Below are 72,089 nucleotides of genomic sequence, written 5' to 3' on the forward strand. Positions count from 1 at the left end.
GTCTTTCTGGGAATGAATAGCCTTTTTCATTGTAAAACTTTTTGTGTTGCCTTAGATCCTAATATTGCTGAGCATAGCTGTCATTCACAATTGATCATCTTAAAATATGGCTGTTACTTCATATACAGTACATTTCACTTTGCTGTTCATGTAAGTCTTTCCAGGTTTTTCTGTTTTTCTGCTCATCATTTCTGGTAACACAATATTATTCCATTACAATCACATACCACAATTTGCTCAGCCATTCTCTAGTTGATGGACAATTCCTCAATTTCCAATTCTTCAAGAAAAGAGCTGCTATAATTAGTTTTGGACATATAGATCCTTTTCCTTTTTTTAAAATCTTTTTTTTTTTTTGGGGGGGGGGCGTGGATAGAGACCTAGTTGTGTTATTGCTAGGTCAAAGGGTATGCATGCCTTTAGGGAACCATTCTAAATTGTTGAATAAAGCATTAATGTCTCATTTTTTCCAAACTCCCTCCAACATCTGTCATTTTCCTTTTCTAATAATAATTAGCTAATTTAATAGCAATCAATATGAATTATGGCATTTTTTTCATATGGCTATAAGAATATGCTATAAGTATAGGCTATTTCATCTGAAAACTGTTTATATCTTTGGATCTCTTATTAATTGAGGAAGGGTTCTTATGCTTATAAATTTGACTCAGTTCTTAATATGTTCGAGAAATGAGACTTTTATCAGAGAAACTTGCTTCAACCAGTTTTTTGTTATCATTGCTAATTGTATTTCTCTCCATCTCTTTTTTCTCTCTGTTTATTCCATTTTCTCTCTTCTTTCACCCTGTCCCTCCTCAAAAATGCTTTGCCTCTGACTACTACCTCCCTCAATCTATCCTCACTTCTCTTATTTCCCTCTTTTTTTTCCCCCTCCCCTTCCTACTTTTCTATAGGATAAAATACTCAATTAAGTGAGGATGTTATTATCTCTTAGATTCAATTCTGATAAGAGTTAAGTTCATTCCTTTTCCCCCTAATTCCTCCTTCTTCCCTTCTACTGTAAAACCTTTTACTTTTCACTTTTATGTGACTCATTTTACCTCTCCATTTCCCTTTCTTCCAGTATATTCTTCTCTTTTCCCTTAATTTTATTTTTGTAGATATCATCAATTCATATTAAATTTATACTTGTGTCTTCAGTCTATGTTAGCTCCTTGTATCTAATATTGAGAAACATCTTATGAATTACAAGTATCATCTTTCCTATGTAAGAATGTAAACATTTTAACCATCTTAAGTCTCTTATTAATTTCCTTTCCTGTTTACCTTTTTATGCTTCTCTTGAATCTTGTATTTGAAAGTGTCTCTCAAATTGGTAGTCAGTAACATTGCAAGACGGTAGGCCTATCTGAGTAGCCAGTAATAGGAATAGATCTCACATTGGAAGTGGATAATATATTTCTATATATGGGCAGTCCTTGTGACCTTGCTAGATCCTTTGTGAGCATCCCAAAACTTCTTAAATGTTTTTTTTTTTTTCTGAATTCCTTTTGATTCTATTCTTTTGATCCTATTCTAACCATTTACATTACTTTTAAATATTATAACACTTTCCCCCATATTATAGACTATATGTATTCTTGGTGAGTATTCTATATGAGACTTGGAAGTTCTATAGCAATGACAGGGGTTTGAAGATCTTGCTTTCTGCCTTTCCAATGGCCATGGGAATCAAAGATGTCACATCATAACTCACGGAAAATGGAAAGATTCTAAAATCTAATTTATCTGCTGGGGGCACTATATTTCAGCTGGATAGTAGAAAATCAAAGAGGCAAAAATAAAAATTATGTAAACTAATATGAAATGATGTAGGCCAGGCTAGGCAAATTATATAGAGTATATATTGATATACTATTAGAAAAACCCACAGGATAAAGTGAAGACAGGAGAAATATAATGGTTAACCTGTTGTGCCACAGTCTCCTTGAGCTGTTCTACCTCAGTTTCCCTGCACTAGTTTCCCTCATTGTCCCGACTGAGTTTCCCTGAATTGTTCTATCTCAGTTTCCTTAACTGTTCTGCCCCAGTCCCTAAGTCATAAACCCCCCCTGGTTCATTAAGACTGAGGACCATTTGCTCTAAGGTTATAAATTGTCAGTGGGAGATGAGGAGCAGATCAGACTTCCTGACTCCTAGCTCCTTCTGCCCCCAAGAATTTATGACACTGCCCCTCTAAAATATTCCAAAAGATAAGACTATCTGGGATACTTCACTGACATCTTTACTTCTATTATTCAAACATCCTGACTCTGGCTTTTAGTAAACATTTATAACTTCCCCCCATCCTGATTTTCCCGCTCTTTTTCCTTCCCTTTGTCTGAAGAGCTATAAAAGTGTTTAACATTTCCCTATTCATTACTGGATACTTTAAGACGAGATTCCTGTCCAGTCAATTAAACTCTCCAATTAATAAAATATTTTAAAAAACTCTCTAATCTCTATCTTGCCTCAGTTTCTCCAGCATTACAAACCTTGGCCCCAAAGAAGAGATAGGGAAATGATTTTTTTCCTCTCCTTCTTTGGAGAGGAAGGGGATGAGTAGTATAAATACAAAAAGTGTATGGTGTATATGTTAATTAGTTCTACAGAAGTACTACTACTACTTTTCTCTCTTTCATCCTTTGCTGATTAAAATGTCTTTCTGAATAAAGGAAAAAGGAAAGTACCTCATACTTTATTTCAGAATTGAATTAGATGAAAATATTTAGGCTAGTAATAAACGTTATTGTTTTAAAAAGAATCCTGATGCAAAAAAAGCATTTGAAAGAGTCAAGGAAAATTTTTACTCCTTTTAATCTCACATACTTCTCATTTTCTTCTTAGAAACTAGATTATTTTAATCATTATTCCTAATTTTATTTGGAGAGTATTCATTTATGGACTAAAATATCTTTCCAGTCAGAAGATGGTATTTTTATCTTTGTAAGGGAAGATGGCCAAATAAGCAATGTAAAGAATCCTTTCCTTTTGTTCTGTTAACTAAGTGTTTGGATTGGAATCTCTTATTGAACAGTCCCAAGGTATGAACAAGCCTCAGGGTCAAGGGAAGGCCAGAAGAATTCACACCTTTAAGGTAGGAGGGGCTTCAGTGTGCTTTAGGAGTATAGAAAGGAAAAGGACTCAAGAGTTTCCTCCCATTGAAAGCAATTGAATCAAATGATTGACCAAATATGAAAGCAATACACATGAACATTTGACAAGAATTTATTCAATGATTCAACATTATTTAGAATTACCTCAACTTCTGTGCAAAAGGTTTTTACTCATACTGCCTTTTTGCTGGAGGAAAAAGTTTGCTAGATGATTCATCCCTCTTCATAGTGATGGGAATCTGACAAGGGAAACTGAGGCTGGAGACCCCCCAAAAATAACTTCCCACATAACTGTGACCTAGAAGCCAGCCCAACCCCACCTCTGTTAAGTACCACTAATTTACCTTTCTATAGAGTTCAGCTGACACCAACCAAGTTTTCTATAGAGCTGAACTAATGCTAAGTACCCCTACTTAACTTTCAATAGAACTGAATTCACGTTAAGTAAGTTCTAAACAATTTGAACTATCACTAATCAAACTTTCTAAAGCCTTACTGAAGCCTATTCAATAGCTCTGTATTGTCTCAAATCTTATACTTGAGGGTGGGAAGAATGGGCGGATGGGCAGAACGGGCAGAACTCTAATTCCATCAAAGAGTTCTGCTCCATTTGAGATCTCTTGATGATTTATAATAAACTTAAACTTCTAATTTTACTTATAATTTAATAAATTATTTTACTTCACCCTCGCCTTGTCTCATCAAAAGCCTGCACATCCCCAACAATAGCAACTCTAAAAGTGATGATAATTCTGACATAGATTTCTTCAAACACTTTATCCTGGGACTAAGAATCCTTTTAATATGATGTTTTCAGCTTGAACACTTCCAAATATATAGATGAGGTATTTCTTCTCTGAGATGCCAGGGAAAATTATGACAGCCCTTTTTTTTTTTTTTTTTTTTCCTCTTCAGACAAATTGTAGACATAGCATCTCTCTGACAGTTTATATCCTATAAAAAGGAAAAAGTATCACTCCAAAAGAAAAGATTTCAACATCCTTAGTGAGAGGAAGACCTTACTTGAATTCCATAGCATTCCTTCTGTGGATAACCAGAAAATTTAGTATTTTCTCAGAAGAAGGGAAGAAGAGAGGGACAAAGAAAGGGAAGGAAGGAGGAAAAGAGGGAGGTAAAAGAAGAGAAAAAGGGAGGGAGTTCTCCAGCTAATTCCAGTCTGTGGGGGAGTTTTACTCACAAAGGAAAGTGTTTATCCTTCATTCTCCAAGAGGACTACAACATCAGGGATCATATGCAAATGAATTGGATTTAAGTGAGGGAGGACTGTGCAAGGGCACCTGCCTCGCTTTCTCTACATCCATTTGGATTCAGTAGCCAGAGAAAGATTAGGACAACTGGAGATCAATGGAAGAGAGGGGACATTCAATGTACCGGCAGCAATTATGAAAATCTTGTATTTGATAAGCCTAAACACTTAAATTTTGGGGGATGAGAAATCATTCTTTGCCACATTGTAAATTTTTCTAAGCTTCAAAATGACTGACTGGAGAAGGTGAGTTTGAAACTACATTGAAAGGGTTTGGTCTTCCATACCCAGAATCCACTTGCTTAGGCCTTGTAGGGGGAGGGTGAGAAAGATCAGGTGACAACACTAAAGAGAGTAGTTGGGTCTTCTCAAATATAGGGTAGGGGACATTGCAAGAATCTAGCATTATCAACTGCTCCTATTGGAAGAAGAAATTCAGATGAAAGGAGCTCTGGAGAAGGAAAATACTTTGTATTCTGCTTATGAGCATTCATGAGAAAGTTCTCTTTTTAGAAATTTCCATTAGACTTAAGGACAGGCAAAGTGTGATGGCACATATGGAAAGGTACCTTCTACCTCAGGGAGACCTAGATTCATGTTGTCCTTCAGATATTTCCTGATTGTGCTGGAATCCCTTAACTTTCCCTTCATCTTATAAGTAACTTATTGTGCCAAAGATAACAAATGGTTAAAGGAAGAAACAAGTCCACTCTTGTCCTTGAAGTGCTTAAGATTCATCTTACTTGAAGCCAGGGATTTTATCTAGAATGTAAAATTTAGGAAGAACACCCACTCCAGAGGTCAGGTCTGTGCAAAGATACAAAATTCCTATTTCTTTTTGGAAAAAGCAATCCAGACAGTATTATTGGAATGTAAGTTCTTGGAGGGGAATAATATACCTCTCCAAAAAATCCCACAAATACAAAAGCTTGAAGGACAAAGATACCAGATTGTGAGGAGTTTTAAATATCAAGAATACCTTCTATTTAAATTACTTTGATTTACAATACCAAAATTAGATACACAGAATAGATAGAAAGAAATTTCTTCCTCTACCTTCTTTTCCAAAGTGGAGAAATACAAATGTGAAATACTACTTGTAATATGTTGAAGCAAATTAAGAATGTGCTATAATTTGATAATTAATCCATCTAATTTGCCAAAAAGCAATCTTGAACAAACTCGAAAGTCCTAGCCCCTAGATGGTCTCCTTATAAGTGTCAAATCAGTACCCCTACTTTTGTTTACTTCTGAAGAACTAGCTGGAACTGGTCTCTCCCCATGGAACAATTCTACTGTCATTGATGCTTCATTTAAAATTTATTTGTGACTTGGATCTCCAAAGGAAAGAACAATCAGGGGTCTGGAGGGGTTTTAATTTCTAGCTAGATGAAAACAGTCAAACACTGACCATTGCTTAATTGCCAGAGAGTGGCTTGATAATCAGTACCTTATCTACTTGTCAATCTACCACTTAGAACTGTCTTACCTTTTCCAAAGGAAGTCCTAATAATCTACTGTCAGGTCAATGAGAAGGAAGACACATCTAAGTTTAGAAAGTCCTGTTGGTCCTCATTCAGTGTCTCTGTTCATTGAGAGAAAGAAGTGAAAGTCCCAATAACATTTGGCCACGTTCTGCTTCCTGGATTTTGCCTGCCAGTGTCAACCATCTTAACAGTTTACAAATGTCTGTTAGTAAAATGATATCTTGCCCTGGAGAAAAATGTGCCTTGCTTGTAATTCTATTCACCACAATCTGAAGCACTATACTGCTTAACTTTGTTAAATTGGTGACACTCTTACACCCAACCTCTACCTACATCTCATCCTTTTCATCTTGCCTTACAAAGGACTGATCTCTAACACTCTGAGAAGCAAAGAAAATAAAGAAGATTGAAAAACAAAGTGATGAGCAAAGTTCATCATAAAAATCAGTATAGGACATAGCAATAATTCTTTTTAAATAGATGTCAAAATAATATGAGTAAATGTAATAAATATTTGAAAACAATGAAAATTATATAGTTATACACAGCATGAGCTTCAGAGAAGTATTTAATAAAGCAATATATCTGATATTGTCAAATTCATATAGCTGTTAGCCATATTTTACTATTTTATTATAAACTCCTATGGGGGGGAGGGGAGACTAAATTCTATATATATTATCTTATACAGATGGCCAAATGGGAAGACTTCCCATTAGTTGCTGAAACTCTTCTTTTCATCATTTTATTTCTATATTTCAAGTGCATTCTATTGCATCTTGAGACTATAATATGCATAGTCATTCTCTAAATGATACATACCCCCTTTGATTTCCAGCTTTTTGCCCCAAATAAAAAATTACTCCCAACATGTTTGTGTAAGTGATTTCTTTTCCTTATTCTTTGATGTTTTTCGTTTTAGTCTTTATTTTGGTCGATAACCAACTGTCTGTCATTTGAACCTGAATAAAATTTTAAATTCTAATTTTTATTCAGATCCATAAGGTATCCAGTTAAGTGGACCAAGATAGAAGCCATTTCTTTCCAGCATGACACTAGGACTTCTGGACTAAGAAATTCTTCAACAATTTGTTATTTGTGAGCAAGATTTACTGGGATTTCTAACAGTAAAAAAGGAATTTCCTTTTCTGGAATTAGTAAAGTAATCCATATTGGCACTCATTTCCTTCTCACATCAGTTTTCTGGAGTCCATCAGACCCCAAAGTTCTTTAGGGTGGCAACAATAATATGACTTGAATTTTTATAATGTATGAGGCCGATTAAAAAACAATTAGTGGAAGGGACAGAGCCAAGGGGCAGAGAGAAACCAGGATGCTGTTTCTTAGATTCCTTGAAGAGATGAAGATACTTTTAGTAAAGTTAAATTCATTGTAACAAATAACTGTGCCAAGAAAACCCCAAATGAGGAAACAAAAACCTTGACACAAAGGAAAGAAATGAACAACAAGAAACATACAAATAAGCACAGCAAAAGCTAGAATTCATTTCACATTTTTATTGAATGGGGCAAAAGCAGAGTTAACAGTAATTCGAGTGGCACAGGAGTGGAAAAGCTTGAAAACTATGGCTTTCAAAGGACTTTGACAAATTCTGGGAAGACTATAAAAGTCATAGTCTTCATATGTGTTGTTAATTTTTTTAACTGCTGAAAAAGAATGGATATATTGTGAAATTTCATAGACAGAATCCATAGAGAATAAGGAGGCACAACATAGAATGTAGTTTGAGTTTACTGATCTGCTAATTTTGCACACTGTATTTAAAAAAAAAATTTTATTCTGAACATAGCGGGGAAAGGGAAGGATTTACATAAAAATTCTTTAAAACGTATAATAAAGTTATCTGGTAATTGTTTTGTTTTGTTTTGTTTTGTTTTCCTTCACTTTTTTCTTCTTTCCACTCTCCCACTCTAGAGATGGCTAACATTTGGAACAAATATGTTTTTGGGGTGTGCGTGTGTGTGTGTGTGTGTGTGTTTCCATGAATGTGTATACATACACCATTCTCATGATTCTATTTATCAGTTCTTTATGTGCAGATGACATATTCCTCTATATATCCTTTGCAGTTAAATTGGGAATTTATCATAGTCAAAAAGTCAGTAAATGTTTTCTTAAAACCATATTTTGTTACTGTATACAGTGTCCTTTTGGTTCTCCTCATTTCATGCATCTTTATTTCTTTGTATGTTTTGCTGAGATCATTGAGCTTATCATTTGTTTTATCGTAGCAGTATTGAATCACAATCACACATTACAACCTGTTCGTTCAGCTATTCCCCAAATGATGAACTTTTCCGCAATTTCCAGTCCTGTGCTGCCAAAAAGAACTGATAAAAGCATTTCAGATCATATAGATACTTTTCCTTTTTTCTCTTACCATCTTTTCATTTAATCAACAGAGGCATTAGTGTTATTCCTGGTTTAGAATTCTGAGCAAAATTTCAAATTGTTGGTTACTTCACAGTTCTACCAATAGTGAATTCTTGTCCCACATGTTCTCCAACATTAATTGCTTTCTCCTTCATTCATTGCATAAAATCTTATTAATGAAAAAAAAAAAATAAAAGGAGGTTTAGCAGTAATAGGCTTCAAATTTTATCATTTGGATCTAATTATCAGATTTGTTTAAAGAAAATTAGATCAGTGGAAGAGAGCAGACATACACTTTATAGCAGCAATGAAAGAAAGTCATCTTGTTTTTGTTAAATCTGAAAACTCAAGATTTGGGAATTAGAACTCACTCTTTGCCACATTGCAAATCATTCTAAATTCTAAAGTGATTGACTGGAGAAAGTGAGATTTAAGCTACATTAAAAAGAGTTTGGTTTTTCAAACTCAGAAACTACTTGCTTAGGCCTTGTAAGAAAGTGAGAAGGATCAGCTGACAGGACTAAAGATGATAGTGGAGTCTTCTCAAATATAAGGGAGAGGACATTCTAAAAATCTAGCATTTTCAACTGCTCCAATTAGAAGATGAACTTCAGAGAGGAGGGGACTCTAGAAAAGGAAAACACTTAGTATTCTGCTGATGAGCATTCATGGAGAGTTTTTTTTTTTTTTTTTTAAGAATTATACATAAGGAGAGATAAAGTGTGATGGCACATATGGAGATATGGCTTTTGCTTCAAGAACACCTAGATTCATGTCACATCTCAAACACTGCCTGACTGTGCCAGAGTCCCTTAACTTTCCTTTCATCTTACACTCATTTATTCCACTAAACATAACAAATGGTAAAAGAGGAAAGAACTTTCCCCTCTTGTACTTCAAGTGTCTAAGCTTCTTCTTGCATGAAACCAGAAATGTCTATTCCAAAGGTTAAGTCTGTCCAAAGAGGAAAAATGTGTTTTTGTTTATGGAAAAGAGCAAGCAGGACAGATTCACTGGAATGGAGCTTCATGGAAGGGAGTAATGTAAAATAAGTAAAAACACAAAAACTAAAAAGACAGAAAGAGACCAGGTTGTGAAGAACTTAAATACTAATCAGAATATTTTGTATTTAAATATGAGCTTAATTTACAATAACCTAAAATTGGATACAAGAAAGAGTTGTAAAAAGATACTTCCACCTTCTTTTCCAGTGTAGAGTAATAGAAATGTGGAGTAATGTTTATATCTTCAAGACAATTAATACTGAGTTCTATCATTTGATAATTAATATTACTTTTTAATCCATCTTTCTTCCCTATTTTGCCAAAACCCCATCTCTTAGCCAAGCTCAAAAGGATACTTCTCCTGTCTAGTTCCTCAAAGTATCTATTTATTAATCAGTTCAAAGTGGGTACCCTTGCTTTTGTTTACTAGTTAGTAAAAAAACAAATCTAGCTTGTTCTGGGCTCTCCCCAGGGGACAACTCTACTACCCTTGCTTCTCCTTTTGAAATTTGGTTGTGGCTTGATCTCCAAGGAAAAGACCAAACAAGAGTTTGGAGTGGTTATGTTTTCCAGGGAAGATTTATTAGAGGCAGTTGAAGCCCAGCTAGCAATGAACATTCCATTACTCGCAGAGGGTGACTTGATCATCTGAACTTTAATGTCACACTATCTGCCAATCTACCAATCAGCATTGTCTTATCTTTGATAAAATAGGTCCTAATACTGTAATGGCAGATGAAAGGAAAGTTTAGAAGTTTAGAAAGCCCTGTTGGCCCTGAATGTCTCTATGCATTGAGGGATAGAAGTCAAAGACCCAGTGTTTTGTTACTGCTAGACTAAGTAATAAACTGTTCATGCTAATGTGGAGACCACTTTATCACCCTGGATACCTTAGAATCAGCTGGAGTCAGGATAAGAAAAGTCTTTATTCTTGGTCTTTAGAAGTAGAAGTGAAGGGAATGGCCCAGTAGGATCTCAGAGACCTCACCTCCTAGTCTGCTGCCCAGGATGAGTCTGGCTAGTGCCACTGTACCTCCTAATCCCTCCCACAATTCTCTGTATACACTGAACAATTGGGCCAGCACAGGATAGTGGGAAGGGCCATTTTGCAAGCATATTCTTATAGAGTATTGTCCACTTAGTAATTAGCCTCAGGTGGTTGATAGTCCAACCTCAGTGCATTGACTCAAGAGTTTCAGCCCTTTACATACTGGAAAATTTTGCCTACTTATGTCACCCATCTTACTAATAGTTTACACATGACTGTTATAAAATTATAAAAATGTCTTGTCCTGCAGAAAAATTTGCATTTGTTGTAATTTAATTCACCAAAATATGACATCACCATATTGCTTAACTTTTATGAAGAGACCACTTCCCTATATCCCTCTTCTACCTATACTTCCCTTTTTACTTTTGCCTTATAGAGGACTGATCTCTAGGAGTCAGAGAAGCAATGAAAGTACAGAAGATTCAAAAAGTGATGCATATTTCTTAACTTATACAGGTGCCCAAATGGGAAGACTTCTCATGATTTGCTGCAACTCTTCTTTTCATCATTTTGTTTCTATATTTCAAGTGCATTCTATTGCATCTTGAGACCATAATGTGCATAGTCATTCTCTAAATGATACATACCCCTTTTGATTTCAGGTTCTTGCCCCAAATAAAAAATTACGCCCAATATGTTTGTGTAACTGATTTTTTTTTTTACCTTATTCTTTGATGTTTTTTGTTTTAGTCTTTATTTTGGTCGAAAACACCTATTCATCAACAGCCTGTCATTTGAACGGGAATAAAATTTTAAATTCTAATTTTTATTCTGATCCATAAGATATCCAGTCAAATGGACGAAGGTAGAAAACAACACTTTCCAGTTTGACAGTAGAACTTATGAAATTCTTCTACAAATCGTAATTTGTGAGCAAGATTTACTGGCATTGCTGACATTAAAGAAGGACTTTGGTTTTTTTTTTTTTGTTTTTTTTTTCCGTAATTACTGAAGTAATCCATATTGGCACTGATTTCCTTCTCACGTTAGTTTTCTGCAGTCCATCAGACCCCAAAGTTCTTTAGGGTGGCAACAGTAATATGAGTTGAATTTTTATAATGTATGAGGTCAATTAAAAAACAATTAATGGAAGGGACAGAGCCAAGGAGCAGAGAGAAACCAAGATTCCTTAAAATTCTTTAGATTCCTTGAAGAGATAAAGATAATTTTAGCAAAGTTAAATTCATTGTAACAAACAACTTTGCCAAGAAAACCCCAAATGAGGAAACAAAGAGCTTGACACAAAGGAAAGAAATGCACAACAAGAAAGATACAAAGAAGCACACCAAAAGCTAAAATTCATTTCACATTTTTATTGAATGGAGTAAAAGATAAGTTAACAGTAATTCAAGTGACATAGGAGTGAAATAGCTTGAAATCCATGGCTTTTGAAGAACTTTGAGAAATTCTAGGAAGACTATGAAAGCCACAGTCCTCATGTGTGTTGTTATTTTTTTTTAACTGCTGAAAAAGAATTGCTATGTTTTGAAATTTCATAAGCAGAATCCACTGACAATCAGAAGGCACAACATACTTGGGAAGAGTCCTCTTCAGCTTGCAGGGTGAAAGGCAAGCCATCTACAAGTTGGTGATGCTCCTTGTCTTGCAGGGGAAGTTTGGAAATGGAAAAACACCAGCCGGGGAGCCTAGTGGTGGGCTGAGAATTCCTCCTTGTTGGAATGCTCAGAGAGACGAATAGCAGCAAGAACAAAGATGAGAATCCAGTGCACAGAGAGTCATGGGAGCAGGCTTTGTTCCTGGAAGTGGGGGGCCAGGAGAAAACATGGGTCTAACAGGGGCTACAAAGGAAATATCAGGTAACTGATAAATAAGAGAACTCTGCAGAACATTGTAAAAGGCCAGAATGCCAGTACGGTATTCTAGGTAGAGTCCTACCCTGGGAATAGGGCTTTTCAGTCTGTGGTCTAGCGATCCAGGGTAGGATTGCAAAAAGTAATCCTCTTCCTTCCTGACACATCTCAGAAAGAACACAGAGGGACAATGGGTCTTGCTGCCACCACTTTGTCTCTTCAAGCAGGGGGTGTGGATCCCCAGCATCCACTGAGGTAATCCTGTCACATCCACCTCCCAGTATCGTCTCCCTGAGCTGAAGGCCTGCTCAGCAAGGACCATGTGAAGATGCCCGTCATCATCAGGGTGGGTGTCCACCGGCCAGCCTTCTCCAGCTCTTACACTCCATAGATCCTCAGCCACAATCAGGCAAGGACTGGCTGATGCAGGATCCAACCTGATGTGCACTCTGAAGCGGTTGAGCATCTCTATCATGCCAGGGACGGGACACACTCTGAGCTCCGGGATGAGCGCCTTGGCCCTTTGGGACAACACTGACTCGCTCCTTTCCAGCAACTGCTTGACATCCCGGAGCAGATCCACATTGGCTTGGCCCTCTGCTTCCTGGAGATCTAGCATGAGGTCCTGAAGGGTTCTCATTTGCTGGGAAAGTCTGTCCTTCTCACTTCTTTCTTCTTCCTCAATCCTAGCAAAAGGGCATTCCTTGAATAAGTGCAGGTTGTACATTTTGTAGTATTCTTCTGTAATCATCTTGTGCCAGTTCACAAGAGGTCCGGGACTAGCAAGAAGTTTCTTTGCTTCCTCAAAGTGCTTCTCCAAGCAACTTTGAAGGTGCTGCAGCTTCTTCCTGACATTGGGAGCAGCTTCTTCTACAGGACAGTGCCTGTGAGCCCCGTGCTCTGGGGTTTGGCAACATCTGACACAGAGCAACGTCTGGTCGTCTTCACAGAAGAACTCCAAGACTTGCTGGTGAGTGGCACAGCGCCTCTGTCCTTCAGCACTCTGCAACAGCTGGGAGCTGAGCTGTTTCCCCAGTTCAGTCAGCTCTAGCAGGCGCCCATTGATACATAAAGGTAATTCTCTGACCTGAGACACTTGCCTGCATTCAGGGCAAGAGAAAGCTGTGGCTGCTGAGCTTGGGAGACATGCTCGGCAAAAGCTGTGCCCACACCCGATGGTGACTGGCTCACAGAAGTACTTCCAACAGATGGGACACGTGATCTGGTTCTGCAATTGCTGCAGCATTTCCACAGCAGCAGCAGCCATTCTCCTCTCTCCACTTGCTTCTGTTCTGCAGCAGCTGAGATGAAGAGCCTTCACTTCTATTCAAAGCAGTGCTTCTGAGCAGAAGAAGGCTCTCCTTTTATAGCAGCTAGCCCCACCCCTCTAGAGCCTCCCTGGCAAGGTGTGAATTCCCCTGTCCCAGAATTCTGAAGTTCTACTTGTTAACTCTTCCCAGTTGACAGAGCCCTGAGGACCTCAAAGTTCACACTTTTAGTTGACTCCTTTGTATGGATGGATTTCAAAATCCTGATGGTTCCCCTATTTTTTAGGAAGAAGCCTCTGAAAACAGGGAGCTTCAGATCAATGAATTTTACAATCTGATTTGTGCAAGAGCCCCATGTAAACACAAGGATCCATAAGTACCTTCTCTCCTTTACCCTGCCATACCCAATCACTTCCAAGTCTCTCCAAGAATCCTCTGCATCTCTCCCTTCAGTCCAGTTATGGAGAATCACAGAATGTGAGATGAGAAATCCTCCTCCATGGTCATTTAGTGCAAGGAACCCATGTTCATGATTAGGGCCATCTCTGTGATCCCCATGTGTGATGCCCATGGCTAAAACACACTGTCAAATCAATATAATGGAAGCCAAAATACAAACAAAAATCAAGAGGAAAAGAATAGAACAGTTCTTTAATGTTCTTAATCAGTATATCCAAGTGCAAATTTTTGGAAAGAGTTGTCTACTTCATGAAGTTGTCTGCTTCTGGAAAGCATTTCTTCATAGGAATTCTTCCCTAGGGGACTGTCTTTGAGCATCATCCCAAAACTGTCCAGTTTGATCTAATTAACTCTGAAATATATCTAGGCAAATCAGCCATACAGTATCCTTACAGCCTTATTTTTAGGATAGATTTGCAGACACATTTATACCAGTAGATCTGGTTTTCCAGATGCCAAGAGACTTTATTGCTGAATAAATCTTCTAGAAATATATCCTTGTAGAAATTTAAAAGTATCTTAAGAAAATCTAATCACATTGACTGTTCTGCCACCTGAAAGATAAAATTACTAATGCAAACAAAGGTTGGATCTTCTAAGTATATCGATTTCTTAAGCAACAAGCTTAAGCCTCAATCTCCAAAACAAGAGAAGATAGACTTTTATAAATTAAAAGCAATTAATCAAACAAAATCAATTAATTAAGAAAAGAATTCAATATTAGGTGATCAGATTTCTAATGTAAGGACAGATTAGGGCCTGTCCAAGTTGTAAGGATGAGAGAAAGCAATGCAATTCCCTTAATTCATATGAAGAGGTGTCCTACTCCCAAAGATCTATATTTAATCAAAGAATATGGAAAGAATAACTGATTCATCCATAAGTTTCAGGTTTCAGATAAGATATATGGGTTGTTTGAGGTATACAATTGTGAGAAATCTCCCTTCATCAATCTTTGGATCTAACTAGGGTTCTGGGCAGCATAGTCTACGTTCTTACTTAAAGGTCTCTAAATTGCAAGTAGGCATAGTCCTGTTTCCTGGTTTAACAATAGGATAAACAATATTATGGAAATTTAAACATTTCACAAGCCTTTTTGACAGTAAAAAAAAGATGATATCGTTCATTTTCAACCATTCTTCTGTGGGCAGTAAGGGTTCATGAAGAATATTCTTTATTTATTTGATTACACTTGGAAAGAGATTTTAGCCATGCCCCTGATCTCTTTCTCAGGCATTTCCTTTTTTACTCTAATCAGCCCCCACATAAAATATCTGCATATGAGTAAATGACTTCCTGACTTCTTAACCAACAGTTACTTTTCTAGTCTTTGGAATTCTTAGACTGCCTCATTTCTTCTGACCTTCCTCTTCCCAGCATATAGATAAATTCTGGTAGTCAGTTAGGGGAGTGATATAATTAGCTAGTGATATAGTAATAAATACCTATAGACCTTGACCTCTCCAATTTCTCTCTCTCCCCTTCAATTAATCCCGAAGAGAAGAAAGAATTACCCTGAGCAGGGATGAAGGGACTTTTTTCAAAAAGAAGAGAGTTTTCTAAGGTTATATGGATGGTATATAGTAGGCATTGGGTGTACCTTAATGACTTATATTCTGACTCAACTTTCTTTCCCCTGGGATTACTAAATCCTGAGGTGTGGCTTATGTTTTTCCTATTTTGGGAAGGAGGAACATGATGACTGAATCCTCACTTTTATATTCTATCTGGCACCTAAGAAATCTCTCTTGAGTATTGCTTTCATTTGGTTTTCATCCTTCATAACTGAATAAAAATTGGTTTTTAAAAGCCCTTTGGTGTATCAAACATCGTGGTCAGATGCTCTATTGATTCCAACTCACAAGTAGGACAACATTTGTGTTCCTGCAGGCTCTGCTTATTGCTCAGAATAAAACTTCAGCCCAATGAAGCTCCATGAGTGCTCCATCAGAAGCCTGATTAAATAATGCATAGAAACAGACTACAAGACAGAGAAGTTGATGAATCTCCCTGAGTTTTATTGTTCCCCTTTCATTCTTTATTCACTTACCCATTGGAGTTCGATCTCAACATTGCATCTGGACCTGGCACAAGCTTCTACTTTATGAAATATTAGACAAATAGTCATTCTCTATCATTCTCAGAGCCCAATAAACAGAAATACTGAAGACTACATTTTCAACAAGAAGGTTTTGTTGGTGTCCTAGAACTGGTATGAAAAAAAGCTTAGATTCATGGTCAAAGGGACTATCCCCATTTCAATAAACAAAGGTTGGCATGAGAAATCAAGTGAGATTTTTCCCGGGGAGCTTATCAAAATTCAGGTAACACACCATGGCCAGCAAATGACAAAGAAAAAGTTTAGAAACTTAGGAATTATATTACAACAATACATATTACGTGTTTAAGACCGCCTTTGGCAATGGTAAGGCAACCCTGATTGGTAGCTAGTTTGACTTTCAGATACAGATAATGAAGCCATACTGTCATTTAAGGGATGTTTATTGCTTTATAGGCTTCCTTTGTAAGGTTCTCTTGGTTCAGTTTTCTTGGGGTCTCTGGCAGCAGCCTTTGTTTCAGTTCAGTAATCACCAGAAGAGTAGCCAAGAGTTAAAGTCCAAATCTTTTATTTCCTCTTTGCCTGATGCTGGGCAGCTTTCTGAAGAGCCTTTCAGTGTGGCCTTGCTTTTAGTGGGGAAAGTGCAGGAGGCCAGGCCAGCCACCAGGAAATTGAAGTTTAACTTGAATTTGTCCCCTTGGTTCTGAGAGCTTCTAGTGTGCTTGTCCTAAGTGGTTCTCAGTCCTTACTTATATGCTCTACACTGAGTATAAATCAATCATTTTATCACTTTCCTAGGAAGTATTTCATGTTTTCTTCTATTTTTTTTTTTTTGTTTGTTTCACTGATTCTTGAAGTCTTGAGTGATTCACTTCCATTTGTTCACTAAATACACTAAAAATTAGAGTATTCTTATCTTCAGTTATTTTTTTACTTCCTTTTGCAATTGGACAATTAAATTTTTTTGTTCATTGCATTCTTTTTTCATTTTTTCTATTCCTTCTTGCAATGATCTCATTTCATTTCCCCATTTTTCTTCTAATTCTCTTTTAAGATCCTTTATGTTATCTTCAAAGAAAGTTTTGTGAAATGGTGATCAGCTTGTATCTCTCTTTAGGGCTTCTTCTGGACTTGCTTTGCCTTTAGGAACCTCAGGATTTGAGGGCTGTTTTTCTCTCTCCATAAAAGCTGTCTAGGTTTGAGTTCTTTTTTGTTTTTTATTCATTGTTTTAAAGGCTTGAGGTGTGTTCAATGCAAGGGAGGGACAGCTGCCCTGGGGCAGTTCTGCTGATTGATTTCCAGTAATGGTGACTAGGTCTGGTGTTCTTCATGGAATCAATGATTTATTATTTGTCTTTTACAAAAGGCAAATCTGCCAAACCATCTGGTAGCAACCAGGACAGAGTGGCCTAAGGAGGCTCACACAAGATCCCCAGGGTCTTGGAAGCTACAAAACTTTGACTCTCCACTCCAGCTTCTTGCCCTGGTCTCCCTATACTATGCTCTGGGTTTGGCAGACTCTCCCCCTGCCAGATTGAAACAGACCTGTTCTGAAATTCTTCCAAGGTATCTTCTCCTTCTAGAAATGTATTGTACTACAAATATTTGTGGATTCTTTGACTTCAAAACCAGTTTAGAGACTTCATCTGGGGTAGGTTTGAGAGAAGGTTAGAGGAGGTTACAGAGAATTGTGTCTGCTCTCCTCCATCTTAGCTCCACCCCCTACCATGTCCTTTCCACAAAACTGGAATCCTTCCTTCTTTTTTTACAAGGCACTCTCAATCATTAAAGCCTCCTTGTTCCTCATTTCTAGAGAAATGTCTCTCCACTTTCAAGAAAGAATGTGAAGATTTCAAAAAAAAAATCATGCTTGTGGCAAAGTAGAGCTCCTCCTCTCTGTGCCATCATATTCTCAGATGTTAATAGCAGCCCTCACAACACTTGGATAATTTAAACAACTTAAACAACATATAGAGAGATCATCTAATACCTGACCAAATGGAGCAATAAGTGGAATGGAAAAAAAGCACTAGCCATCCCAATGCTGTAGCCTTCATTGGAGTCCTCATTTTTAAAATCAATAGAATTCAATTCAGTTAACACTTTTAGACACCTATCATTTCACCTGCATCATGGAAGATATTAGAAGACAAAAGATAAACAAATCAGACCCTGTCCTCTAGGTGCACCATTTGTGAAGGAAAGGTAGGATTAGGGAAAGGAAATTAATTTTCCAGATAAGTTGTTGACACTTTAATGTCTTGTTCTACTAATTTAAAATGATAAACGAAAAAATTCAATTAATGTGCTTTGTATGTTGAACTGTTTATAAAAAAGGTAGTCTGTTGTTTAAAATAAGAAGCAAATCAGTTTTTCTGTTACACTTTTTTAGACAGTTTTAATCCTCAGGTTGCTTGTGGAAGGTTAATTGACAAGTGTGGAAAGAATGGAATAAGGAGGAAGAAGACACTTTACTGAGAGAAAAATGCAATAGAGAAGAAGTAATAAGTATGCCACTGTCGATGCAACAGAGAAGGAATACCCCTTCTTGGATCCTGGAGATGGCCCTCATCATGGCTGTGGTCTCCTTGAACTAAATGGCCATGCAGATCCATTTTTAATCTTAAATTCTGTGACTTTCTAAAAGTAGATTGAAGGGAGAAATGCACAGGACTTTTGGAGCTTCTCAGAACTGATTGAGTAAGGCTGGGTAAGGGAAAGAAAGCTCTTCCTAACAGACAGCCACAAAGCTGCAGGATGGTGAAATCCAAACATTCAAAAGAGCCAACTAAAAGTGTGAACTCTGAGGTCCTCAGGGCTCTTTCAACTGGGAGAGTTATCAGGTAGAACTTCAGAATTCTGGGACAGGGGAATTCACACCTTGCCAGGGAGGCTCTAGAGGGGTGGGGCTACCTGCTATAAAAGGAGAGCCTTCTTCTGCTCAGAAGCACTGCTTTGAATAGAAGTGAAGGCTCTTCATCTCAGCTGCTGCAGAACAGAAGCAAGTGGAGAGAGGAGAATGGCTGCTGCTGCTGTGGAAATGCTGCAACAATTGCAGAACCAGATCACGTGTCCCATCTGTTGGAAGTACTTCTGTGAGCCAGTCACCATCGGGTGTGGGCACAGCTTTTGCCGAGCATGTCTCCCAAGCTCAGCAGCTACAGCTTTCTCTTGCCCTGAATGCAGGCAAGTGTCTCAGGTCAGAGGCTTCCCATTACTCAATGGGAGCCTAGCAGAGCTGACTAAACTGGGCACACAGCTCAGGTCCCAGCTGTTACAGAGTACTGGAGGACAGAGGCGCTGTGCCATTCACAAAGAAGTCTTGGAGTTCTTTTGTGAAGACGACCAGACCGTGCTCTGTCTAAGATGTTGTCAAGCCCCAGAGCATGGGGCTCACAGGCACTGTCCTGTAGAAGAAGCTGTGTCCAATTCCAGGAAGAAGATGCAGCACCTGCAAAGATGCTTGCAGAAGTACTTTAAGGAAACTAAGAAACTTCTTGTTAAGGAAAAGAAATCTGTTATTGACTGGGAGAAGATGATCAGCAGAGAATACCGGGAATGGGATTCCCTCATGCGGGAGGAGTTATATCATTATCTGGAAAAGATGGATCAAGAAAAAAAGAACAAGAAGCAGACACTATCCCAGGAAAGCAGCACCCTTCAGGACCTCATGCTAGATCTACAGGAAGCAGACTCCCAACCCAATCTGGATCTGCTCCGGGATGTCAAGGAGTTGCTGGAAAGGAGCAAGTCAGCATTGTCCCAAAGGGCCAAGGCTCTCATCCCAGAGGTGAGAGTGTGTCCTATCTTTGGCATGATAGAGATCCTCAACCAATTCAGATTCGACATCAGGTTGGATCCTGCATCAGCCAGTCCTTGCCTGATTGTGGCTGAGGATCTGAAGAGTGTAAGAGCTGGAGAAGGCTGGCAGGTGGACACCCACCCTGGTGATGACTTTGATCTTCACATGGTCCTTGCTGAGCAGGCCTTCTCCTCAGGCATACAGTACTGGGAGGTGGATGTGACACAGCTGCCTCAGTGGACACTGGGGATTCATACAACCTACTTGAGGATAAAAAGTCCCGGGAGAATAACTAAATATGCCTCTGTCTTTTTCCTGAGATGTGTCAAGAAGGAAGATGGACACTATTTGCAATCTTATCCTGGATCACTGAACCACAAACTAAAAGATCCTATTCCCAGGATTGGAGTATACTTGGAATACAAATTTGGCACTCTGGCCTTTTACAATGTTCTGCAGAGTTCTCTTATTTATCAGTTACCTGATATTTCCTTTGTAGCCCCTGTTAGACCCATGTTTTCTCCTGGCCCCCCACTTCCAGGAACAAAGCCTGCTCCCATGACTCTCTGTGCACTGGATTCTCATCTTTGTTCTTGCTGCTATTCGTCTCTCTGAGCATTCCAACAAGGAGGAATTCTCAGCCCACCACTAGGCTCCCCGGCTGGTGTTTTTCCATTTCCAAATTTCCCCTGCAAGACAAGGAGCATCACCAGCTTGTAGATGGCTTGCCTTTCACCCTGCAAGCTGAAGAGGACTCTTCCCAAGTATGTTGTGCCTTCTGATTGGCAGTGGATTCTGCTTATGATATTTCAAAACATAGTAATTCTTTTTTAGCAGTTAAAAAAAATAACACACATGAGGACTGTGGCTTTCATAGTCTTCCTAGAATTTATCAAAGTTCTTCAAAAGCCATTGATTTCAAGCCATTCCACTCCTATGTCACTTGAATTACTGTTAACTTATCTTTAACTCCATTCAATAAAAATGTGAAATGAATTCTAGCTTTTGGTGTGCTTCTTTATATCTTTCTTGTTGTGCATTTCTTTCCTTTGTGTCAAGCTCTTTGTTTCCTCATTTGGGGTTTTCTTGGCAAAGTTATTTATTACAATTAATTTAACTTTCCAGAATCCAGCCATTCTGGAGAGCAATTTGGAACTATGCCCAAAAAGTTATCAAACTGTGCATACCCTTTGACCCAGAATTGCTGTTACTGGGCTCATAAGCTAAAGAAATACTAAAGTGCGGAAAGGGACCTGTATGTGCCAAAGTGTTTGTGGCAGCTCTTTTTGTTGTCGCTAGAAACTGGAAGATGAATGGATGTCCATCAATTGGAGAATGGTTGGGTAAATTATGGTATATGAAGGTTATGGAATATTATTGCTCTGTAAGAAATGATCAGCAGGAGGAATACAGGGAGGCTTGGAGAGAATTACAATAAGAAACTTTTTTTTTTTTTTAAATAATAAAAATGTTCACTTAGGCATGCTTCCTCTCGATTCTACCCCTTCCAACACAAGGTGAAAATTTGGCTAGTCCAGTATAAGATGTGAATTCCATTCAATATAAGAATTCCCAGGACCACCTGTCTGCCATAACTTTGTTCTGATACTTCTGACATTCACTATCTGGTGACTGCATTAGCAGTGAGTACCATGGAGTTCTTACTTCTGGGAAAGTGACTGCCACAGCTGAGTTTGTTCTTGGTTTTGAACTTTTCATCATAGGACAAACACAGAATGACAGAGTGGAAAGGTCCCCTCTATAGATATTAATTAGTCCATCCTAACTGGGAGTGACCCCTGTTGCAGAATCAATACATCTTAACATTTCTTGATTATTTGAACGAATTATTAGAATTACGTGAACCACATTGAGTTTATTCTGTGACTCAGTTCTGGATGGAGCTCAGTTCCTTTTCTGTTTAATGAGGGACCTAATTCCATTTTCTGTCTACTAAGAAAAAAATGGTTCAGTTTTTGGGGATTGTGAGAAAGCTTAGTTGCATTGTTTGAACCTAGTCCCCTGAGGTTAGGAAGTTGGACCACCTCTACTAAACCAAGGAATTGTCACTTTCCCCTCTCTCCCTCCCAACTTTGGAAGTCCCTTATCTCTATCCTGTTTTATGTCTTCTTCCTTGTTTACTTTTATTCAAAAGCAGTGGCTCCCTTGTAATGGGGCCAAGTGCCCAGCTGAGGAGGCCTGCTACTGATGTGTTCTGCAATTAACATGTATTAAGTGATAAATCTATACTGCAATCTTTGTTTCTTGCATTGCTTCAGATTTTATCCATCACATTCTTTTCAAAAGAACCAAAAGAATTGAAGATAGGAGAATATGCTGAATGAGTCCACTACTGATTGGAGGTATCTAATTTCAACATGTCCTCAGCTGGGGATGGTAATCATTCTGCCATTTCTAGTTAATTATCTGTCACTCATAAAGGAGCAATGCCAAACCTCTCTTCTCTCCTCCTGCCTCTACTGACTGAGAACAAAATCCACAACTAACAGAATTTACAAAGAAGTTTATTAAGTCTTCCCATGGAGGGGAGGGTCAAAAAGTTGGTTTGGCCTTTGCCACTGAATATCTGTAACTTACATATGATATAGGATTCAAACAAAGGAAGAAAGAAACAGAAGTTGCTTGGCCGGCTTGGAAATATTTGCAGATAAGACACATGAATGGTTTGGCTGTACAACCAGGGAAACTTCCCAATGTTTCTTGCATCAATCTTCTTACCTGTTGGCCATGTGGACAGGCAATCCAGGTTCTGATTTAAACATTAAGTTAATCAGGTCTCTGAGCAACATGTTTTGTAGGCTACCTAGTGGCAGGTTCCACCTGAGCTCTGAAGTTTTCTCAAACTTCCCACAGAACCCCTTATTTGATTTACCCACAAAGAACTTTTCTTATATGTCTTCAAAAGTTTTAGACCATTTTCTGAGAGGTGCTTGTTCTCTGCTTTTCCTCACCTCACACCCTCTGAAAGTACCCTTCACTTTCCCAGTGCACACATTATTTCACCATTTGCTCAAGTCTTTTGAGGTTGGTAGTGCTCCTACAGAGAAGGCCAGGGTTCCCAACCACTCAGTGTCAAGTAGGAGTGCATGAGCAGAAGATGGCCAATGTGGAATATCAAGCATGACTGGGACCAATTTAAAGACCTATAAAAGGAGTGAAAATATCTCATTAATTTCAGTATGACTGGAATGAATATCCATGGATGAATCCAAGAGAAAATGATCTGTCCTTCCATTTTTTGGACAAAAATTGGATTAATGGCATGAAATACTGAATGAATTTGATATTTATGACAATTAAGTTTAGAAAGTGACATTTTTCCTCCTTCTGTCTTTTCTTTTTCTGATCAGAATTGCTTGCCTAATGACGGAAAATACAAAATATTCTGAGCTGAAGAAAATGAAAAAATAAAGTCTAGCCTTTCCCTTCTAGTTTCTTGAAAATGGACCCAAGTGAGAAGTTCAGAAAAAGAAATAAGATTAATTATTTTTTTTAATGATTCTCTCTGGGTACTTCCTCTGAATTCATCCCCTTCCAAAACAAATTTAAATTCATGTGATGTGCCATAACATGTACATTCAATGCATTATTAGATTCCCCAGTAACACCTGTACTGCCATAAGCTTTGTTTTGATACTTCCTAAAATTCACTTGTGATAGCATTAATGGTGAATATAATGGGGTTCACATCTCATCCCATAAATATGTTTGTGCTTAATATTAGCCATTTCTAGGAGGAGGGCAGAAAGAGAAGAAAATAATTTTTAAAAGAAAATTTCTTTTTTTTTTTTTTTTCCCTGAGGCAATTGGGGTTAAGTCATTTGCCCGAGGTTACACAGCTAGGAAGTGTTAAGTGTCTGAGGTCAAATTTGACCTCAGGTCTTTCTAACTTCAAGGCCAGTGCTCTATGCACTGTGCTACCTAGCTCCCCCCAAAAAGAAAATTTCAAGATACCTGTATTTTGTTATATTATTTAAAAAACTCCCCCTCCTTACATTCAGAATAAAATAAATAAAATAAAAATACCAGTGTTCAAGTTTAGCAAATTACTAAATAAACTAGAACCACATTCTCACCAAGTGGATTTGAAATTCACATTGAATATCCACATCCCTGAAGACACCTATAGTTGGGACATCTCCTTAATCAACTCAGTTAAACATCATAACCCCCTAATAGAAAACCCAAAAAGGCTAGTGTCCTAGGAAGTTTATCAGCACTGTTAGATTAAGTCATGCTGTAGCATTCCATTGTCACTGAAATATTTACCTGCTAGTTTCTTACAAATGGACCCAATTCTGAAATTCAGAAAAGGAAATAAGTTTCCTAAACTAGAAACCTTTTTTTAAATGATTCATTCAAAATATGTCATTTATTTAAATTTTACCCCTTCCAACACAAGGTGGAAATTCACATGAACCACATAAGATATAAATTCAATTAATTATTAGATTTCACAGGACCACCTCTTCTGCCATAAGTTTTGTTCTGGAACTTGCTGAACTTCACCTGGGATAGCATTAGCAGTGAGTATGATGATGTTCACACTTTTGAGAAAGCAGCTAGCCTGCCTTAGTATGTTCTTGGCTTTGGACTTTCAGCAGGTGACAAATACAGAATGATAAAATTGGAAGATCCTCCCTATAGATATCAACTAGTGCAAATAGTACCTAACTGGAAATTATCTCTACTTCACTGTCAATAAGTCTTACTTTTCTTTACTTTTCAAAAGAATTATTGGAATTCAATACACCACACTGAATTTATGTTGTGACTCAGTTCTGGAGGTAGCTCAGTTCCCTTTCTATTTAATTAGGGATCCACTTCAATTTCTAACTACTCAGAACACTGTTCAATGGTGAGAATTGGGAGAAAACTTCATTGCATTGCCAAGTGATTTAGAAGTTGGGCCACCTCTACCAAATCAAGGAATTTCCCCTTTTCCCTCTTCCCCTCCATATCCTGTTTTATATCTTCCTACTTGGTTTTTTTAATTCAGAAAATGTTTCCCCTGTAAGGGGTCAAGTGCCAGGCTGAGGAGGACTGGTCCAGATTTGCTCTGCAGTTGTCATGTATTACACAATAAATGTATATGGCAACCTTTGTTTCCTTGGTTATTTCAGATTTTATCCATCAATTCTTTTAAAAGAATCAAAAGAATTTAAGTTAGGAGAGCATGCTGAATGAATCCACTACTGATTGTTGTTATTTACTTTCAATTATGTCCTCAGCTGGGGATGGTAATCATTCTACCACTTATACTTAATTGTCTATCACTCAAAAGTTAGCAATTCCAAACCCATCTTTTCTCCTCCTGCCTCTATTGATTGAGAACAAAATCTAGAGCTAAAATAATTTAAAAAGAAGTTTAAGCCTTCCAGCAGAAGGGAAACTTAAAAAGTTGGATGGCTGTTGCCACCGATTTTCTGTAAATTATACATAATATAGGATTCAAACAAGGAAGAAAAAAAGAGAAGCTACCTGGCCAGCTAGGAGGCATTTTCAAATAAGCCACATGAATCTTTGAGATGTGTACCTAAGGGAAACTCTTAACATTTCTTGCAAATCTTCATATCTGGCTGGGCATCTGGTCAGGGTAAACTAAGTTCTGATTTAAATATTTAAAAAATTTTGTTTCTAGGCAACAGATATGTTTTCTAGGCTACATGGTGGCAGGTTCAACCAGTGCTCTGACATTTTCTCACAATTCCCACAGAACCCAGTAGTTGATTCACCCACAAAGAACTTCCTTCATCTTATATTTCTTTACAAGTTTTAGACTATTTTCTGAGAGATGAGGCTTCTCTGCTTTTTCTCACCTCACACCATTTGAAATTTCCCTTCACTTTCCCAGTGCGTACACTGATTCACCATTTACTCAAGTCTTAGGGTTGGTAGTATTATTACAGAGAAGGCGGCCCAGGATTCCCAATCACACAGTGTCAAGTAGTGGATATGAGCAGAAGATGGGCAGTGTGGAATATGGAGCTTGACTGGGACCAATTTGAGGTCCTAGAAAAGGAGGGAAAATATTTCATTAATCTCAGAATAAGCAGAATGAATTGGTTAATGAGTGAACACTGAGATTAATTGTATGTCTAAGGGAAATGGAAAATACCAGGATGACAAATTAGAAATTTTTTTTTTTTTTTTTTTTGGAGGGAACAAACTATCTTATATTTTACAATTGCTGCATCCCAGTACTCCACACAGAGTATAATGGTGGGGAAATATGTGGGGAAAACATAAGCCCTAGATCCTACTTACTGTGTGCTGCTCTAATTTAAGACATATTCACAACCTGGATGTCAGATGCTTAGAGGCTCAAGAGAATGCCCAAAGTGGGTGTCCCTCTAAAGAGAGTTTTTGTTGTTGTTATTGAAGATCTACAATTGAGAAAGTGCTGGAAACCTAAGAGGTCATCTAATTTCATCATTTCATTTACACAGGGAGAAACAGAACAGAAGAGATTTTTTTTAGCGACTTGGCCAAATTCAGTACTAGAATTTCAGCATACTTTCTGCATCCAAATTTCTTATTTTCCCTTTGTAACAGAATGGTTTATCTATCATTATTTATTGCTATAATTAATTATTATGCTTATTTTATTACATAAATGGCATAATGGGTACAGCATTGGGCCTGGAATCAGGAAGACCTACTTCCAATATCCAGTCTCATATGTATTTAGCTGTTTAATTCTGGGCAAGTTATTAACCTCTATTTACCTCAGTTTCCTGACAGCATGATTAGGGAAATGAAATCCCCTAAGTCATTGTGCTGATCAAATGAGAAGATATTTGTAAACTCTCTGGCACAGTAACTGGCAAATAGCTGGCATTTAATAAATGTTGACTGATTAATGGCTACTATAGGCTAGAAGATTACAAAAGTAATGGAGAACTCCAAGTATGATTAATCAATTCATCAGTGAATGCAGAGGACCTGAATTTAGTTGGATCCAAGATTTCCTCACTATCAGAGGTCCCTCCTCTTGGTGCTAGCTACTTTTTTATACTTGAGAGAGTACTAAAAATAGGACACATTACAATTTACTGCTTCCTCAATTCCAGAAGTGAGGAAATGATAGGGATGTCTATCAAAAATAATTATATCAGCAGACCTTTTTATAGGTCATGAGACTTTCCACAGGTCATAAATTCTAGATGATCCAAAGGCCCTAACACACTTTCAACAACATCTCAGGGCATTCTACAAGTCAAGAGCCCCTAGGGTTTAACCAATGCTATCCTATAGTCTAAGGAAGTTGTGAGCTTGAAATAAAGATCAATAGGGAGTGGTTAGTAGTGGTTCATAGGAGAGAGAGCTATTGCACTAGCAAGTGCATCTTATTACAGCATTTCCCAAGTCAAGGAGGGGAGTAATTATTACATTACTAACAATAGGAAGGTAATTGAGAAACATAATAAATATAATCTTCAAGGAGGATTAATTCTTATCCTAACAGAAACTTAATCATTCTGTTTGATTCACTAATACAATCACTGATACTCATAAAATCTCAACAAATTGATTCAATACTGATTGATTTGAATAAGAGTATCAAAATTATCTCATACAGCTTTGGAAATAGAAGAGCTTTGCTGGTTCTGAGCAAGTCACTTGGCCTCTCATCCTACAGTTCCCTACCCACCATGCAGACAATTTCATGTACTTGATGGGGGTTTTGTGTGGACCAAAAAAATCATGTATGAAATGCATCATAAATGTCTAAGGTGAAACTAGATGTTATTACATATTATTGTGTCTATCTTTCTAAGTGATGGAGTCTATACTTGTGAGAGACTTTCTCCAGGTTTATGGGGGATATCATCAATTATGATTTTGCTTGCTAAGGTGTTCTTGAAATGTGCTTTTTAAAACTTCAGAAATGAAGGAATAGAAGTATTCTTACACTGCCTCATTTTCTCTCTTCAGAATCATGGTTGATGCAGTACAAGAGGGCCTTTGTGTTAACTGCTTGAATGAAGTCATTAAGCTAATCACAGTTGAATGTGGACATATAATCTGCATGTCTTGCTTAAGGAAAAATACCTCTCCATCTTCTTGTTGTAATACATGCTGGGAATTTTCTCAGTTAAGAGGTCATCAATTTGATATTGCCATGTACCCTGAAGGGGAAGCCATATGTGAGATACACAGGGAAGACCAGAAGCTGTTCTCTGATAGGAATAAGACCCTACTCCTTCAGGAATGGCACTGATTGTCCATGCACAATTTCGCTGTTTCTGCATTAGCTTATCACTTAGATCTGAATACTGTTATGTCAGAATGGGTTCATGGTCTTTTGTAATGTGCTGTTGTCTCCAGGAGCTGCTGTTTGCTCTCTGGGAGGAGATCTGCTGTGTCAACTCAAATCTCTCAGACAGATTCTTCTTCCTCTAGAGAACTGTCGTCTCTAGACAGTTGCTGTTAACTCTGGTCCAGAGTGTGACTTCCCTCTTTTATCCTCCCAGAGAATGGGTGTGGGATAATGCAAAGGCTTCTGGGAAAAATTACTTCAACCAATGAACTTGCTCCTCCTAAGCATGGAAGCTCTTCTCCAGAAATTCACAAGTAAAACTCCCAGTCATGGCTGGAACTAGAGAATTGTCAAGTACTGACTTAGCACTTAGTAAGAACCTAACAGTCTTTCCTTTGGTGACTCTTCCTAACAAATCAATGAAATAGTACCAGCTTATCAGGGTTATTGAGTTTCTTAGTTTCAAGTAGGTCACAGAACTCAGGCTGAGGAAAGAAATTTCCTGTTTATTCCTCTTTCTTTACAAAAGAAGATGTAGAAAAAGATGGAAATCTTTCACAGAAAGGTCAAAATAGTTCAGAAAATTGTATTAAAAGAGAAGGAGCAACTTCTGGTCTGGGCTGTGGTATGGAATGTAAGTATCAAGATACCTCCCTCAATAATATATTGAATATCCCCAATCACAGATAATTTTCATTAAAAGCCTCCCAGACTTAATTGACTTGTTTGAAAAGTGAGGAAATGGAGGTTCATAAGTAGTATCTCACTTATCACATGCCACTAAGGCATTCAATTTTTTTAAAGCACTTAAGTGAATATCCACTTTATTATTATTATTATTATTATTATTAATCATTTAATGGTATTTTCTTTTTCCATATACATATAATTTCCAACATTAATTTTTGCAAGATTTTGTGTTCCAGATTTTTCTCCTTCTCCTTTCCCTTTTCCTCTCCCCAAAACAGCAAGCAATTCAATATAGGGTAAATTGCAATACAGGTGCAATTTCTCTAAACATGTTTCCATATTCATCATGCTGAGCAAAAAAAGCAGATTCAAAGGGGAAAAAACAAAACAAAACCAGAAGCCAAACAACAACACAAAGGTGAAAATACTATGCTTACATCATATTCAGCCTTTCTTTTCCTCTCTGAATGTGGATTGAACTTTCCATCAAAAGTTTCCTGGCATTGCCTTAAAACAACTCATTGGTGAAAAGAGCCAAGGTTATCACAGTTGATTGGCACATAATCTTGTTCTTACACTGTCTAATGTTCTCATGATTCTGTTCACTTCACTTAGCATCATTTCCTGTACGTTTTCTTTGTTTGTTTTCTTTCTTTCTTTCTTTCTTTTTTTTGCTGAGGCAATTGGGGTTGGGACTCGCCCAGGGTCACACACTGAGGAAGTGTTAAGTGCCTGAGGCCAGATTTGAATTCAGGTCCTCTTGAGTTCAAGGCTTTGCTCTATCTTCTACACCACCTAGCTGACCCTCATGTAAGTCTTTCCAGGCTTTACTGAAATCACCTTGTATATAATAACTTAGAGAACAATAATATTAAATTACATTTATATATCATAACTAAGTAGGTAATTCCCCAATTGAGGGGCATCTACTGAATTCCAAGTTTCTTGCCACACAAAGGGAGATGCAAAAATATTTTTACACGTATGAGTCCTTTTCCCTCTTTTGTGATCAAATGAGTTCAGAAATTTGCATCAAACTAATATCTTCTGACCTGAAATCTAGAGCTAAGTCTTAAGTTGTCTCGTATTGGAGGTGACATCTATTCCTGCCATCTTGGTTCAGCTTTCTGATTTATTTCCCAGTCTTAAGACTCCTTCATCAATCAAACAGAAAAATGAGATTTTAAGGGAAAAGGAGATTAACCGGATAGGACACATTTGATAAATAGACTTTGAGAAGTAAAGAGTTTGCTAAGCAATAGTATGAATTGATCACAGAGTGGCCTTGAAAGAGTACTTGGAAAATAGTGAATCACATGATCCTTCCACCATCATCTCTCACAGTAATAATCACATATTAAGCTTTTCCTATATTTTAAGTACTGTGACAATTGGTGGGGAGAAATTAAAAGACAGAATCAGCCTCAGCCCTTAATGATCTCTCAGATTAATGAAAAAGAAAACATGAAAAGAGACACGTTTGGCCAAGAGATATACGAATTAAATTGAGTATAATCAAGAGGAAGAAGAGACTAACATGAAAAAAAAATTGGGAAAACACTGCTCATAGATTGGAGGATTTTATCTGGAGTTGGAAGGATGTTGGGAACTCATCAGGTAGTGACAAGGACAAAGTGAGTTCCTAGCATTAAAAGAATTCCAGTGATAAAGAAATGTGTGGATAGAAGAGCCTCTCTGAGTACAAGGAGGCCATTGTCACTGCACCCTGGAATACATGGAGGGCAAAGATGTTGAGGAAGACTGGAGAGCTTAGACACATATTTCTGATTCATTTCCAGTCAGGCAGGCATGTTCTTATTATCAGACTTAGGTATTTATTTACTTAATAATTCCCCCTAGTAATATTAGAAACATTTTTTTTTACATTTGTTTTATAGATGTTTAAGTTCTAGGCACTCTTCCTTATCCTCACCCACAATTAAGAAATCACATGTGAAGTTACGCAAAACATTTCTCAAAAGTCAAGTTGTGAAAGAAAACATAGATCTTCTACCCTCATTAAAATAAAAATCCTCAAGAAAAATTAAATAATGAGAGAGAGAGAGAGAGAGAGAGAGAGAGAGGAGAGAATGAATGACAGTTTGATTCAGATATAATCAGTTTCTTCTTTGGGTATGGATATGATTTTTCATCCTAAGTCCTTTGGAATAGGTGTGGATGATTGCTCTACTGAGAATAACAAAGCTAGAACATTGCTATTCTTTTTTATACAATATATTTCACTTTGTTCATAAAAGAATTTCCAGGTGGTTTTTTTTTTCCTCCTGTGAGCATCCTGCTCAATATTTTACATAGAATGATAATATTGTATCACAAGTGGCCATCCCTCCAATTTCCAATTACTTTTGTCTTGAGAAGAGAGCTGCTAGGAATATTTTTTGTACATATTGGTCATTTTGGGGCCATGAACGGGGACAAGACTGAAGCTGCTCCAGCAAGTCATGCACTGGGACCGTATGCTGGATTGCCATCCTGGTGTCATAGTCATAGTCATAGTCATAGACCTTACTGCTGAGCTTCTAAGTTGCAGGGCATTGGGGCATAGGAAATTCTTATCAACTCTTACTCATTGATGAAAAGCAGAAAACAAGAGGAAATAAGAGGAGAAATTCCCTAAGGGTCTCTGTAGAGAATGATTTTTAGTAAGGAATCACCATGTGCCTCTTTCCCAAATTATATAAGATAAAGAAGAAAGACTAGGTACTGAAGGATATAGTTGTCCAAGGAGAAAGAAGTTTGTAAATCAGAGGTGTAAACCATTTTCCATTCCTTATGCTTTCTTTATACTCTTAGAAAGCTCATTTTCTAACTTCTTTCATTTCTGCCTAGTAAGAGGAAGTTATGTTGTGCTGACTTCTATAAGATCTCTTCCATATCTATTATCTTAGACTATATTTTAGAAATGAAATCAAAATCCAGGAACTTATGATATACAACTAGAAAGTGGCTCCTTGGAGATAAGACTTTATTAGATACTTAGGCCTTGACAGCCCTGTGAAATGAAGAGATTCCTCAGAAAGATCTGTGTTAAGACATAAAACCTTCAAATATTTGGAGAATATTTGTCTGCATCTCAAGAACTTATGGCCCCAGGTCAATAGACAGATGGAGATATAATTTCCTTTCATTATTTCTTCTCAACATGATGGACTACAGAAGTGACAAAATTTGGGGAAATAAAAGCTGGTGACATTGATGAAACTATTTACTTTGAGAGATTGAAGACACTATAGAACTTGACTTTTAACTAATTGTACTGTCCCATGAATTTATCAAGAGCATCTAATGTAGACTTAGGTAATGAAGGCATAATTTAATTCATGAGAACTGGAGAAATCTGGGCATTCCAAATTTAGGAAATTATTCTTATAACTGGAGCTATTCTGACCTTTACTATAAGGAGAAAGAATTCACATGATTTACTGGGCCATTTTGCCTTGCTTAAAAGCCACAGAGACTAAAATACTACCTTCACCTCTCCCTTGAAACCTTTATTATCCTACAAACAGATTTCATCTAAACAGATATGGGGGTGTATTAGAGTAAAAGGAAATGCTTGAAAAAGAAAGCTCTAGTCCTCAGCTAAGATTGCAGTTCCATTTCCTAACCATAGCATAATTATTTACTGAAAATTCTTCCTCCCAAGATACTAAATGTTCTGGTTATCCATAGAAGGAATGCTATAGAATTCAAGTAAGGTCTTCCTCTCGCTAAGGATGTTGAAATCCTTTCTTTTGGACTGAAATCTTTTCCTTTTCATAGGATATAAACTGACAGAGAGATGCAATTGACTACAACTTGTCTGAAGAGAAAAAAAAAAAAGGGCTGTCACAATTGTCCCTGGCTTCTCATAGAAGAAATACCTTGCCTATATATTTGGAAGAGTTCAAGCTGAGGATATTGTATTAAGAGGATTCCTTATTGAGGCTAAGTCCCAAGTCCAAGATAAGGTGTTTGAAGAATTCTATGCCAGAATTATCAATTTTAGAATTGCTATGAAGAGGGATGAATCATCTACCAAGTTTTATCTCCAATAAAAAGGCAGCATGAGGAAAGAGCCTTTCCACAGAAGTTAAGGTAGTTCTAAATAATGTTGACTCATTGAATGAATTCTTGCCAAATATTCATGTGTACTGCTTTCATATTTGGTCAATCATAGGATTATAAATCTAGAGCAAAGCTCCTTAACTAGGCATAAATGAAATTCCTGCCCACCCCCAAAATCAATGGATTGATATTAGGGTGTCTGTGAATTCCTGATATTCTATCAGGACCAGCTTCCCAAAACATTCCCATTAGCAATGGAAAGTTATTTCTAAATTAGTGATGAACTGATCAGCATAGGAGAGCTCAACTTATGGAAAAACCAATTAGATATATGAAATTACTAAATATTCACTCCATTTTTCACAATCCATGATCTGCCTTTCTTAGGTGGCAGGGAAGTAGGTAGAAAACAGATAAAGAAAATTCTAGATCAATCTCCCTAATGAATATTGATACTAAAATCTTAAATAAAATATTAGCAAAAAGATTATAGAAAATCATCCCTGGAATAACAGACCATAACCAACTATGATTTTTACCAGGAATGCAGGGCTGGGTCAATATTAGGAAAGCTATTAGCATAATTGACTATATCAGTAACCAAATTCACAAAGAACATATGATCATCTCAATAGATGCGGAAAAAGCATTTGATAAAATCCAATGTCCATTCCTGTGAAAACCACTTGAAAGTCTAGGGAAAAATGGACTTTTCCTTAAAATAGTCAGGAGCATCTATTAAAAACCATCAGTAAACATCATATGTGATGGGGATAAAGTGGAACCAACCCCAATAAGATTAGGAGTGATCTTATCACCATCATCATTATTATTCAAGATAGTATTAGAAATGCTAGCTTCAGCAATAAGGGTAGGGAAAGAGATGAAATGAATTAGAATAGGTAATGAAGAAACCAAACTAGTATGCTTTGCAGATGATATGATGGTATATAGAACCCTAGAGATTCTACTAAAAAGCTATTAGAAATAATCCACACCTTTAGCAAAGTTGCAGGATACAAAATAAACCCACATAAGTCATCAGCATTCTTATATATCACTAACAAAATCCAACAGTTAGAGCTACAGAGAGAAATTCCATTAAAGTAACTGCCAATAGTATAAAATATTTGGGAATCTATCTGCCAAGGGAAAGACAAGAATTATATGAGCAAAAATACAAAACACTTTGTACACATATAAAATTACAGAGTAAGATCACTTGTACCATCTTTTGACGCTACTTCTCAGCCAGTCAACCATCAGGAGTGGGCACAGCTTTTGCCCAGCATGTCTCTCAATCTGAAGAGCTACAACTTTCTCTTGACCTGAATGCAGCTCTCAGGTCAGAGACTTCCCATTAATCAACAGGTACCTAGCATAGCTGACTGAATTGGGCAAACAGCTCAGCTCCCAGCTTTTGCAGAGTAATGGAGGACAGAAGCAGTGTGACACACACAAAGTCTTCAAGTTCTTTTGTGAAGATGACTAGACATTACTGTGTGAGATGATTCCAAACCCCAGAGCATGGGGCTCACAGGATCTCTCCTGTAGAACAAGCTGCTCCCAATTTCAGGAAGAAGCTCTAGCACATTCAGAGTTGCTTGGAGAAGCACTTTGAGGAAGCAGAGAAACTTCTTGCTGAGAGGAGAGAACTGTTGTTGACTGACAGGAAATGATCATAGGAGAATTATACAAACTGCACTGCCTTCTGATGGAGGAGGAATCTCATTGTCTTCCAAGGAAAAAGCAAGAAGAGCAGGGCAGAGTATTTCAGCAAAGGAGAACCCTTCAGGACTTCAGGCTAGATCTAGAGGAAGCAGATTCCCAACCCAATCTGGATCTGCTATTGGGTGTCAAGCGGTTGCTGGGAAGGAGTGAATCAAAATTATCCCAAAATGCCAAAGCCATTATTCCATAGTAGAGAATGTGTCCCATCTCTGAAATGATAGATGCTCACCTGATTCAGAGGGGACATCAGAATGGATCCTCCATCACCCAGTCCTTTCTAAGAAGGCTGGCAGGTGGACACCCAACCTGGTGATGACTCTAATCTTCCCATTGTCCTTTCTGAGAAAGCCTTCAGCACAGGCAGACAATATTGGGAGGTTGATATAACAATTACCTCAGTAGATACTGGGGATTTACACACACCTGAAGAGACAAAGTGGTGGCAGCATGACTCATTGTCCTTCTGTTCTTCCTGTGATGTGGCCAGAAGAAAGAGGATTACTGTTTACAATAGTATCCTGGAACATTGAACCACAGACTGAAGGGCCATATTCCCAGGATAGCGCCCTACTTAGCATATCAAACTGGCATTCTCGCTTTTTACAATGTTCTCTGGAGTTCTCTTCTTTATCCATTACCAAAAATTTCATTCATAATACCTGTTACACCTATCTTTATTCCTGGCTTCCAGTTCTAGGAACAAAACTTAGTTTCATCTCTGTCTAGGTGATTCTCATCTTTGTACTTGTTGCTATTCATCTCTCAGAACATTTCTCCAGGGAGGAGCTCTCAACCTACCACTAGGCTTCTTGGTTGGAGTTCTTCCATCTCCAAACTTTCCCTGCAAGAAAATGAATATCATCAACTTCTAGATAGCTTGCCATTTACCCTGCAAGCTGAAAGGGGACCATTCCCAAGTGTTTTGTGCCTTCTTGTTCTGAGTGGATCCCATGTATTTATGAAGTTTTACAACATCAATTGTATTCCAGAAATTTAAAAATTAACATCAACTCCTATGAAGACCATCATTTTCATAGCTTTCCTAGAATTTGTTAAAGTTCTATGAGGTCCATAGATTTCAAAATTCTATGAGGTTCATAGAATAGAGGTTCCTAGAGGTTCACTTTTGTAGTCCTGTGCCTCTTAAACTACAGTAAAAGTCTAATTTTTTTTTTTTTTTTGAGGCTGGGGTTAAGTGACTTGCCCAGGGTCATGAAGCTAGGAAGTGTTAAGTGTCTGAGACCAGATTTGAACTCGGGTCCTACTGAATTCAGGGCTGGTGCTTTATCCACTGTGCCACCTAGCTGCCCCCTTGACCTAGACTTCTTCAATCCCTTTATCTGGGACTATGCCTCAATAAAGAATTTTCTTAATTATGATATCCTCAGCTTGAACACTTCCAAATATATAGGCAAGGTATTTCTTCTCTGAGAAGCCAGGGACAATTGTGACAGCACATTTTTTTTGTTTTTGTTTTTTTTTTTTCACTTCAGACGAGTTGTAGTCTCTCTGTCAGTTTATATCCTATAAAAAGGAAAAGGTTTCAGTCCAAAAGAAAGGATTTCAACATCTTTAGTGAGAAGAAGACCTTACTTGAATTCTATAGCATTCCTTCTGTGGGTAACCAGAACATTTAGTATCTTGGGAGGAAGAATTTTCAGTAAATAATTATGTTATGGTTAGGAAGTGGAACAGCAAACTTGTCTGGGTTATCTATTACTGTGCTTAAAATTTAGAATGGGAATTGTTAATACTATGGCTATTGCTTTTTAGACATCAACCCCCCCCCCTTCAACGCCCCTTTCCAGCACAAAGCAGCTAGATGATCTTCAACGCCCATTTTCCCTGACCCCAAAAGAATTTGTGTCCTATTATTTGAGAGGGGGAAATGATAATGTCAAAAAAAAAAAAAAAAAAGGGAGATAGTTCAAGATAAAAATAATTAACAGGAAATTTTTGTCTGAGGAAGGGTAAAAAGAGATAATTTGAGATACAAATGATTAAGAGAAATTCCTGTCTTATTTACAAATATCTCGGCAACATTTTGGATAACATATCTGTGCAAATGTTGTTTTGATGATCCTAGTTATGCATAAAAGGAAATTCTAAAAAATGGAATCCTTGCACTCGGTCTACACCAGCCTTGTACCTGCCAACTGGCATTCCCTTGCCAGGCAGTTTGGTCTTCCTGGAGGCCAAATGCCTGTCTATCCCTTTACTATCAATAAAGACTTTGTTTTGATACAGCATTGAGTAGCAAATTCATTTGTTACTGAACCTACCCTTGGTTACTTTGGAGAGAGAGAGGTTAATCAGACTCAGGAGGAGAAGAGCTGATACATCTTGACTTAGAGCCCCAATTTACTCCTCATCAGTGAGCTCCTGTGGGGTGAGGGGAGAATAAATTCTATGTATATTTCTTATCTTATATAGATGCCCAAATGGGAAGACTTCACATTATTTCCTGAAACTCTTCATCATTTTTTTATGTGTCAAGTGTATTCTATTGCATCTTGAGACCATAAAGTGCATAGTGATATATACCCCTTTTGATTTCCAGCTTCTTGTTCCCCACCAATAAAAGTACTCCCAAAATATTTGTGTAAGTGATTTCTTTTCCTTATTCTTTGATGTTTTTTGTTTCAGTCTTTATTTTGGGCAATAACACCTAATCACCAATTGCCTGTCATTTGAACCTGAACAAAATTTCAAATTGTAATTTTCATTCAGATCCATAAGATATCCAGTCAAATGGAACAAGGTCAAAGACATTAATGTCCATATTAGCATTGATTTTCTACTCATATCAATTTTCTGAGGTCCATAAGACCCCAAAATTCTTTAGGGTGGCAATAATAATGTGACTCAAATTTTTATAATGTATGAGGCAAATTAAAAACAATTAGTGGAAGGGGCAGAGGCAAGAAGGGGCAGAGAGAAACCAGCAAGCCGTTTCTTAGATTCCTTAAAATTCTTTAGATTCCTTGAAGAGATAAAGATAATTTTAGCAAAGTTAAATTCATTGTAACAAATAACTTTGCCAAGAAAACCCCAAATGAGGAAACAAAGAGCTTAACACAAAGGAAAGAAATGCACAACAAGAAAGATACAAAGAAGCACACCAAAATCTAGAATTCATTTCACATTTTTATTGAATGGAGTAAAAGATAAGTTAACAGTAATTCAAGTGACATTGGAGTGAAATAGCTTGAAATCCATGGCTTTCGAAGAACTTTGACAAATTCTAGGAAGACTATAAAAGCCACAGTCCTCATGTGTGTTGTTATTTTTTTTTTAACTGCTGAAAAAGAATTGCTATGTTTTGAAATTTCATAAGCAGAATACACTGCCAATCAGAAGGCACAACATACTTGGGAAGAGTCCTCTTCAGCTTGCAGGGTGAAAGGCAAGCCATCTACAAGTTGGTGATGCTCCTTGTCTTGCAGGGGAAGTTTGGAAATGGAAAAACACCAGCCTGGGAGCCTAGTGGTGGGCTGAGAATTCCTCCTTGTTGGAATGCTCAGAGAGACGAATAGCAGCAAGAACAAAGATGAGAATCCAGTGCACAGAGAGTCATGGGAGCAGGCTTTGTTCCTGGAAGTGGGGGGCCAGGAGAAAACATGGGTCTAACAGGGGCTACAAATGAAATATCAGGTAACTGATAAATAAGAGAACTCTGCAGAACATTGTAAAAGGCCAGAATGCCAGTAAGGTATTCTAGGTAGGGTCCTAGGGCTTTTAAGTCTGTGGTCCAGCGATCCAGAGTAGGATTGCAAAAAGCAATCCTCTTCCTTCCTGTCTCAGAAAGAACACAGAGGGACAATGGGTCTTGCTGCCACCACTTTGTCTCTTCAAGCAGGGGGTGTGGATCCCCAGCATCCACTGAGGTAATCCTGTCACATCCACCTCCCAGTATCGTCTCCCTGAGCTGAAGGCCTGCTCAGCAAGGACCATGTGAAGATGCCCGTCATCACCAGGGTGGGTGTCCACCTGCCAGCCTTCTCCAGCTCTTACACTCCTCAGATCCTCAGCCACCATCAGGCAAGGACTGGCTGATGCAGGATCCAACCTGATGTGCACTCTGAAGCGGTTGAGCATCTCTATCATGCCAGGGACAGGACACTCTGAGCTCTGGGATAAGCGCCTTGGCCCTTTGGGACAACACTGACTCGCTCCTTTCCAGCAACTGCTTGACATCCCGGAGCAGATCCACATTGGCTTGGCCCTCTGCTTCCTGGAGATCTAGCATGAGGTCCTGAAGGGTTCTCATTTGCTGGGATAATCTGTATCAGTCAAAAAAATAGGATTTCAATATCCTTAGTGAGAAGACCTTACCTGAATCCTATAACATTCATTCCATGGGTAGCCATCAAAATTTTTGGAGGAGAAATTTTTGGGAAACAACAATGTATGAGCTGAGAACAAGAGCTCTCTTTTTCAGGAATTTCCTTTATGTCTAATAGGACACCATAGCCATTTCAAGAGCAGCTATTTATTGGATAAGAAAACTTCAAAGGTAGAAGTGAAGATAGTATTTAAATCTTTGTGGTTTTATGTAAAGGGCTGAAATTCTGAATAGGTGCACTGGAATCAGATCACCTAGCACCTAAGGGTAATTACCTATGGGACAATACTCTACTAGCATATGCTTGGAAAAATGGCCCTTCTCACTATTCTGTACTAGCTCGATCTTTTGGTGTATACAGATAATCATAGCAGGGATTAGGGGATGGTGTGAGACAAGCCATAGTCACTTTGAAGGATGATGTGGAGAAGGGAGTTTGGTAGGTGGAGAGCTTGTGGCAGTTTTGTCGATCCCCTTCACTTCTCCTTCTGAAGACCAAGGTCTTTTGCTTATCCTGACTCTGGGTGATTCTGAGGCCTCCAGGAGGTAACCCCAACTTCACAGTTTTAAGTACGAGAAAATGGAAGATGGTGGAGAGGAGGCACACAGCTGCTTGAGCTCCATATTTTCTCTCAGAATTTATTGCATGGGCGGAGCCAAGATGGCGGAGAGGCGGAGCCAAGATGGCGGAGAAGAAACACACGACTCAGTGAACGTCCTCACTCCCTCACAACCAATTAGATAAATTAAGTCTCAAAATTAGCTCAGGACTGATAGATACCACAAGGACTGGAAGCACGACTTACCAGCTGAAGAGAATCTGGAGTTTCAACAGGAAAGGTCAGTTCTCAGGGGAGGAATAAGAAAGACCAGCACAGACAGTGGGGTAGGGGCACACTGCGCCCATTGCGCTGGGAAGGGCTCTGGGATCAGAGAAGCCACTGAGGTAAAGGAATCTGGCACAGGCTGTTAGCTCTTCTCTGCTAATTATTTAGCAGTTCAGAAGAGAAAGCCAAAATATTTTAAAACTCAAATTAGATTTTCCCCGATCCTGGGGGGTGACTCAGCAAAGAATCGGCACCAGGGGGTGTGGCCTCAGCTACCTCCTGAGAATAGTTAAGAGACTGACAAGTGGGTGGATACGGCCCAAGGCAACACACACGGCCTAGCTTAGCTGGAGGGAGTGGAACTCAGCTCCAGGAAGTCCCAGAGAAGCGGAACCTTTGAACTAGGGACCGCGGTTTCTGGCAGACACTTCCAGTTTGAGCACAGGGGCTTCTCACGTCACCTGCTGCAGACATCCACTCCCCACCCGGACACATAGCCTGGGCTTCCTGCAGTCTTCACTATTCTACGCCCTTGAAGCACAGTAGTGCTAATCACCTCTGAGGCACTTCCAGGGAGGGGGTGGGGAACTCTCTCCCAGAGCTCTATCTTAGCTCCGGCACAGGGGCCGCTGCATCCATCTGGTCTGGGAGGAAGCTGGTAAAGAAGTAAATAATTTCCTACCCCAGGGACAGACCCCAAAAGATTTTTTTTAAGTATGAGCAAAAAAGCTAGAAAAACTATAGATTCCTTCTATACAGAGAAAGAGCGGGTATCCAACCCCGAGGAAGTTAACAGCAAAGATTCAGAAGATAACAACCTAAAGGGGAACGATTCCTGCCCCCCATCACATAACTCTCTCCTAGAAGAAGCTCTAAAAAAATTGAGGGAGATCGAAGAAAAATGGGGAAAGGAAAGGGAAGCTATGAAATTGGAGTTGGAAAAAATAAAGAATTCACAGGAGATGCAGGGAAACAAAATTAGTGAATTAGAAAAGGTTAAAAAAACACAGGAAAGTAGGATTTCTGAATTGGAAAAGATAAAAAAGTCCCAAGAAAATAGAATTTCTGAATTGGAAAAAGAAAATAATTCTCAAAAAAAAAAAAAAATTAGGGAAATGGAAAAAAATTCAATAGAGCAAAATAATTCATTTAAAAACGAAATTGGGCATTTACAAAAAGAACTAAAAACTGTGAAAGAAGAAAATAACTCCTTAAAAGTCAGGATGGAACAAATAGAAATGAATGATTCACAGAGAACCCAAGAATCAGTCAAACAAAACAAAAAAAATGAGAAGCTGGAGAACAACGTCAAATACTTACTGGGAAAATCTATAGACCTGGAAAATAGATCTAGGAGAGATAATCTGCGGATTATTGGACTCCCAGAAAACTATGACCAAAAAAAGAGCCTAGATTCTATTTTACAGGAAATTATCAAAGAGAACTGTCCAGAGATAATAGAAACAGAAGGGAAAGTAGATGTGGAAAGAATCCATCGAACTCCTTCTGAAATAGACCCTAAAAAAAGAACACCACGGAACATTGTGGCTAAGCTGCAGAATTACCACACAAAGGAGAAAATCCTGCAAGCAGCTAGAAAAAAACAATTTAAATACCAAGGTGCCACAATAAGGGTCACCCAAGATCTGGCTGCCTCCACATTAAAAGATAGAAGGGCCTGGAGCCTGATATTCCGTAAGGCAAAAGATCAAGGACTGCAACCAAGAATGAACTACCCAGCTAAGTTTAGCATCTTTTTCCATGGAAGAAGATGGTCATTCAATGAAACAGAGGAATTCTATATGTTTCTAAGAAAAAAACCAGACTTAAACAAAAAATTTGATCTACATCCACAAGACTGAAGAGAAACAGAAAAAGGTACACAGAACCCTTGAGAACTGTAACTTTGTTGTGGGTATATAAAAAATACTCAAGGATAATTTGATTTTACTGATATAAAAGAAAAAAAGGGGGGTGTAGTAAAGGGAAGGAGGTCGGTTCAGAAAAAGGGGAAGGAGTGATAAAAAGAGGGAAACTACATCCCAGGAAGAGACATAGAAAATACACCATATCTGAGGGAACTTAGTGAGGGGGAGAATCATTGTGTGAATCTTACTCTCATCAGAAGAGGCTCAAAGAGTAAATAATTAACATATTTGTTTTTCAGAGAATTTTCTCTCACCTCATTAAAAGGGGGGAGAGGAAAAGGGGAAAGGAAAAGGAGAATAAGTGAAGGGACTTGGAGGGAGAGGGGAGGGATCCTAAAAAAAAAAAAAAAAAGAGGGAGGGTTGCGCGTCACAAGGGGGGTCTGTAAATTAAATATCGGGGAGGGGGATCAGGGGGGTCAAGGGAAAAAAGCATAATCTGGGGATAATACGATGGCAGGAAATACAGAATTAGTAATTTTAACTGTAAATGTAAATGGGATGAACGATCCCATCAAACGGAGACGGATAGTAGATTGGATCAAAAAGCAGAACCCTACAATATGTTGCCTACAGGAAACACACTTAAAGCAGGGAGATACATACAGAGTAAAGGTAAAAGGTTGGAACAGAGCCTATTATGCTTCAGGTAAAGCCAAAAAAGCAGGGGTAGCTATCCTTATCTCAGATCAAGCAAAAGCAGAAGTAGATCTCGTTAAAAAAGATAAGGAAGGAAACTATATCCTGCTGAAAGGTAGCATAAATAATGAAGCCATATCAATACTAAACATATATGCACCAAGTGGTATAGCATCTAACTTTCTAAAGGAAAAGTTAAGAGAACTGCAAGAAGAAATAGACAGTAAAACTATAATAGTGGGAGATCTCAACCTTGCACTCTCAGATTTAGACAAATCAAACCACAAAACAAACAAGAAAGAAATTAAAAAAGTAAATAGAACATTAGAAAAACTAGGTATGATAGACCTTTGGAGAAAACTGAATGGCAATAGGAAGGAATATACTTTCTTCTCAGCAGTTCATGGATCCTATACAAAAATTGACCATATACTAGGACATAAAGATCTCAAAATTAAATGTAGGAAGGCAGAAATAATAAATGCCTTCTTCTCAGATCACAATGCAATAAAAGCTACATTCAGTAAAAAGTTAGGGGTAAATAGACCAAAAAGTAATTGGAAACTGAATAATCTCATCTTAAAGAATGACTGGGTGAAAGAGCAAATTATAGAAACAATTAACAATTTCACCCAAGATAATGATAATGATGAGACATCATATCAAAATCTTTGGGATGCAGCTAAAGCGGTAATAAGGGGAAATTTTATATCTTTAGAGGCTTATTTGAAGAAAATTGAGAAAGAGAAGATTAACGAATTGGGCTTACAACTTAAAAGGCTAGAAAAAGACCAAATTATAAACCCCCAACCAAAAATTAAACTCGAAATACAAAAATTAAAAGGAGAAATCAATAAAATTGAAAGTAAAAAAACTATTGAATTAATAAATAAAACCAAGAGTTGGTTTTATGAAAAAGCCAATAAAATAGATAAACCTTTGGTAAATTTGATCAAAAAAAAGAAAGAGGAAAATCAAATTGATAGTCTTACAAATGAAAAGGGGGATCTTTCCACCAATGAAGAGGAAATTAGAGAAATAATAAGGAGTTACTTCGCCCAACTTTATGCCAATAAATTTGATAACTTAAGTGAAATGGATGACTTCCTCCAAAAATATAGGCTCCCTAGATTAACAGAGGAGGAGATAAATTGCTTAAATAGTCCCATTTCAGAAAAAGAAATAGAACAAGCTATTAATCAACTCCCCAGGAAAAAATCCCCAGGGCCAGATGGATTCACATGTGAATTCTACCAAACATTTAAAGAACAATTAGCCCCAATGTTATATAAATTATTTGAAAAAATAGGGGATGAAGGAGTCCTACCAAATTCCTTTTATGACACAGACATGGTACTGATACCTAAACCTGGTAGACCGAAAACTGAGAAAGAAAATTATAGACCAATCTCCTTAATGAATATTGATGCTAAAATCTTAAATAAGATATTAGCAAAAAGACTTCAGAAAATCATCTCCAAGATAATACACTATGATCAAGTAGGATTTATTCCAGGAATGCAGGGCTGGTTTAATATTAGGAAAACTATTAATATAATTGACCATATTAATAATCAAATTAATAAGAACCATATGATCATCTCAATAGATGCAGAAAAAGCATTTGACAAAATCCAACATCCATTCCTACTAAAAACTCTTGAGAGTATAGGAATAAATGGATTATTCCTTAGAATAATCAGGAGTATATATTTAAGACCGTCAGTAAGCATAATATGCAATAGAAATAAACTGCAACCTTTCCCAGTAAGATCAGGAGTGAAACAAGGTTGCCCACTATCACCATTACTATTCAATATAGTACTAGAAACGCTAGCCTCGGCAATAAGAGCCGAGAAAGAGATTCAAGGAATTAGAGTAGGAAATGAGGAAATTAAACTATCACTTTTTGCAGATGACATGATGGTATACTTAGAGAACCCCAAAGACTCTGCTAAAAAGCTACTAGAAATAATTCAAAATTTCAGCAAAGTGGCAGGATACAAAATAAATCCACATAAATCCTCGGCATTTTTATATATCACTAACAAAATGCAACAGCAAGAGATACAAAGAGAAATTCCATTCCAAACAAATGTTGAGAGTATAAAATATTTGGGAATCCATCTACCAAAGAAAAGTCAGGAATTATATGAGAAAAATTACAAAACACTTGCCACAAAAATAAAATCAGATTTAAATAATTGGAAAGACATTCAGTGCTCTTGGATAGGCCGAGCGAATATAATAAAGATGACAATACTCCCCAAACTAATCTATTTATTTAGTGCTATACCAATCAGACTCCCAAGAAACTATTTTAATGACCTAGAAAAAATAACAACAAAATTCATATGGAAGAATAAAAGGTCAAGAATTGCAAGGGAACTAATGAAAAAAAACTCAGAGGAAGGTGGTCTAAGTGTACCTGATCTAAAGCTATATTATATAGCAGCAGTCACCAAAACCATTTGGTATTGGCTAAGAAATAGACCGGTAGATCAGTGGAACAGATTAGATACAAAGGACAAAAAAGGGTACATCTATAGCAATCTAATCTTTGACAAACCCAAAGATTCCAACATTAGGGATAAAAATTCATTATTCGGAAAAAACTGTTGGGAAAACTGGAAATTAGTATGGCAGAAATTAGATATGGATCCACACTTAACACCATATACCAAGATAAGATCAAAATGGGTCCATGATTTAGGCATAAAGAGGGAGATAATAAATAGATTAGAGGAACAGAGGATAATCTACCTCTCAGACTTGTGGAGGAGGAAGGAATTTATGACCAGAGGAGAACTAGAGATCATTATTGATCACAAAATAGAAGATTTTGATTACATCAAACTAAAAAGTTTCTGTACAAATAATACTAATGCAAACAAGATTAGAAGGGAAGTAACAAATTGGGAAAATATTTTTAAAAACAAAGGTTCTGACAAAGGTCTCATTTCCAAAATATATAGAGAACTGACCATAATTTATAAGAAACCGAACCATTCTCCATTTGATAAATGGTCAAAGGATATGAACAGACAATTCTCAGAGGAAGAAATTGAAACTATATCCACTCACATGAAAGAGTGTTCCAAATCACTACTGATCAGAGAAATGCAAATTAAGACCACTCTGAGATACCACTACACACCTGTCAGATTGGCTAAGATGACAGGAACAAATAATGACAAATGTTGGAGGGGATGTGGGGAAATTGGGACACTAATACATTGCTGGTGGAGTTGTGAAAGAATCCAGCCATTCTGGAGAGCAATCTGGAATTATGCCCAAAAAGTTATCAAACTGTGCATACCCTTTGACCCAGCAGTGCTACTACTGGGATTATATCCCAAAGAAATACTAAAGAGCGGAAAGAGACATATATGTGCCAAAATGTTTGTGGCAGCTCTTTTTGTTGTAGCTAGAAACTGGAAGATGAATGGATGTCCATCAGTTGGAGAATGGTTGGGTAAATTGTGGTATATGAAGGTTATGGAATATTATTGCTCGGTAAGAAATGACCAGCAGGAGGAATACAGAGAGGGTTGGAGAGACTTAAATCAACTGATGCTGAGTGAAATGAGCAGAACCAGAAGATCACTGTATACTTCAACAACAATACTGTATGAGGATGTATTCTGATGGAAGTGGAAATCTTCAACATAAAGAAGATCCAACTCACTTCCAGTTGATCAATGATGGACAGAGGTAGATACACCCAGAGAAGAAACACTGGGAGGGGAATGTAAATTGTTAGCACTAATATCTGTCTGCCCAGGTTGCATGTACCTTCGGATTCTAATGTTTATTGTGCAACAAGAAAATGATATTCACACACATGTATTGTACTTAGACTATATTGTAACACATGTAAAATGTATGGTATTGCCTGTCGTTGGGGGGAGGGAATAGAGGGAGGGGGGGTAATTGGGAAAAATGAATACAAGGGATAATATTATAAAATATATATATATATATATAATAAAAAAAAAAAAAAAAAAAAAAAAAAAAAGAATTTATTGCATGACAAGCCTCAGAATTAATGCTTGACAGGAAAAAAAAAAACATAAATAATTACCAACAGAAGATATCCTTGAAATTCACCAGAAAATGTCTGTTTTTGCTCAGGGGAGGAGATGAACAGACTGGGCACAGGCTAAGGGCAAGCAGCTAGAGCTAGGCAGGCAGCTCATACTGCTCAGACTGGAGGGGGGAGCGGTGCATTCTCTGCTATTTCTGTGGAATGACCTTTATCCCAGTGTGGATATTCCATCTTGGCAGCAAGCCAGGATCAGCAGAGAAGGTGTAAACACCAGAGATAAAGAAAACCCCAGAAAGCTAGCGTCTCTTGAGAAGGCAACCCCCACCCCCACCTGGAATGACTCAGTGCATTCTTAGAGACTCAGAGCACAGACTCAGTGCAGCCATCACTCTCCTGTTAGTGCCTTGCTGCTGTCTCCCACAGTCTGTAGAGGATGCCTAGTAACACCATCCAGCCCCATTCCCCCCCAAAAAAAGCAGATCAATTGTTTTCCTTATTAATTTTTTTTCTTTGATTCTGCTCTGACAAAATGAACAAAAAGTTTAAAAGGGCTCTAACCACTGACAGCTTCTATATGGATAGAGAGCAGACTTCAAACCCTGAGGAAACTAAAAATAGACTGTCTCCAGAGGAATCCCCTAAGGGGGATATGATCTGCTCCTCAATACACAACTCTCATAGAGGAAATCAAAAAGGCTCTCAAGAGATCTAGAAGAGAAATGGGAAAAGGAAAGGGAAGCTTGGCAACAGAGTCTGGAGAAATCATCCCGAGCATTCAACAACCAAGAGGATAAAGAAATCAAATCATTGAAAAAAAAAATTAGTGAATTGGAAAAGGTAAACAACTTTAAGGAAAACAGGATTAGCGAGTTGGAAAAAAGGAAATAACTCTCTAAAAAAGAAAATTAATGAAATGGAAAAAAATTCCATAGAAGAAAAAAACTCACTTAAAAACTCAATTGGACAATTACAAAAAGATATAAAAAAAGTAAGTGAAGAAAATACATCACTGCAAATTAGAATAGAACAAGTAGAATTGAATGACTCAAGGAGAAATCAAGAAGTAGTGAAGCAAAACCAGAAAAATGAAACAATGGAAAAGAATATCAAGTACCTTATTGGGAAGACAACAGACCTGGAAAATAGATCCAGGAGAGACAATTTGAGAATAATTGGATTCCCTGAAAAATATGAGGAAAAAAAAGAGCCTGGACACTTTTCCAGGAAATTATCAAAGAGAACTGTTCAGACGTTTTAGAAACAGAAGATAAAATAGACATTGAAAAAATTCATTGATCACCTACTGAAAGGGACCCTAAAATCAAAATGCCAAGAAATATAGTGGCCAAGTTCAAGAATCATCAGACAAAGGAAAAAATATTGGAAGCTGCTAGAAAAAATCAATTCAGATATGGAGGAGCCACAATAAGGATAACCCAGGATCTAGAAGCGTTCACATTAAAGGAGCAAAGGGTTTGGAATATGATATTCCAAAAGATTAAAGAACTTGGTATACAGCCAAGAATAACTTACCCAGCAAAAATGAACATCTTTTTCCAGGGAAGAAGATGGACATTTAAGGAAATAAATGAATTCCATGCATTCTTGATGAAAAACAAAACAAAACAAAACAAAAAAAAAACAGATCTACACAAAAAAGTTTGATCTACAAAAATAGGACTCAAGAGATTTTGAAAAACGTAAAAAGAAATCTTGAGAACTATATTTCTGCCATAAAGATATATAAAGAACACATCTATAATTTGTTCTAGAAACTAGAGGTGGAAAGGAAATTTTATCATAAAAAAAAGGTAAAGTGGTGGTACTACATCTCATGAAGAGGCAAAGGTAACCTATTATATCTGAGAGAAAGAAAGGAGGGGGATGAACATAGTGTGTATCAATAGACATATTCGATTTACAGTGAAACTCCTTCCACTTCATTGAAAAGTGGGAGGAAAAAAGTAAAAAGGGAGGGAGTAATCTTAGGGGAAAGGAATACAGAAATTGTGAGAAAAAGGGGTAAAATAGGGGAAGGAACTTTAAGATGGGGGAGGGATACTAAAAAGGGAGGGCTCTGAAAAGCAAGTGGTGCTTACAAGTTTAATACTGGGGAGGAGGGTAAGGTGGAAGAGAAGGACAAAAGCATAAGCAAGGGTTAACTGGATGGCAAGCAATATAGAATTAGTCATTTTAACCATAAATGTGAGTGGGGTAAACTCCCCCATAAAGAGGAAGCAGTTAGCAGACTGAATTAAAAGCCAGAATCCTACAATATGTTTACAGGAAATACACCTGAAACTGGGTGATACATCCAGAATAAAGGTAAAAGGTTAGAGCAGAATGTACTATGCTTCAGGTGAAGTCAAAAAAGCAGGGGTAGCCATCCTCATCTCAGATCAAGCAAAAGCAAAAGCTGAACTAATTAAAAGAGATAAGGAAGGGCATTATATCTTGCTAAAGGATAGCATAGATAATGAAGCAGTATTTATATTAAATCTATACTCACCAAGTGGTGCAGCATCTAAATTCTTAAAAGAGAAATTAAGTGAGCTGCAAGAAGAAATAAGCAGAAAACTATAATAGCGGGAGATCTCAACCTTGCACTCACAGAATTAGATAAATCAAACCACAAAATAATTAAGAAAAGTCAAAGAGGTCAATCGAATACTAGAAACGTTAGACATGATAGATCTTTGGACAAAACTAAATGGAGATAGAAAGGAGTACACTTTCTTCTCAGCAGTTCATGGAACCTAAAAAAAAAATTGACCATATATTAGGACATAAAAACCTCAAAATCAAATGCAGTAAGGCAGAAATAGTAAATGAATTCTTTTCAGACCACAAGGCAATGAAAATTACATTCAATAAAAAGCCAGGGGAAAATAGACCAAAAAATAATCGGAAACTAAATAATCTCATACTAAAGACATAATTAATAACTTCACCCAAGAAAATATACCAAAATGTGTGGGATACAGCCAAAGCAGTAATAAGGGAAAATTTTATATTTCTAGAGGCCTTCTTGCATAAAATAGAGAGTCAACGAATAGGGCGTACAACTAAAATTGCTAGAAAAAGAACAAATTAAAAACCCCCAGACAAACACAAAACTTGAAATTCTAAAAATAAGAGGAGAGATTAATAAAATTAAAAATAAAAAACTATTGAATTAATAAATAAAACTAAGAGTTGATTCTATGAAAAAAACAACAAAATAAACAAACCCTTAGTAAATCTGATTTTTAAAAAAGGAAAGAGGAAAATCAAATTGTTAGTCTTAAAAATGAAAAGGGAGAACTCGCCACTAATGAAGAGGAAATTAGAACAATAATTAGGAGTTATTTTGCCCAACTTTATGCCAATAAATTCAATAACTTAAGTGAAATGGAAGAATACATTCAAAAATATAGCTTGCCCAGATTAACAGAGGAAGAAGTAAATAGCCTAAATACTCCCATTTCAGAAAAAGAAATAGAAAAAAGCTATTAACCAATTCCCTAAGAAAAAAATCCCCAGGACCACATGGATTTACATGTGAATTCTACCAAACATTTAAAGAACAATTAACTTCAATGTTATATAAACTATTTGAAAAAATAAGGATTGAAAGAGTCCTACCAAATTCCTTTTATGACACAAACATGGTACTGATACCTAAACCAGGTAGGTTGAAAACAGAGAAAGAAAATTATAGACCAATCTCCCTACTGAATATTGATGCTAAAATCTTAAATAAAATATTAGCAAAAAGACTACAGAAAATCATCCCCAGGAACCAAGTAGGATTTCTACCAGGAATGCAGAGCTGGTTTAATATTATGAAAACTATTAGCGTAATTGACTACATCAATAACCACATTAATAAAAACCATATGATCATCTCAATAGATGAAGGAAAAGCATTTGATAAAATCCAACATCCATTCCTACTAAAAACACTTGAGAGTATAGAAATAAATGGACTATTCCTTAAAATAATAAGGAGCATATATTTAAAACCATCAGTAAACATCATATGTAATGGCGATAAATTCGAACCTTTCCCAGTAAGATCAGGAGTGAAACAAGGTTGCCCAACACCATTACTATTCAATATTGTACTAGAAGCACTAGCCTTGGCAATGAGAGCAAAGAAAGAGATTAAAGGAATTAGAGTAGGTAATAAGGAAATCAAACTATCAACTCTTTACAGATGATATGATGGTATACCTAGAGAATCCCAAAGATTCTGCTAAAAAGCTATTAGAAATAATTCATAACTTTATCAAAGTTGCAGGATACAAAATAAATCCACATAAATCCTCAGCATTTTTATACATTACCAACACAATCCAACAGCAAGAGATACAAACAGAAATTCCATTCAAAATGACAGTCAATAGTATAAAATATTGGGGAATATATCTACCAAAGGAAAGTCAGGAATTATGAGCAAAATTACAAAACACTTGCCACAAAAATAAAATCATATTTAAATAATTGGAAAAATATTAAGTGCTCTTGGATAGGTCAAGCGAATATAATAAAGATGACAATACTCCCTAAACTAATCTATTTATTTAGTGCTATACCAATCAGACTCCCAAGAAACTATTTTAATGACCTAGAAAAAATAACAAAATTCATATGGAAGAACAAAAGGTGGAGAATTTCAAGGGAATTAATTTAAAAAAAAAAATCAAATGAAGGTGGCCTGGTTCTACCTGATCTAAAACTATATTATAAAGCAGCAGTTGCCAAAACCATTTGGTATTGGCTAAAAAATAGATTAATTGATTAGTGGAATAGGTTAGGTTAAAAGGACAAGACAGTGAATAACTATAGCAATCTAGTGTTTGACAAACCCAAAATTCCCAATTTTTGGGATAAGAATTCATTATTTGACAAAAACTGCTGGGAAAACTGGAAATCGGAATGGCAGAAATTAGTCATGGACTCACACTTAATACCACATACCAAGATAAGATCAAAATGGTCCATGATTTAAGCATAAAGAACGAGATCATAAATAAATTAGAGGAACATAGGATAGTTTACCTCTCAGACTTGTGGAGGAGGAAAGAATGTGTGACCAAAGGAGAACTAGAGATCATTATTGATCACAAAAAAGGAAATTCTGATTGCATCAAATTAAAAAGCTTTTATACAAACAAAACTAATGCAAACAAAATAAGGGAAGTAACAAATTGGGAAAACATTTTTACAGTTAAAAGTTCTGATAAAGGCCTCATCTCGAAAATATACAGAGAATTGACTAATTTATAAGAAACCAAGCCATTCTCCAATTGATAAATGGTCAAAGGATATGAACAGACAATTTTCAGATGATGAAATTGAAACTATTTCCACTCATGAAAGAGTGTTCCAAATCACTATTGATCAGAGAAATACAAATTAAGACAGCTCTGAGATACCACTACACACCCGTCAGATTGGCTAAAAGTACAGGAACAAATAATGATGAATGTTGGAGGGGATGTGGGAAAACTGGGACACTGATGCATTGTTGGTGGAGCTGTGAAAAAATCCGGCCATTCTGGAGAGCAATCTGGAATTATGCCCAAAAAGTTATCAAACTCTGCATACCCTTTGATCCAGCAGTGCTACTACTGGGCTTATATCCCAAGGAAATACTAAAGAAGGGAAAGGGACCTGTATGTGCCAAAATGTTTGTGGCAGCCCTTTTTGTAGTGGCTAGAAACTGGAAAATCAATGGATGCCCATCAATAGGAGAATGGTTGGGTAAATTCTGGTATATGAATGTTATGGAATATTATTGTTCTGTAAGAAATGACCAGCAGGATGAATACAGAGAGGCTTGGAGAGAATTACATGAACTGATGCTGAGTAAAATGAGCAGAACCAGGAGATCGTGATGTATTTCAACAAAAATACTGTATGAGAATGTATTCTGATGGAAGTGGATATCTTCAACAAAGAAAAGAACTAATTCAGTTTCAATTGATCAATAATAGAAAGAATCAGCTACACCCAGAGAAGGAACACTGGGAAATGAATGTGGACTACTTGCATTTTTGTCCTTCTTCCTAGGTTATTTTTACTTCTGAATCCAAATCTTATACAACAAAAGAATTGTATGGTTCTGCACACATATGTTGTATCTGGGATATACTATAACATATTTAACATCTATAAAACTTCCTGCCATCTAGGGGAGGGGGTGGAAGGAGGGAAGGGAAAAGTCAGAACAGAAGTGAGCGCAAGGGATAATGTTGTAAAAAATTACTCATGTTTAAATTCTGTCAATAAAAATAGTTTAAATTTAAAAAAAAATTAAAAACAAAATATTTTTATTAACAAATAATAAAGTTGGCCATTGAACATGTGTATAATCATATCCACATTCCAATACTTAGGAGGAGTAGAAATAAATTGGTGAAAGTATTGGAAAAATAATGTAACCATATGCTTCCTAATCCTAACCTGCTATGGCCTCCTTTTTCAATACATAATTTTAAGTAAAGCTTCGATCTTTTTTATAAAACCACTGAGAGAAAAAGAAGAAGAAGAAGAAGAGGCTCGTAGTCAGTGACTTTTTAACAAAATTCTCCTCTGTCCAGATCACTAAGAATTTTTTCCTCCGAGTCCTATTTCCTGTTGTTTTCTACCCTTCAACCATGAGTAAAAGAGTCTATAAGAATGTATAATATGTCACCTTAGGATGTTAAGGTATCCTAATACCTCCAGTTGACTTCAAATGTCCTCTGTGCTTCTACAAACCCTGCTTGCCCATCTCCAGGCAAGGCTTCATCCCAATGAAGTTGCATGACTGTCCCAATAGAGACCAATCTTATCAAATATTGTCAGGAAGCACAAACTGACAGAGGTCTCTGTGGATCTCATGGAATTCATTTTTCTCTTGATTTGCTTTTTTCCTTGCTTTTTCTCCCAACACTACTCTGGGTCAGCTTTTTCTATCTTTTGTCACATGACTCCTACTAGGAGTAATTTCCATGTTCAAAATATAAAGTCATCAAATTTGAAAATGGAGATATTGAAGATTACACTTCTAACAGGTTATTTGCTTCCTAGGAACTTTGTGAGGAAAGCCCAAAGATTCTTGCCTAAAATGATGATACTTTGAAAGACCTTTAAAAACTCCATCACAGCATTTACATAAAAAGCATGCAGATTCAGTAGGAAAGGTTCCAAATTTGGCCAAACCAATCTCAAAAAAAAAAAAAAATGTTGCATAGAATATGCTTTTCATTATACTACATGCTTTATTTCTTCTGCCTTTTTTGAGAAAACACACAGGCTTATTAATTGTTCCCCAATCCCCAAATTAAGTTCTGTAAATTATTTAATATACAGAAAGAAACTTACCTTTCCAGTGTTAATGCCACATCCTAGAAAAAAATAAAGAGTAAGATCAGTATAGTCCATGAAGTTTCTCCTAAAACCTTTCCACTTCTAAAGAAGCTGATAATCTTTGAAGAGACTTTCTCTGCTTTTTTTTTTTTTTCTCCTCTTATTTTTTTTATTTATTTCACTTAACCTCATCTTGTAAAAGCTGCATTCTGGATACAAATTTTCTTCCTATGCCAGGAGGCATTTGGCAGTTCTTGTAATGTATTAGCGGAAATGTGGCCTAGAAAGAGAACTTAAGGGGACAATCTGTATTTCAATTTGTAAAAAAGGGCTATCCAAGCATTTTCTATGACATGAAGAAAAACAGTGAAAAATATTGATAGTAATAAAAGGACTGTTAGGAATGAATAGGAATTATCTTGAGCTATCATTACAATACTGTGGAAACCATGAATTTTCCAGAGCCTGTCCTAACCGCTGCTTACATGTATATACATATGATAGATCCAAGGTATAAAAATAAGATTCCTAGTCCTCAGACCTTTGAATCACTTGGCTCCAACAGCAGCACCTTAAGCCTTCAGGCTAATCTCAAGTCAAACTGTGTGTAGTCAGATACCAATCAGAAGTGACCCCTCTTTTTTCTCCCAGCCACCCACAAAAAGCACAAGACATATACAAGCAGGAAACAAGGCAAGATCTCATAAGAAATGATTTGTAATCTTGGAAGAGCAGTGAAAGAAGATGTGAAGGCCTTTTATCCCCATAAATAACACTGATGAATTTACCAGAGTGTCATCTGTAGCATTTCTACATCTGACTTCTGCATCTTTTCTTCCAGCTCAGTGATTATGTCAATTAGAAATCTGATGTCATTAGATATCGTGGTCTCCCATTCTTTCTTATCCTCCATGATTTGTAGTTCTTGTATAGTCTCTATTTCCTTCAGTGTTTGATAAAGCTCATAGAACTTCTTGTTTTTCTTCTCCACAATATTTTGCTCTTTTACTTTCTCTTCCTTTGTCAGATATAACCACTTTGCTTAAGTTGCTTTTGAAATATTCTTTTATTTGTACGGTCTAGAAGAGAAAGATATTAGGTGATATAGCAAAAGCAATAATCAAATCTCTCCTTTCTTGCCTGCTCAGTGTGGTTTAATGCAAAGACATTTTGGCTAAATAGGAGTCAAGAGTATAGGGAATCCTCCAACCTGCTGTGTGAGCTGGAAGAAATTACTTAGCTTCTTGACTTCAATTTTATCCTTTAAAATCAGAGCTTCTCTACATATGGATGACATCTAAGTTATTTTCCAGGGGTTTTTTTGTTTTTTTGTTTTTAGAAATTTTAAGACATTTAAGAAACTTTCTCCAATCTGTCACTCTTTACTTTTCCTTTCTTCTCCCAAAAGAACTCTTTCATCCCAATCATTAAATCATTTACCATCGGGGCTGCTAGGTGGCACAGTAGATAGAGCACCAGCCTTGAATTCAGTAGGACCCGAGTTCAAATTTGATCTCAAGACCCTTAAAACTTCCTAGCTGTGTGACCCTGGGCAAGTCACTTAACCTCAGCCTCAGGGGGGGGGGGGAAATCATCTACCATAGCACTTTATAGGAGAAATGTTCCTCCTTTACTATTCCAAATTTGGATTCTGACTTCTTAAATAGATTTTTAATATTCCCAAATGCAGTACTTTTAAAAAAAATTTCTCTCATTTCTGTGCTTTTAAACTTGACCTAGATTTCTTTATAATTCACCTTAAGAAGTAATTTGTTTTTATGCCTTCTACAGAAACTCTTTTCCTTGCCACCTTTTTGTGGTTCCTTATTTCCTGTTAAATATAATGGATACTTCTTTCCCAGAAATTTAAGCTCCTTTATAAATTAGAACCAGTGTATCTTTATAGAATCCTCTCCAATGTTCAGGCATTCAACCAGAATATCTCCTTCTGTACTTTTGTTCATGTTACACCCTAATGGCTACAATCCCATTACACTGACATAATAAAGTTTTCAACAGTGTGAAACTTCCAGACCCTCACACACCTCTCCAACTCACAATGAAGGAAACATGACTTCATATTCCTTTGTTTTCCTAGACTCAAACCAGTTAAATTCTGGAGAAATCCTTATCTTTGATATCATTTCTCATTAAATGTTGGGTAACCATTGTGATATCTCTACCCATCTCCTCTATGACTATAAAGCAGTGATTGTTTCCCTGGCATTCCATACAGCAAGATGGAATGGTTTCCTTGCCGAGGCAAGATAGGCAAATAATATGTCCGAATGTAGGGGCAATTGGCTTAGTTTCTTCACCCAAATAAATAACATAGAGATGCATCTCTGACTTTTCAAATTCATCAGCCATGACCCTGAAGAGAGAAAATTAGGTACAGTAAGTCTGTTTACACCTCCAATTCTGAAGTTTCAAACACAGTTCATGAAACACCACAGTAAGTTTAGTAATAATTATTTTGCCCCCTAAACTTGCTCACAGTCTTTAACAAACAAACGACACCAGTTGGAAAAGTGAGCAAAGATGGGATACCTTGTAATAATATCTAGCTTTGAGAAAGAGTTAAGATGCTTTTCATACATTATCCTCTTTGGTTCACCAAAAAACTCTGAAGTACCATATGCTATTATCTGAATGTTTCATAGAAAATGTCAAGATGCAAATTTAACAGGCTTATCCAATATCAGACAGCTAGTTAAAAGTTGAAATAGGATTCAAGTCAGCTCTCCTGTTTACAAGGTTGGCTTTATATCAATATGATAATTTTGATAGCCTATTCAAATTAATTATATTCAATCAATTTATTGTGATTTGATGTTTAACAATAATTATATTAGTATATTTTGATCAGTTGTTGTCTTTCCCAGCCCAGTTGTGTTTATCTTTTCAGCTATTCAGTTATATCTTTTGAAGAACTTTCTTCTTTTTTCATTGTCTCACTTTCTCTTAAATTTCATTGTCCTTTTTCTCTTCCAAATCTCATACGAAAAGCTCATCCTCTCCTCATCAATTATTCCCTCAGAACAATTTAACATCCCCAAAACAACAGTTCTCCAAAACCAAAGACACACCCAATACATCTGCTATTATTTATAATTATTCATACCCATAATACTCTACACATTTGCAAAGATATGAAAAAGAAAATAAAAAATAAAGGCTACCCATAAATATGAAGATGAAATTTTCATGGGAAAACTTGCATTCGTTTTTCTTCTTGGATCTCTCATTTAGCTCTACTGCTCTGCCTTTCCCCCGTGCTTTCAGCACAAGGGAATTTTGAGTCTGTCTCCTCTTAGGCCTTTCATATACCCTTAAACATACTGAATGCCCTCCCTTCTTCAAGATGTGAATTCTCCTGGCCTTACCTTGACTCCAAGGCTTGTTCACACTTAGGGACTGCTCACAGTCAATGCACTTAGCCCACTGACACAGGGGAAAGAGTTAAACTGCTTTCTTGATCTTTCGAATTTAAAGTCACAAAGATAGAAATGATATCTTAGGCTCTGCTTGGGAAAATTTCTTAGCTCCAAAATGGATGGTCTCCAATAGAACTAACAATGATGATTAAAACAATCATATACAGTTAAAAAAAAAAAAAGAATATGAAGAGTAAGTAAAATAAAAACAATAAAACTTTTCCTTGAGTCTTTCAAAAACTTTTGCACTAGGATTGTTTTTGAAAGATTCATATTTATGAATAGCCTTTATCTTTTTTCTTCAGCTCAGAATATTTCATATTTTCCTTTATTTGGCAAGCCATTCTTAGCAGAAAAAAAAGAGAAAAAAAGAGGAAAATAGTAGCTGTATAAACTTGAATGCCATAAACACCACATTCATTATTTCATGCTATTCATCCAATTTCTGTCCAAAAAAGAACGGAAGGATGGATCATTTTCTCTTGGCCCCATCCCATTCATTCTAGTCATACTAAAATTAGTATAATATTTTCCCTTCTTTTCTAGGACTTTAAATTGGTCCCAGTTATGTTTCATATTCCACATTGGCCATCTTCTGCTCATGTGCTCTACTTGACACTGTATGGTAGGGAACCCTGCCCTTCTCTGTAGTAACAACTACCAACTTGAGCAAATGGTGAAATAATGTTGTACACTGAGAAAGTGATGGGTAATTTCAGAAGGTGTGACGTGAGGAAAAGCAGAAAAGCAGCACCTTTCAGCCACTGTTCTCGAACTTTTGAAAACATATAAGATAAAGTTCTTTGGGAGTAAATCAAATAAGGGGTTCTGGGGGAAGTTTGAGAAAACTTCAGAGCTCAGGTTGAACCTGCTACTATGTAGCCTAGAAAACTCGTTGATCTCTAAGAAAATCTCTAAGATGAGATTTACTTAATGTTTAAATCAGAACTGGATTGCCTTTCCACATGGCCAACCAGATATGAAGATAGATGCAGGAAACATTAGGATTTTTCCTGATTATACATCTCAAACCATTCATATTTCTTTTCTAGAAATGCTTCCAAGCTGGCCAAGCAACTTCTGTTTGTTTCTTCCTTTGTTTGAATCCTATATCATGGGTAAATTACAGGTATTCAGCAGCAATGGATTACTAACGTTTTGACTCTCCCTTCTGCTGGATGATTTAATAAACTTCTTTGTAAATTATTTTAGTTCTGCATTTTGTTCTTAGTAAGGCAGGAGTAGAAAATATAGATTTGACATTGCTCCTTTATAAATGATAGATAATTAACTAGAAATGGCAGAATGATTATCATCCCCAGCTGAGGACATAGCTGAAATTAAATACCTCCAATCAGTAGTGGACTCATTCAGCATATTCTCCTAACTTCAATTCTTTTGGTTCTTTTGAAAAGAATGTGATGGATACAATCTGAAATAATCCAAGAAACAAAGATTGCAGTATAGATTTACCCCTTAAAACATGTTAATTGCGGAACAAATCAGAAACAGTCCTCCTCAGCTGGGCACTTGGCCCCATTACAAGGGAGCCACTGCTTTCTGAATTAAAAGAAAACAAGTAAGAAGATATAAAACAGGATATAGATGAGGGACTTCAGAAGTTGGGAGGGAGAGAGGAAAACGTGATAATGCCTTGATTTGGTAGAGGTGGTCCAACTTCCTAACCACTGGGGACTAGGTTCAAACAATGCAATGAAGCTTTCTCACAATCCCCAAAACTGAACCAACCTTTCTTAGTAGAAAGAAATGGAATTAGGTCCCCTATTAAATAGAAAAGGAACTGAGCCACATCCAGAACTGAGTTTACAGAATAAACTCAATGTGGTTCACTGAATTCTAATAATTCTTTCAAAAGGTCAAGAAATGTTAAGATGTATTGATTCTGCAACAGGGGTCATTCCCAGTTAGGTACAGTTTGCACTAATTAATATCTATAGGGAGGACCTTCCCACTCTGTCATTCTGTGTTTGTAATATGCTGAAAAGTTCAAAACCAAGAACAAACTCAGCTGTGGCAGTCATTTTCCCAGCAGTATGAACTCCATGGTATTCACTGCTAATGTAGTCACCAGAATGTGAGTGTCAGAAGTATCAGAACAAAGCTTATGGCAGAGAAGTGGTCCTGGGGATTCTAATAATGACTTGAATTCACATCTTATGCTAGACCAGCTGAATTTTCATCTTGTGTTGGAAGGGGCCAAATTCAGAGGAAGTATCCCGAGTGAATATTTTGATTTTTTTAAAAAAGGTTTCTTATTAAGGAATCTTATTTCCTTTTCTGAATCTCAGATATGGGTCACCTTGCAAGAAATTAAAAGGGATATATTTCAATTACAATGTCTTAATGCAACAGTGATGATAAACTATATAGGACACCAGCCCCCTTTGATTCTGTATTTGGGGCTTTTGATGATTGATTAAGTTAACTAAGGAGACATCCCAACTTTTGCCTTAGGAATCTTCAGGGATTTGGATATTCAATGTAAATTTCAAACCCACTCACTTAGAATGTGGTGCTAGTTTAGTAATCTTCTAACTTGGCACACTGCTGCTAAAATTTTTAAATTTTATTTTATGGTGAATTTCAGGGGGAAGAGGAAAGGATTTCTGTAACATAATACAATAGAAAAAACATAATTTTATGTGAAACTGAAAAGCTTATATACATCAAATTCCTTTTAAATATATTATGTTGAAACTTTTAATTTTTTTTTCCTTCTCTCCTTGCCCCATTCTAGAAATGGCTAACATTAGACACACACATGTTCATGAAATGTGTGTGTATATATACACATGTATATACACATACCATTCTTACAATACTATTTGTCAGTTCTTCATCTGGTTGAAGATACATTTTCCTTAATATGTCCTTCGTAGTTAATTTTGGAATTTGTAATAGTCAAAATGGCTTAGTCACTAAGAGTTCTTCTTAAACAACTTTTTTTGTTACTGTCTAAAGTGTCCTTTTCGTTCTCCTCATTTCATGCCTCCTTATTTTTGTGGAAATCTTTCTACATTTTGCTAAAATCATTGAGCTTATTTCTTATAACATAGCAGCATTCCATCACAATCACACACTACAACATGTTCAGCTATTTGCCAAATGATGGACATTTCTCCCATAAATACAAAACAAGGAATTACCAGAAGAAAAAAAACACACAAAAAGGATGATGTTATAAGCTATCATCTAAGACAAAACAAAGGAAAACCTCATTTCTCCATCCCTACTTCATTCTATTTACAGGATTAGAGAAAGAGGAAAAAAGTCTTTTTATTGGCAATCCAAGAAATATTAGTTCTTTACCCTTATGAACTCCACCTCCTGGGTCAAAGTCAATTGCCAATCTCTAGTCTTTAGAGGGAAGAGAAGTGAGTTGGATACTTCCATGTAACCTTGTGTCTTGTCTTTCATGTGTCTTCCACTTGGTCTCCTGCCTCCCATAGGAAGATAATGTCTGCCTTCCATACAACAATTAACATACTTCTAGTCATACCCTTCACATACAAGTTGTTTTGATCACATTGTAATGGTCCAACATCCCTTCCCCATCCATCCCTAATTCCTTATTTCCTTATCACTCAATCCCTCTACCACAAATATGATCAACCTCTTCCATTTTACCCAGTGGCATCAATCTTCTAATTATTATTAAAAGTTAGTGCTCTCACCAATTACAGGACCTCTTTGATCATTCCCTTCTAGTACTGGCTTTACTTTTGCTGCTTCTTCTCTCCCAAGCTGGGACCAGAGCCCTTTGTCCAGTTGTCAGCTGTACAAGGCATCCGTTGATTAATTGGAATCCTCTAACCTAGGGCATTTGCCTGCATTCAGGATAAGAGAAGTGTAGCTCTCTAGCTTGAGTAGACAATCTGCAAAAGCTGTGCTCACATCTGATGGTGACTGGCTCAGAGAAGTAGCGCCAACAGATGGTACAGGTGATCTCATTCTGCAATATTTCCACAGCTGTAGCCATTATCCTCTCTCCAACTACTTGTTTTTCCCCAACAGCTTAGATGGAGAGACTTCACTTCCTTTCAAGGCATATTTCTGAAGAAGATGCTCTCCTTTCATAGGAGGTAGCCCCATCTCCATTATCCAAGAAGAGTTTGAACATTTTTCTTTTGCATATACAATGAGATCCTTATGACCTCTTTTCTATTGCAGTGATCTTCACATCTGTCTCTCAGTTAACTGTCACCTTCTTCCCCAATCCATCCTTTCCACAACTGCCACATAAACATGGACAAGCGAGTTGAGGCAATCTCTAAAAAGGGAGTAACAGAAAAACTAGTTAATTTGTTTTAAGTAATAGAATATCTTTTTTATAAACAGTTCAACATATAAAGCATATTGATTAAATTTCATTTTTTATAATTACAAATTACCAAGTAAGCCTTATTGGGTGTGTGTCCCAGCGCACAGCCTGATCTGTATGCCCACCCCAAGGCCAACTCACTTGCCTTGGGGCTCCAACCCACAAAGTGCAAACTCTGTCTTTATTCAGTCATCCTGAGAATGGGGATAGCAGGAAGCAAGAGTGCAGGAGCACCAGAGAGCAAGATCTCCTCAAGGCTGTCTATTTATGCTGCCTCTCTTCTGGCATTGCCTCTGCCCAGCCCACTCAGAACTGTGTAGGTGGAGACCTAGAAGAGAGGCTTCTGGTGCATCCTAGGAGAAGAATTAGCAAGAGGACACGCCCCTTGACATCTCAAGAAACCCATTAGTTCCTTTAACTCCTGCAAGACACAACCTCCTGCCTCAGAAGCTAAGCCCCTTTTTACCTCCTTGGCCAGCCCTACCAGCTGATGTGGCCTACAGGCTCCTTGGCACATCTCAAAAGGAAAGCAGTGCCTCATTGCCCCAATAGGTGTGCAAAACTTACTTGGGAATTTCTAGTTTCGTTTCCTTTCCTTCACGCTACCTTTCTTTCACAAATGGAGCTTCTTCTGAGCTAGGCCTGGTTTACCTGTCTTTATCTTCTAATATCTTGCACAGTGCCTGCAAAAGTTATAGGTGGCCAAAAGACAGTTAGCTAAATTGGATTGAACTGAGTGAGGAGGATTCTAATGAAGGCTACAGGACTAGAAAAGCAAATGTTTCCCCCCATCCACCCACCACTTTGCTTGTTTTTCCATTTGTTGCTAACCAGTATCTCTATAGCTTCTCTGAGCTAGCCTGATGTTAGGGAGTTCTGTAAAGGCTGCTATCAGCATCTGGGAATACCATGGGACTGAGAGGGGAAGCACTTTCCACATCCATGATTTCTTTGAAAGCCTCAAAAATTGCTGGCAGTAAGAGCCATCTGTCTAGAACTGGGAAATAATGAGGCCTGAAACGTGTTCATTGACTGATTGAGGGTGGCATCTGAGATAGAAAGATTCAAGGTTTTGTTAAGGGATATGAGTGGGGGAGCGCTGGAAGGATTGTGCAAAAACGCAGGAGTTGTTTAAGGGGCTCTTCAGTCTATTTATACCAGTCACACAAATGAGTGAGTCCAAGAGTGCCAGGATGAATACAGGGTTCAGTAGTCCTGGCCTGCTCTGGCAGTAATGTTCCACTGGCATGTGCAGTGCTTTTGCAGTGTGCCCCACTTCAAATGGTAGGGGGTGGAGCCAGGGTGAGGAACTCAGTAGTAGGAAAACTTACACTGGGGAAGGAAGGAGACACGACTTTTGATTCCTTGTCCTACAGCAAAGCCTTCAGAACTCGAATTGCGCCCCCACCCTTGCTGGTCTCTAGGAGCATCAGCCCCCTCTTCTGTCCCGCTTAGCCTTTGGTGCTAAGCATTGTCCTTTGAGGTTGACTTTGAACTGAGCCCCTCTTTTGGAACGCGGAGCCCTGGCATACAGCAAGCCTGGTTAGGTGTAAGGCCAGACCAAGATTTGGGATAGTGTCTGCTGGCGCGGCCCCTCTCGAACCATACAGGGCTGAAGACTTCCGGCTCTTATCTAACCCAAGAAACCTTGCTGGATCGCCAGTCCTGGCTTGGAGAGGAGGCTGGGGGTTGCTGGGCTATAGGTTTTTGCTTTTCTTCTAGTCTTGAAATTCTGTGGGAATTGTGCTTGTTTTCCCAGAAGAAGATAGGTGCTTCCAGGGCTGCTGGTAAGATAGCCCCCAGTTCAGAAGGCGGGGTGAAGATGAGCGCATGAAGCGGCCGCAGATCACTCTGGCTTCCTCCCTGGAAAGCCACTGAGGGAGCTTGGCTCGGGGTAGCCACTAAGTCCTCCAATCACCTTTCCTTCTTCTCATCTTTGCTAAAGCACCCTATTCATCCTCCCCAAAGTACCCTGGCACATCCCCTAGAAAGTCTCCTGGGAACCACAGCCGCTGCCAGGGTTGACAGTAGTGCATTTGAAGCTGAAGATGGACTTTCAGATCGGTTCTTGGTACTATCCCTGTGGAACTTACCCGCTGGGGAATGACGCCGTGAGTGGTACCGTCTGATTAGGAGTGGAACCACTCAGGACGTGGAAGAGAAATAATTGAGAATTTCATTTGCTTTCAGCTTGAGGGGGAGACAACCGAACCCCCACCCCCCCCCAGTCCAACTTCAAGAGACTATGCTGCCCGATGCAGTCCCACCTCGGTACTCTACAGCCCCGTTGTGTGCTGATCCGAACTTGAATGTCCGGGATTCGGTCTGTGTGATGCTCCCTGGAGCGTGGTAAGGGGATGCTGAACTGGGACTCCCAGGTCCCGGTGGCCTACAAATCTAGGGCGTGGGAGTGGGGAGCCTTCTTTTTTTTTTTTTTTTTTTTTGTATCATAACAGAGCTGGAGACATGAGTTGGCTATGAACCATAGCAGATAATTTGTCAGGAAGTTGATGAGCGTTTGACAGTGGACCAAGTTTGAAGGAGGGAAGGGATAGAAAAGAGCAGTAGGACATGGTGGAACGCTAAACAGGACTCTGTGTGTCTTCGTGAGGGAGGGTTGGAGTGGCTTTGGGTTCTTTTTTTTTTAGGGAAAATGTGGAGAAATCAAGGACCTCTATCTCCCTGCCGCCATCGACAAGTTATCTCCCTCTTACAAAAGCCTTTTTCTGTTCTCCTCCATTACACACCCGGAGAGGCAGAGAAAGGGGGGGATGGGGAGGGAGAGGAAAAAAGAGAGGGGGAGGACCAGAGGGAAGGAAGAGTCAGGGCGAGGAGAATGAGGAGGGGGACGGAAAGCGAGAGGGGTTAACTGCTAACAGAAGGGAACTGATCAAATAATTTTTTTCCAGTATCAACTGGCACAGGTATTACTGTGTGACTAATACTTGCTCCAACGAACTTAAACTATGCCCTTAATTGAGTTTTCAATTACTGAAAGATAGTAAAGTTGCAACAAGTGCTAAGGCATTTTATTTTCCTCTCATTTCTGAATGCACTTTTGTAGTCATCCTCCTTTCTTATATTAACCAAGGAGCATTTATTAAGTCTTTCTGCTAGATATTTTATTATGCACTAGGAATCATGATAAATAGACTGCAACAGACTTCAAGTAACAATGGTATTTCTCAATTATGTGGGGATTTAAAGGTTTATAAAGTATTTTATTTGACTACAAGGACATCTTGTAATATAGGTAGTATTGTTGATTTTGCAGTCAAGGCACTGAACTCAGGAACATTAAGTGATTTTTCCCATGTTTACAACATATATCCTTAGTAGGTTCAAATCAAAATCAAACTTGCTTCAAGTCCAGTAGTATGTCTCTTATTCCAGAATGCTCCCTCACATATCCAGGGTTCCAACATTTTTTATTCCAAAATCTTTTTCAACCATTGATTTATCATAACTCCCTAAGACATCCATTGGCATCACTGGGCTTTTCTTCAGGGAACCACTCCAAATGATGCTCCCCAACTAAATTTTTTTGAGTGTGGGAAGAGGAGTTACATCTAATGCATTATTTAATTAATTTCATGGCTATATAAACTGTTTCCTCAACATTGACCTGAGTCAAGGTGTTTCCCTGGTTGTTATTACTAAATTGGCAGTAAATAAGTTATATTGGATTCAGGAGTCACAGGGACCCTGTAGCACTATTTTACTTATCTTAGAAGAACATTTTAAATGGGCCAACACAGCAAAGGACCGAGCCAGGAGATTGATGAGAGACTTAAATGCCTGTTCTGACTATAGTCTTCTTCTCTGTTTGAAAGTTTGCCTCCATGATATTTCACAAGATCAACACCTACTACAACCATCCAGAAATGATAGTGCTGCTTGCATTCCTGAGTGCCTGGATTATGCTGGGGCAGGGGGAATAAGAACAAAAAACCAGGGAATTGTTAAGGGGCAGGTTATTTCTCCAAGAGCCTCCACAGCTGTCCATCATAACATCTGAAGGAGTTGCAGGGCAGCCTTTGTTGACACAGGTGTTGCCCACTGGGAATGAGGTGAATTGGAGGCAGATGGAAGAGGAGAGAGATCAGACAAAGCAACAGCCTGTCAGTTAGAGAAGTCAGAGGACAGCAACTGCCTCTCAGTATCCTTGTATAATCCTCTCACAAGAAAGATCCATTCTGCAAGTTTGGATCTCATCTCCAGCAGCCCCTGTCGGGTGGCTCCTGTGTACTCCAACAAATGCTGAATGGGCAATAATATAATAATAATTAAAAACATTCATTTAAAACAAAAGGAAATATAATATTCAATGAGAATACACTAGAAGCTTTTCTGATAAATATGGGATTGAAGCAAGGATGCTAACGTTTCCTATTTAAAATCTTTCTGAAAATGCAACTGATAGCAATAAAATTCATGAAAAGAATTCAAGGAATAAAGACAAGTAAAGAGCATATAAAAGTTTTCCTTTTTATTGATTATATGATGACTTACTTGGTAAGACCTAGGCTATCAACAAAGATATTAATTCAGACAATCAATCAAAATCTTCATCAAAGTTACAGGCTACAAAATAAATGCTCAAAACACAACACAATTTCTGCATTTTAGTAACGAAAGATGAGAGGTAAAAATTGAAAGTACAATTGCATTCCAAATAACTAGAAAAATGCAAATATGGGAATCAACCTCCTGAAGTAAAGAAAAACTTGAAACTTGTAGTTTCAGTTTTAAGGTGAGCCTTAAAAAAATTAAAGAACGGGGGCAGCTAGGTGGCGCAGTGGATAGAGCACCTGCCCTGAATTCAGGAGGACCTGAGTTCAAATCTGGTCTCAGACACTTAACACTGCCTAGCTGTGGGACCCTGGGCAAGTCACTTAACCCCAGCCTCAGAAAGAAAGAAAAAAAGAAAAAGAAAGAAAATAAATAAAGAACAACTCAACTTGAGAAAGATGTAGAGATCATGATTAGGCCATACCAGTATAACAAGATGTCTACTACAAAAATTGATTCGAATTTGTAATGCTATATTGGATTTACCAAGGACCTCCTTTACAAAGATTGAAGAAATAATTTTAAAAAATCATCTGAAGCCAGAAATTCTAAAAATCTAGAAATTCAAAGCAAGTGAGGAAAATAAGTAAGAATTAAAGATTTGTCTGTCAGAACTCATTACATTGAGGCAGCACCAGCCCTGAAAGCAGGAGAATCTGAGTTCAAATCTGGTCTCATATTTAATACTTCAAAAATAGTAGGAATAGTAGAAGCCATGAGAACAGTATGAGTATTCAGGAGACACAATGTTTTTCTACTTTAGATCTTAAAGATGTTTTATTTTGCATACCAAACTGCAAAGGAAATTTCTTTTTGCCTTTTAATGGCTAAATTCAGGAGAAATTAACTCCCACCAATTAACATGGACAGTCCTATCTCAGGACTTCTGTGAGAGCCCCCACATATTTGGACAGGCACTGGCTATCCAGTAGTAGATGATGTCTTGATCTGCAGCCCCACAGAGAAGCTTTGTTGACTGCAGCCATAAAAACCCTTAACTTTCTGTTTTCCTGAACTAGAAAGTTTTTTTCTCTGTCACATTGCCTATCAGTCTGTTAAATATTTAGGCCATGACATATACATATACTGTATTTAACTTATACTTTAACATATTTAACATGTATTGATCAACCTGCCATCTCGGGGAATGGGTGGGGGGAAGGAGGGGAAAAGTTGGAACAAAAGGTTTTGCAATTGTCAATGCTGAAAAATTGCCCATGCATATATCTTGTAAATAAAAAGTTATAATAAAAAAGAAAAAAATATCTAGGCCATGAATTAACTCTTAGCTCCTTTTCACTTACAGTGGAGAAGAAGCAGATAATTTTATCACTCCTTAAACTTGCCTCAAAAAAAAACCAGTTGTTTACTTTCCTGGGTATGGTTGGAGTTTGTAGACTTCTCAAAAAAAAACTAGATGTCTTTGGGGCGACCCTCCCGTCTTAGAACAGTGGCTGTTATAGTCTTTCTAATTGAGGAAGCCTCTAAGATCACTTTAGGACAGCCATTGACAACATTAGCTTCCCACCAAGTTCAGAGAATTTTTGTCCTCAGCTTTAGAATTGGGGAAAGAAATGATAGTGACCATTTATATGGATTCCAAATATTCCTTTCATGGTTTGCATGTTCATGAGGCTATATGGAAAGAAAGGGGACTTTTGACAGAAAACAAAACAAAACAAAACCCATTAAGTATGCAGGGGATATTGCAAAATTAATGCAAGATGTCCATGGACCTGGAGAGGTTCTGTTATCTTTTGTAAAGTACAACAGAAGAGGGATTTACTTCAGGAAAGGGAAACAGGCTTGCAGATTCAGCTGCCTATGCTGCTGCCTGTTTGCTGCAGACTACCCCACCTTTAATACCCCAACTCCCTGACTCCTGCACTCCCTCATGTACCTCCCAGGAACAAGTTCTTGCTAAAGAAAGGGGTTATACCCTTTCTCCTTCTGGGTAGTTTCAAACACTTCCGGCCAACTTCAGAGACCAGGCAATAGAAACTTCTCTTTGACCTATTCCAAAGCTACTCACTTGTGGAAACAAATGCCAACCCCTTGTGAAACCTATTTTTACTGGTCACAAGCTAGGACAAACAGTAAACGAGTCTATCAGGCCTGCCCAGTTTGTGTCCAGGTAAATCCAAAGGGGGATTTACTCTGACTCCTGGAGGAGGAGTACATACCCAGGGGAGGACTGGCAGATAGAATTTACCCATATGCCCCCTCTCAGGAGCTCCAAACTTCTTTTGGTTGGTGTTGACAGCTTTATCCATCAGGTCAATTCCTTCCTCTGCAAGACTGAGAAGTGTTTTTGCTAACTTCTTTTGGCCTGCCCAGTTCTTTACAGAGAGACAGTGGCCCAGCCTTCACTTCTCAAATAACTCAAGCTGAGGCATTTAAGACTAATTATCCACTTTGATTGCCATCCTCTCTACCCAATGCTTAATGCCTTTTACACATTATGGTGCTTGCACCCTAGGCCTCGTGAGTACTCCTTTCACTGTGTATAACCTCAAGTTCCCCCCATTGCCCTACTCCTTTGAGGAGACAAAAGCAAGGATTGGGGGTAAATGTCCTTTGATATTTAGGAAAAACTGTCTGAGTGTGAGACATTCATGACAGCCTCATCTCTTCTCCCCCAAGACTTCCTCTGGATGGGGTTCCTAGTCTTTCCCATATAAAATCCACTTTTATTTATTTGGGTTTTTTGCTCATTGCTGACGGTGGCATTTTAAATCTGTGTGTGAGGGAGTTGTTCCTTGTAGACTCCAAACTATGAACTTCTAATTATTGTTTTAATCGGAATATCACCTGATACTTGATGCTGACACTCAGCAAACCCTGGATGCTGCAAGTCAGGTGTATCCCTTTCTCAGTCGGGACCCCACTTGACAGTTCTGTGCTCCTTCTCAGTCTGAAGTAGCTCCAGAATATTAGACTTGTATCCCTTTGTCCCAAGTGAGTTTAGGTTTCAAACTGCTTGAGAAGGGTATAATGGAGGCAGCTCTTAGGAGAATTACAACAGTAATCCTGAAGCCAGAGGAAAGGAGGACCCCATTTCTTGGTGCATAGATAATCCCATGAGGCGCAATGTCCCCTGGAAAATGAATTTACAGGCCCGAAAACCTAGATTGATAAATAAGAGGTTTATTGTAGAAATCTGGAAGTAAAGCTCAGTTAGAAAGACGCCAGGGCCAAAGGTTTGTCAAGGAACCTAAAGTCTCCTGGCTTTAGAAATACTAAGAAATAATCCTAGAAATATTGCTGACTGCCAGATAACAATCTTTAGGTCAGTGATAACAGGGTTTCTGAGACAAATGGTAAAGTGCATAACCTGACTACTCCTCAACCCCCCATCTGAACCTTAACATTCAATAGTGAGGTATATACCAGACCACTCCTCAGTTCTACCTCTAAGTCATAAAATTTGTATATCAGTGACCCAAAGGACTGGATCTCTTTTCCTATAAATTTATCTTGTTGCTCCTGGTTTTTTGCTAAATCCTTTTGGAATTTAGCCTCCTTCAATTGTAGTTACAATTATAATAAACTTTGCCCCTTGACTTGGAGATGGGTTCTAGCCTGCAAATTCCTCTGAGACACCGGTCTTCAACTCCAACCTTTTGGGGGTCTCCTTTTGAACCTCAACAGGGACACACTAGAGAAAGAAATTGCAAGCACCTTCAGTATCTTGACCAGAAAAACTCCATGGAAAATAGGTATGTCATACATGACTGAATTATCAGTAACTCTCTCAAACCTATCCCCAGAAAATGATAGACTCCATTAAGTGACAAGCCCATTGTGACTCCTGTAGATGCTATCAGTACATTTAGGCAAATTTTGAAAACCAAAGGTCTCCAAAATTCTGTTCAGATATCTCTTCTATCAACCTGAAGTTTTTCCATAAATCTTAAAAACACAGGTATAATCCCAAAATCCATCCTACAACTCAAGCAGGATTATCCCTGATTAATACCATTCCTGAGGCTACTTTTTCAATTCCCTCATTTAGTTGACCAAGTGCCCATAAGGCAGATACAATCAGTCTCACCATTTGGAGATAGATTTGTTGGACTAAATTTCTAACTCTTTCACTCAGGAGCCCAAGTTAACAATTGGTCTACTTACTTAGTTTATTTTTAGAATTATATTTTTCCTAAATCAAGAAATTTTATGTTCCTTTTTTTCTTCTATTTTATTTTTCTTATCTCTAATCTGTCCCTGTAGAGATGTAGAATGGGAGGGGGATTTGATTCACTCTCTTTCCTCAGTGGGGGATTGTTAGCAAGATAAAATCTGTGACAAAACTTTACCATCTCTACATGTTATGAAAATTTAAGATAAAATTATTGTGATATTACTGTGACATTAACTAGTATAATTTTTGGGTTCCTGAACTAGACATGAGTAGCAAGTTCTGGGGCATGAGGAAAACAGAGATTGTGATGACACAAAATAGGACACAAAGGCCATGTACTGGAAAAATGTATTAGTCATTCTATATAGTTGTCAATAAATTAGTCATTTGAACAAAGATAAAAGACATTTTTTCACATTTCTATAGTACTTTATTTTAAATCTCTGTGTTCAAAAAGGTGTTTTCTCATAACAACCTGTGAAGTTGCCAGGACAGTGATAGTCATTTTTAAAATTTAGATTCAATAACAATTTTTGTTAAATGAAAAAATAATTAATATGTTGAAAATAAAAATAGTAATGTTGGTCTTAAATTCTCAACATATGGTCACTGTGCCTTTTGAATTTTCAAATCCTATCGATCTGATTAAAAAAAAAAAAATTCTGAACCTAGCCAAGAGGAAATAAAAAGAGCATTTCCATGTGTAAAGAAGAACAAAAAAGAAACTTTTTACTCAAAACTATAAATCTGTATTCACAGGTCAGCTTATCTTTCTTTTTAAAGTCTGCATTAATGAAATATTGTTTTCTAAACTGTCTATTCCTCCTGACTTTCATTCTGTTCTTTTATTCATTTTTTAAAAAAATCTATTCATGACCCTAGTTTCCTATTTCTATTACTTTCTATGCCACTGCTATGATCACCCCAGGTTTTTTAAAATTAAATTATTTATTCATTATTTTCCCCCAGTTGTATTTAAAGCACTTTTTTTTTTTACATTTATTCTTAAGACTTTTCAGTTCCAGATTCTTTACTTTATCCCTACTCCCAGAGCTTATTAAGAAATCACATGTGAAATTATGCAAAACATTTTTATAAAAGTCAAGGTGTGCAAGAAATCATAGACTTTCTATCCAAAAAATCAAATATCTCAAGAAAATATTAAAAAAAAAACACACACACACACAAAGAGAAGGTTTATTGTATATTCAGACACAATCAATTCCATCTCTGGTATGGATAGTATTTTTCATCATAAATCCTTCAGAGTAATTGTGGGTCATTGTATTTCAGAGAATTTACAACTGATTATCCCAGAATATTGGTATTACTTTGTATATATAATACATTTCACTTTGCTTAAGTTCATACAGAGCTTTCCAGGATTTTTCCTCAGAGCATCGTGTTCATTATATCTCATAGAACAATAATATTCCATCATAATCATGTACCACAATTTGTTCACCCATTCCCCAGTTGATATGCATCTACTCAATTTACAATTTTTGATTCTGGGAAGAAAGCTGCTATGAATATTTTTGAACATGTGGGTCCTTTTCCTTTAAAAAAAAAAAATCTCTTTGGGGATTCTTACCTAGTAGTAGTATTGTTAAGTCAAAGGATATGCATGGATTTTTAGCCCTTTGGGCATAAATGATATCTTTTAGTTATTTATTGATTGGGGCATAAATCATTTTTTTTAATATAAATTTGCCTCAGTTCCTTATATGTTTTAAAAATGGGGCCTTATCAGAAAAACTTGCTTCAAAATTATTTTGACAGGGGGCAGCTAGGTGGTCCAGTGGATAGTACATCAGCCCTAAAGTCAGGAAAACCTAAGTTCAAATTTGACCTCAGACAATTAACACTTCCTAACTATGTGACCCTGGGCAAGTCATTTAACCTCAATTGCTTCAGGGGAAAAATAGTTTGACTAGTAATTAATTACTATTGCTAACTGTAGTTCCTCCTATTTATTCTATT

At 37.5% G+C, this 72,089-nt stretch overlaps 2 protein-coding genes across 2 annotated transcripts; one reads left to right on the plus strand and one right to left on the minus strand.

Moving 5' to 3' along the window:
- Positions 1–12,055: 12,055 nt before the first annotated feature.
- Positions 12,056–13,397, minus strand: LOC141562403 (E3 ubiquitin-protein ligase TRIM58-like). Its single transcript, XM_074302445.1, has 2 exons — positions 12,294–13,397; positions 12,056–12,076 (listed from the first exon to the last, which is right to left on the minus strand). The coding sequence occupies exons 1-2, from the start codon at positions 13,395–13,397 to the stop codon at positions 12,056–12,058; spliced, it is 1,125 nt and encodes a 374-aa protein (XP_074158546.1).
- A 5,538-nt stretch (positions 13,398–18,935) lies between these two features.
- LOC141562404 (E3 ubiquitin-protein ligase TRIM58-like) lies at positions 18,936–38,659 on the plus strand. Its single transcript, XM_074302446.1, has 2 exons — positions 18,936–19,921; positions 38,515–38,659. Exons 1-2 carry the CDS (start codon positions 18,936–18,938, stop codon positions 38,657–38,659), a joined length of 1,131 nt encoding a protein of 376 aa, XP_074158547.1.
- The last annotated feature ends 33,430 nt before the right edge of the window (positions 38,660–72,089 follow it).

This window comes from Sminthopsis crassicaudata, chromosome 3 (assembly GCF_048593235.1).
Source record: "Sminthopsis crassicaudata isolate SCR6 chromosome 3, ASM4859323v1, whole genome shotgun sequence".
Taxonomy (NCBI): domain Eukaryota; kingdom Metazoa; phylum Chordata; class Mammalia; order Dasyuromorphia; family Dasyuridae; genus Sminthopsis; species Sminthopsis crassicaudata.

Bases quoted from the DNA above. Each gene is read 5' to 3' on its own strand.
- LOC141562404 (XM_074302446.1), top strand. From the start codon at position 18,936: ATGGCTGCTGCTGCTGTGGAAATGCTGCAACAATTGCAGAACCAGATC. The intron at 19,922-38,514 runs GTACTGGGAGGT...TACACTCCTCAG, and splicing joins GCCTTCTCCTCAGGCATACA to ATCCTCAGCCACCATCAGGC.
- LOC141562403 (XM_074302445.1), bottom strand. From the start codon at position 13,397: ATGGCTGCTGCTGCTGTGGAAATGCTGCAGCAATTGCAGAACCAGATC. The intron at 12,077-12,293 runs GTCAGGAAGGAA...CCCCACTTCCAG, and splicing joins CTGTGTTCTTTCTGAGATGT to GAACAAAGCCTGCTCCCATG.